The 69,693-nt window shown below is 49.9% G+C and overlaps 3 protein-coding genes across 3 annotated transcripts; all 3 read right to left on the bottom strand.

Moving 5' to 3' along the window:
- Positions 1-8,167: 8,167 nt before the first annotated feature.
- Fev (FEV transcription factor, ETS family member) lies at positions 8,168-11,698 on the bottom strand. The gene is made up of 3 exons (XM_027941633.2): positions 11,647-11,698; positions 10,856-10,930; positions 8,168-8,754 (listed from the first exon to the last, which is right to left on the bottom strand). The coding sequence occupies exons 1-3, from the start codon at positions 11,696-11,698 to the stop codon at positions 8,168-8,170; spliced, it is 714 nt and encodes a 237-aa protein (XP_027797434.1).
- A 4,605-nt stretch (positions 11,699-16,303) lies between these two features.
- On the bottom strand, positions 16,304-19,105 carry Cryba2 (crystallin beta A2). Its single transcript, XM_027942013.2, has 4 exons — positions 18,945-19,105; positions 18,127-18,268; positions 16,861-17,003; positions 16,304-16,451 (listed from the first exon to the last, which is right to left on the bottom strand). Exons 1-4 carry the CDS (start codon positions 19,103-19,105, stop codon positions 16,304-16,306), a joined length of 594 nt encoding a protein of 197 aa, XP_027797814.1.
- A 15,580-nt stretch (positions 19,106-34,685) lies between these two features.
- Cfap65 (cilia and flagella associated protein 65) lies at positions 34,686-67,496 on the bottom strand. The gene is made up of 33 exons (XM_071619433.1): positions 67,486-67,496; positions 64,201-64,372; positions 62,129-62,313; positions 59,935-60,037; positions 59,121-59,287; positions 58,744-58,943; positions 58,387-58,532; positions 57,696-57,918; positions 57,077-57,342; positions 56,020-56,220; positions 55,437-55,796; positions 53,867-54,004; positions 52,362-52,607; positions 51,648-51,872; positions 50,661-50,819; positions 50,308-50,458; positions 49,756-49,887; positions 48,542-48,755; positions 48,105-48,233; positions 44,305-44,481; positions 43,971-44,037; positions 43,684-43,794; positions 41,314-41,505; positions 41,053-41,211; positions 39,775-39,918; positions 39,386-39,499; positions 39,113-39,220; positions 37,826-37,870; positions 37,397-37,599; positions 36,880-37,008; positions 35,863-36,384; positions 34,921-35,058; positions 34,686-34,806 (listed from the first exon to the last, which is right to left on the bottom strand). The coding sequence occupies exons 1-33, from the start codon at positions 67,494-67,496 to the stop codon at positions 34,686-34,688; spliced, it is 5,658 nt and encodes a 1,885-aa protein (XP_071475534.1).
- Positions 67,497-69,693: the final 2,197 nt, after the last annotated feature.

Genomic DNA, 69,693 nt, shown 5'->3' with positions numbered 1-69,693 from the left:
CAGTCTGGTCCGACACAGCAATATTTCTGAGTCTAGGCCATTGAGTCAGCAAGCTGCCAGGCCTCTCCTGGGACTCCCCACTCCAGGGATCCCCCAGGCTGGTTGGGACTAGCAAAGAAGAGCAGCGGAGTCCTGCCTCCACAACTACTTTGTGACCAGGGGCAGGATAAGTACATCTTGGGGCATCTAGGCCCTAAGAATGGTGTCCACACATGTGTGTGTTATTGCCTGGACTAACATCCATACAGCAGAGAGTAGTGGGAATGACCTGAGCTTGGGGCAAATCTATTCCTTCACTGCAGGACCTTGGGACTTTGGTTCCCCCATCTGTCATCTAGGAATGAAGGTATCCTTCAGTATCCAAGTGGGGGTTGGTTCTAGGACCCTGCTTGGGATAACAAAATCTGCAGATACTCAAATCCTTTAAATGAAATGATGTAGCATTCACATATAGACTACATACATCCTCCCATATACTTTATTTTTATTTTTATTATTTTTTTTTTTTTGTGGTACTAAGGATTGAAGCCAGGTGTTCTACTACCAAGCTACATCTCTAGTCCTTTGTATTTAATTTTATTTTTTGGTACTGTAGATTGACCCCAGGGGTGCTTAACCACTGTGCAACATCTCCAGCCCTTTTTATTTTTTATTTTGAGACAGGGTCTTGCTAAGTTGCTTAGAGCCTCACTAAATTGCTGAGGCTGGCTTTGAACTTGCAATCCTCCTGCCTCAGTCTCCAAAGCTGTAGGGATTACTGACATGCACCACTGTGCCCAGCTTTTCATTTTATTTTTGAGGCAGGGTCTCACTTAGTTGCTGTGGCTCTCACCTAGTTGCTGAGAGTCTCAGTTGCTGAGGCTAGCCTCAAACTTTTGATTGTCCTGCCTCAGCCTCCCAAGTTGCTGAGATTACAGGCGTGCATCACCACACCCAGCCTCCCATATATTTTAAATCATCTCTAGATTACTTCTAATACCCAACACAATGTAAATACTATGTAAATAGATGCTGTACTATATTAATTAGGGAATGACAACAAGAAAAGTCTGTATATGTTCAATACAGACCTTTGTTTTTTTCAAGATTTTTTTTTTAGTACTGAAATTGAACCCGTGCTAGGCAAGTGCTCTGTCACTGAGGTACATGGATGGCCTCAAACCTGCAACCCTCCTGCTCAGCCTCCCAGGTAGTTGGGATTACAGGCATGTACCACTGCATCTAGCTTTCTTTTTTTTTTTCCAAAATATTTTTGATCCATGGTTGATTGATTCCATGGATGTGGGGTCCATAGATATGAAGTGCCACTATTGTAACACTCCCACTATTAAAGAGGCTGTCATAACTATTAGGTGAAATCGTGTTATGGATCAGCTTTGTAAACTGTAGAACATAAATACAAGTAGTTCTGGGACTGATCCGTAGGTGCATGGTCACAGATGTGACCATTGCACAGATGTTTGCACAGGATGGACCCAAGAACCATGTGTCAAAGTAGAAAACCAAGGGGAAAGGGTAGGGGCACTGAAGAATGATCACAGAGAAGGAGGATGAATCCTAGAGGCTACCATCAGAGCCTGGGACCCTTCCCCTCTTTTCCAATTCATCTCACTACCCAGAAGGCCCCAGATCTCTCTCTCTCTCTCTCTCTCTCTCTCTCTCTCTCTCTCTCTCTCTCTCTCTCCTGCAGGATAAAAAAGGACAGCATTGCCTAGGAACCTCCCTGACAACTCTTGCTGTGTTGCTAAGCAACTTGGCCTCCTCTTCCAGAAAGAAGAACCCAATGCTCCAGGCTTGGACTTCCAGCCTCTTTTAGCTACTTCTTCTTCTTCTTCTTTCAGTCTCTAAGAAGGAAGGAAATTCAAGGCAGGACGTTCTTTGACTCATGAAGGAAGAATTAGGATGCAGAATTGGAGAATTAGACTGACAGAGAAATTGTATGAGCTTGCAGGGAAGGTCCCTGCTTCTAGGCTCATCAATGTGAGGGGCAATGACAGTCATGGAGCAGCCCTCTGTGCTAGAATCTTTAGGTACATTCTCTGTCTTCAAAATAAACCAAGGAGAAGGGTCTAATCAGCATTTCTATTTTATAATGAGATCACTGAGGCTCAGAGAGAGTAACTAGCCTTCTCAGTCCCACAGGGAATAAGCTGAGATGGGATTTGAAGCCACATCCATCTGAGATCCTTACTCCACTGAGTTGTTAAAGATAAGCAGGGTCACAATGGACCACAAGAACCATTAAAATGCATTTCTCACTTTGTTATTTGTCTGGAACTCATTGTAAGTGCTGGAATTGGGAGTCTGTGCTGGGGTTGAGCTGGGTTGGGGCATTTTGACTTGCAACTTCCTGCGTCTCTCAGAATCCACATATTCTTCCATGAATATGATGGTGATCAGGGGAAAAGGGGTGGGGGAGGGACTAAAAGCTGGGCCACCGGGGTTTGAACTGCATCTCTGCCACTAGGCAGTTCTGTGATCCTAAACAAGTTATTTAACATTTGTGCATCATTTTCCTCATTCTGTGATCCTAAACAAGTTATTTAACATTTGTGCATCAATTTTCCTCATCTACAGAATGGGAACAATACTAGGACCAATTCCAGAGGGTTGTAAAGGCTAAGCGAATGTAAAGCTCTTTGAATAATTCTTGGCATATAAATGTTCAGTGAGTATTTATCCTTCTTATTGTTACTCCTAGGCAGCTTTAGCATATAAAGTTCTTTCATATCCATGGTGGTTAAGAGAACGCACTGCCTCTGGAATCGGGCTGGGCTCAGATCCTGCACTGCCTTTTCTCACTGTGTAACTTTAGAAAAACCTTATCTCCTCTGAGCTGCAGTTTTTTCCTATGTAAAATGGTGGAAATAGCAATATAGCAATGTCTACTTCAGAAGATTGCTGTAAGATTGAGTGCAATTTGGGTATTAATCATGGTGATGTTAGTTGCTGTTACAGGAAAACCTCTTTCCTCAGTTAATAGTCCCATACAATAACCATGGAAAGTTATTAGATAATGATTAATAATTAAATAATTAGAAATTTTAGATAAAATGACGATAGACTTAGAGAAAACTAAGTCTTGAAATAGTGTAGACATATTCTCAAGGTCACAGAGCCAGTATCTAGTTGAGAACTTATAATTCTAGATTCAGAATATTCCCCCTTCCCCTTTTTTTTTTTTTTTTTGGTGGTGGTAGGTGGGGATTGAACCCAGGGGTGCTTAACTACTAAGCCACACCCCAAGCCGTTTTTTGAAAATTTGAGATAGGGTCTTGCTAAGTTGCTGAGCCTGGTTTTGAACTCGTGGTCCTCCTCCCTCTGCCTCCCAAGTTGCTGGGATTATAGGTGTGCACCACTGTGCCCAGCAGTACATTCTGCTCTTACTCCCCAAAGAAACAGAAGAGTCTGAGTCCAGGAGGCCAGTACACGTGCTGGTGGTTGTGATTCCATACCCAGTCAAGAGGCTGGTTCTTGGTGAAACTCACTCTGTGGGCCCAGGACAGTCTGGACTGACATGGAAAAGTGAGTATAGCCACTGAAGGTCCTCCCCTGAGCATGCAGATTGGGACTAGAAGGGGAGGAAGCAGGAGCTTGCTTTGCTTCATTTCTATTTATTTGTCTAAGAATAGAAAACACTGATAGATGTACCAAGGTACTTACATAATCAATCTTTATAGCAACCCTATGAGGTAGGTTCTATTATTATCATATCCATTTTACAAATGAGGTCATTGAGGCACAGAGAAGTAAAGGTCACATAGCTTGTGATAGAGCCAGCACTCCAAAATCTGGGAAATGCAGCCCTTGCTCTTAACTGCCTTGCTATGCTGCCTTCATGTGTGTGTGTGTGTGTGTGTGTGTGTGTGTGTGTGTGTGTATATATATATATATATATATATATATATATATATATGAATAATTATATATATATAATTTTAGTTGTAGTTGGAAACAATACCTTTATTTTATTTATTTATTTTTATGTGGTGCTGAGGATCAAACTCAGTACCTCACAGGTGCTAGGCAAATGCTCTACTGCTGATCCACAACCCTGGCCCTGCTATGCTGTCTTTTGATCATAAGAATAGCATGCTAAAAAAGAAGGAAATAGTAAACAGGGTCCAGCAGGACAGAATTCCCAGAAATAGAAAGAGTTGCAGTTGATGGGATGTTGAGCCACTTTCCTCTGGTTTTGAGACACACTGCTGAGATTGGACATGCCACCCAAGTCAAGATATAGTCAGACCCTCACCTCCACTCCTGAGCACAGTGTTCTACTCCAAGCTTGTAGAATGCAGGTAGGAAACTAAGGCTGGCAGAAGGCAATGGGATAACTCCTGACAAGGAACAAACACATGGAGACACTTATGAGACAAGCTGTCAATCAGTCCTTCTTAGCCAGTTGTCTTCTGTATGACTGGACAATTAGACAGTGCATGCCTGCAATGGGGAAGTAGCAGTTCATGGTTACATGAAAAGCTCTCCAGCAAGAGAGGATCTGGTGGAGTGGGGAGCACCTGAGCTCTGGGGTCCACTGCTGGGTCAGCCACTGAACTTCAAGCCTGCTTCTTCATCTGAAAATTAAGGTAATACCCCCACCTGGTAAGGTTGTAGCCAGATCAAAGGAGACACCACCTGTAAAGCATCGGCATAGGGCAAAACCTGGCACAAAGTCAGGTTCAATGAATGGGAAGGTATGCTCTGATTGTCAGCAGGCCCTCTTGACATGAATTATAAATACTTAAGGAGCAAGCTAACATGGGTTGTTTTTTTTTTTTTTTTAACATTTATTTATTTTTTTAGTTGTCGGCGGACACAACATCTTTGTTTGTATGTGGTGCTGAGGATCGAACCCGGGCCGCACGCATGCCAGGCGAGCGCGCTACCGCTTGAGCCACATCCCCAGCCCTAACATGGGTTTTGATGCATTTTAAAGTCATATCGATGGGAAGATGGCCAGGAGCACAAAGGCTCTGATAAAAAGACATCACAGCTGCCCAAGGGGATGTGTGCCTATTAGCTAATATATTAGAAAGTACTCTGCTAGCCTCGGTGGCATGGTTTCTCCAGGACCTTGCAGTTCTCAGAGAGCATGAACACAGATGCCCTCTTCCTCACCTTGCCTGTTAGCAGACCTTACTACCTTATGTGCAAGTGATGGCAGGCAGGGGATGGAGCACTTGTTACTGGAGGAGCATGGTTCTGCCTGATCTTGCATGGAAGTAATCCTAAAACCAAAGTGATCAAGGGTTACTCAGGACTATGGAGAAGTGGGAAAATGTCTGGCAGGGGAAGCAGATGGCACATGTCCTAGAACAAGCCTTGAGACTGTGGCCAAGTCATTTAACATCATGGGCCTTGGTTTAATTAACCTCCAAGTGGATAGAGTTGTACTGCTCAGTCTTCCTCCCTAAACTTGGAGGGGAACAATAAAACAATGGATTTGAAAACATTCTGAAAAATATGTAGTGCAGATCTATGGTTGGGGGCAGGGAAGTGAGCCATATTTTCAACAGTGACCTGAATGAGGTGATAGAGAAAAGACTGAGAACTTCAGGGTACACAAAAGGGGCTGGACCTTGGATGGGGACAGGAAGCAATGGTGGAATCAATACTTTGAAGGGCCAAGGACCAAGGGGTTCTCAGTGATGACAGGCCTGGATTATAAGAAGCTGTGTGTGGTAAGAGAATGTCTTCTTTAAGGCTTGGGTCAAGACCACAGACTTAGGGCTCAGACACCATCAGAGGAGCAGGGGAGCTTCCAGAGCCAAGGCAGCCTGGGGAGGAGGATAGCCATCTTTAGGATGTTGAAGCCAAATTTGACCTAATAGATCACCTTGAACAGATAATTTCCAACCCTTGAAAAACAGTTTTGTTTGTTTTATTTTTGTTTGGAACAGAGGTGGCTTCTGAGGTTTTATAGAGTTTGCAAATCTCTGGTCCAGCTTCATTATTTTAATGAGATGAGAATGGAACCGCAGAAAAGAGATGTGATCTTCTGAAGGTCACATAACAAAGTAGTCGCCAAGCTGCAACTGGAACGTAGGTTTTCTGTCCTATACCCTACCCCCCTGGGGCCTATAGGACATAATAGTGGGGATCCTGCTTAAACCAGAATGTAAGATGAGGAAAGCAGAATGTCATTGCATTTAAAAAGGCATAGAGAAGAGGAAGGAGATATGGCACTTATCAATAGCGGCCTCTGTGTAAGGAGACTGTGGGCAATTTCCCCCATGCTTCATTACATTCTTCATCCAACCAATATTTAACAGATCTCACATAAATATTTTTCAGAATTTCTACATTAACTATGTGTTATGTGGAAAACCATAAAGATGAAGTGAAAAATAAAATGAACATGGATAAAGGCTCTCTCCCTAGGTGGACATGGGTGATGGATTGTCTCTCTGGGAAGGGGCACTCAGGCCCAACCCACAATTCTAATTGTCCAGCCTTTCAACTGCATTTCCTTTTCCTGTGCACAGGACACATGGAAATCTCAGCTGCCTTGTGGAGGCTCCACAAGGCATTCTCCCACCTACCAGGAGCCTTCCTTCCCAGAAGAGACATGACCCTGGGGAAAAAAAAATACCAGGACCCTGAAGGGAGAACCAGGTGATCTCCTTAGGGCACAGCTTTAAAGCCTGGCATCACTTCAGGAGCCTTCCTCAGGGTTGCTTTCCTCCAAGGGAAGGCATTTAAGGCCACTTCCCAGCCAATAAGTTCTGGAAAAGCTGAGAAGAGAGCATAAGGACAGCAGGCCATTGGGCACAGTATTCAGAAGAGCCTCCTAGCCAGAATGATCCACTCGACCCGCTTCCCGGACTTCCCAAGGTAGGATCTGTGATGAAGGGCTAGGATTCCTCTTTTCACCCTCTTCTCTAAAGTCTGAAGGAAGTCTGGGGCCAACCCAGTCCTCTTGTTCTCAGCCTGGACAAGCACCAGAGGTTCCACCACGTGGCGCCCAAAGCTTCCACAGGTTTAGGTGTAGTACTGGCCCACCCTACCCTCCTCTGACCAGCAGAGGGCGCGCACCACCCGCAAGAAGGAGAGGTCCCCAGCAAGCTCTGGCTGCGAGCAGCTAGCGCAGGAGCTGGTGATAGTGAGAGCTCTTCTAAAAAAAAAAAAAAAAAAAAAAACCCGAGGAGGCGGATCCAGAGAAAAGATAGCCACAGCTATTGAGGGCAGCGAGTGGTCTGTAAGGGAGAATGAAAGAAGGTCGGGGTGAGAGATGGATAAGATGGGATGGTGGGAGAGGGAGGCAGGGAAAGTTATGAATATGGGAAGGGGATGGGATGGAGGGGCTGGTGGAAGGTTGAGATGGGATGGAGATAAGTCAAGGTAGGATGGAAGCTAGGCGAGATGGGGGAATGTGGAATGTGTGGAAGTTGGGATGGGATGGGGTGAGTGAAAAGCAGGGTGAGAGGTGGAGGGTGCAGAAAGGGCCCACCACCCCGGGGCTCTTGCTCCCGGTTGGCAGCACCCAGGCTGCTGAGCTCTTCATTGAGGCCTTTCTGCTCTGGCCTGGGCTGAGCCTCTCCCTTCTTTCCCCCTGATTGAAGGGTCCTGGTGCAGCAAAGAACAGAGAAAGGAGGCAGCAGGGAGCTTGGGAGCTTTAATGGGGGCTGGAAGGAAATAGAAACACACTGGGCCCCCTTCAGCCAGATGTGGGCTCAGAACGAACGGGAACCACAAGTCTTGGGGATAGTGGACTTTACCAACCTTTTGCCCGGGTCGGGGAAGAAGGAATGTAAAAGGCCTCCAGGTGCTGGGATGAGGCAGCTCCGTGGGGAAGAGAAAAACAGAAGATTTGGAACTTAAAAGAGGGGTGGCGATGAAGGGGGCTTCTAGGAACCAGAGGTGCTGGTAGAGGAGAGAATAAGACAAGAGGCTCAGGCTTTTTAGGATCTAGAGACCTAGAAGAGAAAAATTAAAGGGAGAGTCACGGTCGGGGACAAGGGGTGAGGAGGGGCAAATCTATCATTTAAGGAGGACGAGGAGGCTTCGGAATCCTTCCCCCAGCCCGGAGCTGGTGCTGCAGGTGGAGTAAAATCTGGTTCAAGGAACGTCGGGGAAAGCTCCGGGCTCCCTCTTCGGGCTGTGGACAGATCTGGGCAAGGCTCTGGGCGAGTGGGAGAGGCTGCGCAGCACCCCGCCGCCCCGTCTAGTGGTAATGGCCTCCCAAATGCGAGGCTGCGGCCACCGCGCCGAAGGGCCCCGGTGGAGGTTGTAAGCCGGGACTGGGGTAGAGCGCGGCGGTGGCTGCGGCGGTGGCAGCCGGGTTCGGGCCGGGCCAGTAGGAGAATCCGGCGGGCGCGACGCCGGCCGAGGCGGCCATGAGGTTGAGTTTGGAGAGGCCGGGGAAGGGCAGCGGGGCGAGGCCTGCGGGCAGCTTGTAGAGCGCGCCGTCCTGGGCGGCGGCGGCGGCCGCGGCGGCGGCGGCGGCGGCGTGAGCGTGCGCCGGGGGCGGCTGGCAGGCCTGCGCCAGGCCCTGGAAGTCGAAGCGGTAAGCGTAGCGCTTGCCGTGCACCTTGCTCATGATGTTCTTGTCGTAGTAGTAGCGCAGGGCGCGGCTCAGCTTGTCGTAGTTCATGTTAGGCTTGCTCTTCCGCTCGCCCCAGCGCCGCGCCACCTCGTCGGGGTCTGTGAGCTTGAACTCGCCGTGGCCGCCCTCCCACGCGATGCAGCCGGCGTTCGCGCGGTCCGCCAGCAGCTCCAGCAGAAACTGCCACAGCTGTATCTGCCCGCTGCCTGTGGAGAAGGGGACCGTCAGCCTCGGGGTAGAGGGGAAGGCTGGAATTAGGGAAAGGACGGGGAGGGGGGACCCAGGGTCGGGGAGAAGGGGTCGTGTCCAGCGGTGCTGTCGCGTGCTGCCAGAGCGACTGGTCAGGGAAGGGCTGATGGGCCGATGGTCTCCAGCGGCTGTAGCGCTTTTGCAAAAATGGAAACACAGCTTTTACTCAGGAGGTGTAGCCCCCTGGGCGGATGGTTTGGGAGAGGAAAGAGAGGGGAAGACCCTTCTCCTCCTTTGGGAGGCAAGGGTGAACCAAGGCCCTTAGCCTTATAAGGCGAGCAAGGGCCAGATATCATTTCCTCCTCAGCTGGTCAGGGCAGAGCCTACACAACCACACCGGGCAGCCCTGCCGGGGTGGACTGCAGCATGTCAGCTGTGCTACGTCCAGAGATTCAGAGGGAAGGGCCAACAGGATGACCCCAGCCACTACTGTTCAAGGTCCAACCACACACCAGTGCCCGACACCCAAAGGCATACGATTAGACCCGGCCTGAGGTGTTGTGGTGGGCTTCCTTGAGACACCATGTCAGGCAGTAATGAGGACATAAATCTTGTATACTTGAGAGGAGGGGCAGACTCTAAGGCTCCCTATCCCAGCCCCCTTTAGGTAAGCAAAGCTCTGTGCTGACAGTGCTCACCCTTTGGTCTCCTTTTTCGGATCAGGCGGGACTCCCTGTGTGGGAAGGTGCCATAATCCCCTAGGGCCTAAGGGATAGCTCTGGGGAGGGGAGATAGGACAGAAAAGCTGTTGTACTAGGCCCCAGAGTCTTCCCATTCTTGGTCAGTTTGTCTCCAGATTTCTGGGTCCAGGAAGTGGCCAGAAGTTTTTCCCTGAAATTCTCCAGAATTTCCTTCTCTGTCTTGGGTCCTCAAACTTGAAAAATCTTGATACAAATCCTGCTTCCAATAAAGATATTGTGTCCAACTACAATTCAAAATAAATAAATAAATAAAAAGGGGGCTGGGGTTGTGGCTCAGCGGTAGAGCACTCCCCTTGCATGTGGAAGACCCTGGGTTCGATCCTCAGCACCACATAAAAATAAATAAGTGAAATAAAGATATTGTGTCCAACTACAATTCAAAATAAATTTTAAAAAATCCTGCTTCCTTTTAGAATAAAATGGATTTTCCTCAAATTTGTTTGATTATTGCCTCAAATCCAGCCTGGTGAACCTTTCCTCCTTTTCAACCACTTGTTTTGATCCATCCCCAGGGCTTCCTTCACCTGCAACTTCAACCCCAATCCCTCCATGTCAATCCAGCAAGGAGATACCTGGCTCTGGGTGTGGCATTGAGTTTGGGGATCGGAAGCAATGGAAGGTTTGGGTTAAAATGTGCATCTGGCACCAATTGCTGAGCAACACCAGATATTTGGAAACCAGTCCCTGTTGGGCAGTAATGTCCCCTTCCTTGGGGGAAAAAGAGGCTGCCAACCTCCATTCTGTAGGTGCTGTAACTTGGTGAGATCTGGAATGCTGATGGGTGGGTGGGGTGGGGGAGAGAAGTTGCTTGGAGGACCAGCCTCAACTTGGTATTTTAGTGGTGGGGCAGCACCAACAGGCAAAAATGGGAGTCAACCACAATTGCACCCCCAGACTTGACCTGCAGAGATGCCGGTAAAGCAGGAAGCACCAGCAGGGTTTTGCATACCAGCAGCCCAGCCTGGAGGTGAAGTAATTCTCTGGGTCACCTTGCCAGGCTGTGCTCTGGGCTTGCCCTCCTGCTGCTGATAGCAGCCCTCAGGCCCTCAGGCCCGGTCCCCAAACCTGGAAAACTATATGCAACAGAAAAAGATCTGGGCAGCCAGGATACTTTCCACCTGCCAAGGCTTACAAATAGTCCTAGGATTTAGAAAATGAAAAAGCCAAAGGCCAAAGGAATGTCTCCCTAAAGGCTTCCTTACATTCAGTCCAGGACTCCAAGCTTTACAGAACCCCAAATCCACATCGCTCCCACCCTGTCCGGTGGCAGTAGCAGCCGTTCTCTTGGGGTCCATGCCGAGTCCCCCAATCACTGCCCAGTATTCACTCCAACTGCCCAGTGCACTGGCCAGCTCACCTTTTTGCACCGCAGGGCTCAAAGGCCCCCAGCTCGGGCTCTTCCCTTCCTTGAAGAGACCGTCTCCGACGGGATCTGTGATAGCAGAAGAAAAGAGTCAGACGGACCCGGGCGGAAGTTGTGGACTTGACCGAAAGGGCCCGGGGCCAAGTCTCCAGCGTCTCTAGTGTTCTGGGGGCCCGGGCCACCCAGCTCCTCCTCCGGGAGCCGGCCCCGGCGCGTGCCGCGCAGAGCCCCTCCGTAGCGCCCAAGTCAGGAAACGCGTCCAGGAAAAAGGAAATCCGTTTTCCGAAGGGGCCGGCTGGAGCCTTATAAAGCCGAGCGGGGATTGCGCCAACTGAGCTTGGGCGAGCGGAGCCCCTCGAAGAGAAGAGGAGGGCGCTTGAGGGTCTCGCGGGTGCGAACGTTTGGAGGACCAAGGTGAGGAGCCTTGAGGGCACAGGGGCGACTCCCTGCGTCCTCGCATGGCTAGAGCACAGAGTCCTCCACCACATGGAAGACCTCTGCTCCCCCACCAGGCTTTTCTGGGCCCCTGAACCCCCGGTCTCATCCTCCTAGGCTCTCAATCGGCTCACTTCGAATCCTCTAGACCCACACCGAAACCGCAGAGCTCTCTATCTACCTTTAAGGTTCCTTGCATGTCCTAAATTGCAATCGGTCCCCCACCCTGCAATCCGAGTGTCCAGATCGCATCCTTTTCGTTTGGACCCCACAATCCCCTTCCCCAATCCCTAGCCTAGACTTCCCGCCCAGGGTCCTGGTGCCTCCAGCCTTCGGCTGGTCCCTGGTACCTGGCAGGTACATGTTGATCAGCAGGGGCTGGGAGGCGCCGCTCTGTCTCATCGCTGCCGGGGACTGGGCGGTGGGAGATGGGGGGGCGGGGAAGGGGGGCGCGTCAGGCTTTGCGCTTCGGGGGCACCGATCCCCGCCCGAGGCGACAGTGGGTGACAGGGAGGAAAAGACTGCGCCGGGTCCGGCAGGGCCTGGCGGGAGGGGGCAGCCCGGGTGTGGCGGGGGTAGGGGTGGGGGTGGGGGTCCTGGAGCGATGATCCCAGCTACGGTGCGGCTTGGAACCCTCCGGTCCCCGCGCGGGCAGGGGCCGCAATTTCCGTTTTAATTAAAGTGCGGCCGCCTCGGCCCCCCAGACCCCGCCCCCGCCCCTCTTATCTTCCCATCGCAATAAAGTCTCCAACGCGCCCTGCCACAGCCAAGCGCACCCGGCAGCCCCCCGCGTCCCGCAGCCCGGGAGACGCGCGGGGGATGGGCCCTGGCCTCAAGCTCCGAAGGGGGCAGCCAGCGCGTTTCTTTTCCGCCTCCCGATTCTGCAAACAGTGGAGGGACGGGGTACCTGTCCCTCTTGGGACCCCCAGACCACAGCCCCCTCCCCAGAGCCTTTCTTCCAGCCCGCTCCCGCCCCTCTTATTGCTCACTCTCCTCCTCTCTCCTCCCCCTACCCCCACCCGGGTTCCCGTCTCCAGGCTGCGTTATCTGCATCTTCACTTTTAAATTTCCGCTTCCCTCCCTCTCGCCTGTCGCTGCGCTCCCGGCCTTGCAGCCGTTGCTCCCTTTATCTCTGCCCACCCCCGCGCCTTCTCCCTCCTCCTCGTCTCCCACTCTCTGCTCTTCCCTAGAGACCTGATCCCCTTCCCTGTCTCCCCTTGATTTCACCGGTTTCCTGCCTTTCTATGGTCCCAAGCTTCAGGCGGGGTCGCTGGGCATCTCCCTTGGCAACTTCTCCTGGATTACCCTCTCCTTTCCATCCCCCACCCCTTCTAGGTCTCCCCTTGCCGTCTAGTCTCTGTCTGGTTTCTGTCCTGCTCCCATCTCCCTTCCATTTCCTTTTTCTCACCTCTCCTTTTCTTATCCATTCACTTTCTGCAAATTGGTTGTGGCTCGGTCTACTCCAGAGACACTGAAAGTCTATGCTGGCTTTTCTTGGTTGACTCCTGACTGCCCCTTCCACTTCCCCCTACAACTACTTCTCTCCAATCCTTATCCATTCCCTGTCATCCTAGTTTGTCCTCCAACCCCACTTTCACAATCACTCCCATGCTGATTAACCCTGAACCAGGCTGTAGCAGTACAAGTGTCAAGATAGGACTGGCTGGGCATGATGGCACACGCCTGTAATCTCAGCGGCTCAGGAGGCTGAGGCAGGAGGATCATGAGTTCAAAGCCAGCCTCAGCAATGGTGAGGCACTAAACAACTCAGTGAGATTCTGTCTCTAAATAAAATACGAAAATAGGGCTGGGGATATGGTTCAGTGATCCAGTGCCCCTGAGTTCAATCCTGGTACTGCCTCCCAAAAAAAGATAGGAAGGTGCACTGTACATGGCATCTCCTAGCTTGTGCAAAGAAGCTGATGTGGTTCTCTGGTGGTCTAGGGTTTCTGGATACCTCTGGGACTTCCTGGCTCTGAAGGAGGAGACTAAAGAGGGATTCTAGCCGAATGAAGATGGGACCCTGGGTCAGAAGCACACTTCTGTGGCCATGCAGTACCCTGTGACTACTGACAGAATTAGTTTATGGACCCTGGTCCTAGGCTACCTGTTTGAGGATGGCTGGGTTTCTGCAGTGCCCTGAACCTGTGCTTACTTGTTATAACTGCTGGAGTGTTCATTTTTGCTAGTAAATGGTACAAAGGAGCCAGAGAGGACTGTGGGAGGGCAGAGTCTTTGGGAGAATATGGAGGATCCCAGACCTCAGGGAATCCTAGGAAGATGGGGATAGGGGATTCAGGACATGTAAAACAGAATCTGGTGGAGCAAAGGGAGGGATTGGGATGTTTTCTGGGGATGAAACTCTCAACTCTACAGGAGAAGAGGACCTTGAAGGTAGGGCCAAGATCACATGACCTATTGTTACTGCTTTCCCCAACCACTATTGACAAAAGACAACAAGGAACAGAAGGAAAGAGCTGGGCGAGCTGGGAGGCATCAAGGTTCACCCACTTAATATTCTTAGCAGGAGGCAGAGGCAGAAGGAAGAGGCATTCAGGGGATCTACCCAGACAAACCAGCTCTGAACTAGGCAAAGATCAGCAGTGTAGGCTCTGTTCCCAGCCTGACCAAAATCTTGTGTGCTGACGGGTGGGACACTGGCAAAAGTTTGTGTGTAGGAGGGTAGTTTCTCCCTCTTCACCTGGGTCTTGACCTCCTCTATCCTGTCCTGCTGCCAGTGCAGTCAGGGTTTAAGCCAGTGGAGAGTCCTTGGTGGGTTCTGTTCTACCCTGCTCCTACATGGCTGGTAAGTGATGGTGATAAGTGCTCCTACATGGTGCTGGTAAGTTTCTTAAGCCCCCACTCCCTAACTGCCAATGGATGTGGGGAGCAAAGCCTGAATCCTCAGTCCAGGAAAACCTAAAAGATCCATGCTGGTGAAGGCTGCAGCGATATTACCTTCACCAGCTTCTTCATTATACAAAACCAGTGCCTTGTTCATGGTCCTGCTCTTGGTTCCTGAAGCCATGTTGTTAATTCTCCCCAGTGACTACAGAACCCCCTGGATGGAGGGCAGCTCAGTTAAGTGCAGGCACCCAGATCTCCCTTTTTCCCATGGCTCACTCTGGGAAGCAGGCTGCTGGATTCTGAAGCCAATTTATATGGGGTTCTGGGTTCAACCCCTGGCACCCTCCTGTCCAGTTTGTGTGACTCTGGAAGCAGCCACATAACCCCTGCACTGTACTTTTGTCTTCTTATCTATAAAGTGGGAATTATAATACTTGCATATAGAATTAAGAGTTTCATATAAGATAATCTATGTGAAGTGTATAGATGAAATTCTATACTTCTACCCATTATTACTATTATCATTCCTCAAGGGGAGGGGAGGAGTCTTGACCATCCAGGAACCTCACACTTGTCCGAGGCCCATAGAAGTTTGGGGGTCTGCTGACACCTGAGGAGTTAGCATACAGTTCACATCAACCTCCACTTGGCCTGGATTTTACATTATGAGCCTGTGTTCAAAGCCTGGTTTTGTCATCAAGTAAATGAGTGATTTCATCTAATCTCAGGTCCTTCATTAGTGAAACAGATGAAAAATAGAGGGTATTAAGAAGATTCAACAGGGGCCAAAAACTCTAGAGGCCACTCAGGTGTAAAGCAGAATCCATATCCCACCTATAAGTTTGTCCTTTAGTGCCTCAACCCAAAGACTCATGAGGGGCAAGGGTAGGAGGGCCCTACATTGACTACCCCAATACTCTTTCATAATACCACAAACCTTTTCAGGGGTTTCCCATTGCATTCATACACCAATCCCTTGAGACACAAGAGGCAGGAACCAATAGCCTCAGTTATGAGAAGGGAACAGAGGCTCATGGATGCTATGTGATTTGGCTCCAAATATTTTGACTTTTGTCCAGGGTTTTTTTTCCAAAGGAGCAATTTCCTGACTTTGCACAGCCCAGATTCAAGTCAGACTGCTCTCCAATATCACCCTGCCTTGTTTGGGCTCTGGGGTGCCCCTCCCTACTAGGGGCTGGACAACAGGAGAATCCATGCAGGAGAAGCTGAGAGGAGTTCAAAGAGCCTCATAAAATTCTGCTTATGTGGAGGAAGGGGTACCAGTAACTGTTGCAAAGGAGTCACTGGAGGAAAACCACACTGGAGCTAGCATCTCTGATGGCTGCTGCCATATTCAACCCTGTCGTGACTGTGAGTTTCTGCCACTATCCTAAAACTGAGTTGTTGAGGCTGACTTTGAACTTGTAATCCTTCTGCCTCAGCCTCCAGAATCACTGGGATTACAGGCATATGCCATCATGCCCAGTTTCTCCCAGAACTCAATGACTGAGGGACACTCTAGTTCACGGGTCCTCTGTTAATTATTCAAACAAAGGGCCTGGGGCTGGGTCCAGCCCTCTCACTAATTCCTGTCTTGAGAATGCAGGAAAGGAGACTATTGAGGGAGGCTGGTAGTATTCTCTGGCTGGGTGGGGAACCAGGGTGAAGATAATGGCTGAAGAGATAAAAGGTGGATGCTCAAGAGAAACCAACAGAACTTCCACATAGTCTTAAGGAAATTCTGCCTTGTGTGGTGGTACCTGGTCCCGAGTGTGGGTAGAGGCTGAAATCTAGCTAAAAGCCCTGCTGTGGGGGTATATCCACACTGTCCAGAGGATGACAAGTGTGCCCCCGGGTTTGCAGTCCCCTGACCCACCCTGGTAGGACTTTATCAATAAGAGGTATGAGAATGTATTTAACAGGATCCCCACAACTCTTACCAGCATCTCCTCAGCCCCCCAATGCCTACCCACATCCACCCTAAGCCCAGTTATGCTTGATAGTCCAGGATCCTGGGGCTGAGGGGAGGATCAGTTTGTAGCCCTCAGAGTGTGATGATGGAGATCACAAAGGAAGACACCAAGAAGGAGGCAAGAGGGGCAGGCAGGTTCAGGATTCTTTATTGACAGCCCTCTGGGGAGGTGGCTGGGGCTGTAGAACCTAGTGCTGGATTCTTCGAATGGACTGCAGCTGCCCAGTGTGGGCCTGTGTGCCAAATTCGCTGTAGTTACGGAACTCCCCACTATGTTGATCCCGCTCTAGTACGTACTGGTAGCCTCGGTAGCCTGGGTACTGGTAGGCCACCCACCTAGGCCAGTGAGGAAACCCTGGTGAGTAGGATCTGCTCCTGCCCCGACCCATGCCCTCCACTAGCAGTTCCCCTTTGCAGCTCCCAGCACCCTCCCCTCAGCTGCAAAACTAGTGCTTAACTTTCCCTCCCTGGATCTCTTTCCTGCCCCACACACTGCTCTGGGTCTTCCTATCGCTTGTCCCATCCAGTCTTCTATTCCCAACCTCCATTGCCTCCTGCCCTCGCTCGCCCTCATTGTTCTGCTGGCTCTCATTCTTCACTCCCTCCTTCCTCCATCCACCCCCTTACTTCCCCTTGCCTCAGGTCCCCATGTCTCTTAGAGCCCCCACTATTTTCCCCCATCTCCTCCTTGATTCCCACTGCCTCCTTGTTCTTCCCACTTTCCCTGTTCAGTTCCAGGACTCACGCTCCAGAGCTGACTTTGAGGGAACCCACATCCTTGCTGGCCCAACCCATGGAGGGCAGGGAGGGGTAGTCATCGCTGAGTTCAAATTTGCAGCCCTGGAAGTTGTCCCCCTCAAACAGTGTCACACGGCTGTCGCTGTGGTTCTGAAGCACAAGAAGGGGGACAGAGAGATCAGCCCCCTGAAAGGGTGTTGATGAATACACCCTCAGCTCCATTTCCCCCATCCCCTGCCCAACACAAGCTGTACAGACTCTATGAACACTCCCAGAATTCACTCCTTCAACTCCCTGGCAGTCTGACAAGCTGGGATGCTCAGAGGCCCCACATGGCCCCTCCTGTGGCTTTGGACTGATGAGACTTGTGTATGTGGGCGAGGTCCCCAGGGACCTTTTCAGATCAGGGGTAAAGGACATCTTGTGACATAAGCCTGTTTTTTTGTTTTTGTTTTATAGGAAAATCAGAGGTCCTAAAGGAAGTCTGGCCCACTAATCAAAGTAGTTCCCTAAAGGCTTCACTGATTACCCAACCCCCTGCCCAGCATCTTGGATGCAACCTCTCTCAAGGCAAGGCCCAGCTAATCAGTGCTAGATGGCAGAGGCAGAACAGACAGGCCGGGGCCTCAGTGTTTGTTACCTCTTGGCTTCCCTAGTGCCAGGGTCTTCCCCCTACAGTGCTCCTCAGCATCTTGAAACAGAGAGCTGGACTGGGCTATGTCCTGTGCCCTCCACCCCCAGCTCCAGGCTGTACCAGTACCTAAGTCAAAACGGATGGAAAGGGAGGTCCTCCTCCCCAGTGTATTTGATTAATTATGCCCCCCCCCCCCACCTAACACACAGACACACACTGAGACTGACCTTCTCAACCTTGATCCCTGGACTGAATTCTAGTCTCATCTCCAAGTTAACCCTTTGTAACCTTGAGAAATCACATTGTCCCTCTGAACCTTATCTCCACAACTGCATATGGAACTAAGAATAGCTGCCCCAACCACACAGGGCTATGTGATGACTGGATGTGAAGAACCAGGGCGCACAGGACTGGCAAGCCTCGACGCTGTCCGTGGTGCTGATTAACAGGCATCTGGTGCCCCAGTTCCAATGTTCAGAGACCCTTCTGGGTCTAGTTCCCTCTGATTCCATTACCACCTGTCTAGGAGTGTGTTTCCACACCCCCGCACAAGGGGCGAATGCCCCTTCCGGGCCGCCGCAGTGGGGCCAGGGCCTGGAGCCAGGAAGCAGGAGATGAGGGGAAGTGGGCTGTGCTCACCGCGCAGAGCACTGGCCGGAAGGACAGCAGCTGGTTGCTGTGGTGGCCGCTGCTGCCACTCCAGGCGCTCCAGCGAGGATAGTCTCCCTTCTCCAGAATGAACTGCTGTCCCTGGAAGTCAGGGTACTCGAAGCCCACCCATCTGGAAAAGGAGAGGGGGAACTAGGAGGCATCTGCCCAGCTTCACTACTTCCTCCCCTTCCCCTTTATTTGCTGTGGATGAAAAGAAGAAACCCAATCTCTTTCTCCAACCCCTTGCCGGGAATTCAGCCTCTCTTGAAGACTTCCAAACTGGCAGCTATCTGGGGTTTGTGGGACCCAGGCTTCCCACTCAGGGCACCCCAGGTTGAAAGGAATTTTTCAGGTTACAAAGATCATCCGCCCAAGCACTTCTACCTCAAGGATTTCGGGACCTGCATAGAATCTCACTTTCCCAAAAGCCCCAGGCTGGGGTCTCTAGGAGGCTGGGGTGGTGTCACCCGAAGGGATTTGGCTTATTTTGTTAAAGTACAGAGCTATATAATTTTGTTAGAGAAAAGAAGTGGGAAGGATATAACTAAAATGGAAATTTCGCTGGCGTTCAGGCTGGCTCCAATGATGGCTTCTTGCCTTTTTCTCTTTAGGGCATGAGGACACAACTCTCCCACGATTTGTCTTGTGTCAGGGTCCGGAGTTTTGGAGAGGCCGAGGGATTTCCCATGTTGGTGACTCTCCCCCAGGGTTTACAGGGGTGGAGGCTGAAATCCCAGGATTTGTGCTTGGGAGGGGAACCTGGCATCCCCTCAACCCAGCCCAGACGCCACCGGGAGATCACTCACACTCCGTTCTCCACCTTGACCGAGCGCACCCTGCGTAGGCCTCCGCGCTCGCTGATGTTTGCACAGTCGCTCAGCAGCTGACAGCGACGGCCCTGGAAGTCTTCCTCATCCCAGAGCGTGAGACAGGCGGGCGCCGGGCCCGGCGCGGGGGCGCTGCTCATGCTGCTGCGGACAGGAAGGATGGGACCACGCACTCAGCTCTTGAGAGCCCCTCTGTCTAACCAGAGCTTGCCCAACCCGGGTAGCATGTGCAGGACCCCGGGGCTGGATCGGGGCTGCCAAGGGCTCTCCCTCCTCTCGCCCTCCCCCACCCCAGCATAGGGTATTCACCGGGTGGGTGAGCGCAGCACGCGAGGCAAATGCAGAGGCTGCGCGCATGCCTGGCGCGCGGGCCTTTATACTCAGGCCGGGTCCCCGCCTGGCTCCCTCTCCCAGGGGTGGGGGACCTGAGTCAGCAGACAGGCTGTGGTCTGCCCTGGTTTTCCCTGGGGAGCCGAGGCCTTTCCCGAAGCCGCGGATCTGGCCCCAGTCCCCGGGGATTACAACAGAAAGTGCTGAGGTGCACATCGAGCCCGGGCTGACTCTGCGCTTTCTTTCTTTCGGGCCGGGCCAGGCAGGGCGCACTCAACCTCGGGGTAAAACGCAGGATCCCTGGCTCAGACCCTCAGGCATGAAGGTACCAGGCCTGATTTTGGCCTCCCGCTAAGACCGCACTGGAGCTGAGGCACCGCGCACTTCCCAAGGTCTAAATTCAAGGTCTAAATTCCACCTCTTCTTCAGCTCTAGGTCGTAACCTTTTTTTGGTTGATGCTAGGGCGGAGGTGAAGGAGGCTCTCCTCAAATAACTCGTCTCACGCACCTCAGTCTTCCTTCCCCTGGAGGAACAATCCTTCAGGGTCCCTTTCCTTCTAAGCTCTTTTTCCAGATCCCTGGCCAAACGCTTTCGGAGTTTTCTCGCTCTCAGAGATTAGGAGGAGGTGACCAGGACTCACCACAAGGCGGCGCTAACTCAGGAAACAAGAACCTCCCCCCAAGGACGAGAGTTTAGGAATAACAGTAACCCAGGGACCCCTCCTGGGTTAACTGTGGTAGGAGATAGAACATCTCAACCTTACCTCCCCGCCACAACCAGATCCTCGACGCTGAGGGCACAGAGCTCTAGGGTGTGGAGCTAAGGTCGTGATGGATGATGGCCTGCCTGAAAGCTAGGAAATATTATTATTGAGCGCTCAGTTCAGGCCAGGAGCTCTGCCCAGGTTTCTCCTTGTGTGGTCTCAGCGAAATTCTAACACGGACCAGAAGGGGTGGGCCCTGTTACAGTCCAGCATTTTCCAAAGGAAGAAGCAGAGTCCCAGAAGAGGTTCAGGACTTGGTCAAAGGTGACTCAGCTGAGATGTGAACCTGGGTTTCCATTAGAGTGAAGGTTCTAGGCTCTTGCCCACACAATCCTAGTGCCATGTGAGGTGGGGAGAGGGGAAAAAGGAGACAAGGACAGGTAAAAGGCTTGGACCCTCAAGGGGTAGCTCCAAGGAGGATTTCCTCACCACCTGTAGCAGAATTTCCTAACCACTGTAGCTGTTAAGGAGACACAAAGGTTTCTTGCAAAATTGTGTTTCTTAATGGTGGTGGTGGTGGTGGGTATTCTGGCAGAAGAGTGAAGGGTGAGTGTGAAGAGAGCTAATGATTTTATTGCTCCGGTGAGCCAAGTGCTTCCTTTATAGACTTACAACAACTCAAAGAAGTCAGTTTGCATGTGGAAACTGAGGCTCAAGGAGGTACAGGGCCTTGCCCAAATTCACATACATGAGGAATAGAAAACTCAGTGGCCCATTTTCAGAATATAGCATTTAGCTTAATTGGGATGTAAGATCCAGTCGTAGTCATTTTAACTGTAGCTCCCCTTTACCCTCCTCATTGCAAAAACTAGCCAATTTTATAAATTATAAACCCAAGCTTCTCCTCTCAGAGCAAGGGGCAGTGCTGCATTAGGGATAAAAACAGGTGGATTGTCCTCCCAAGTGTGCTTGCTTGCCAGACTTTGGTGGCATGCCCTTCTGCAGAAGTAAAGTTTGCCTTGCTGAGCATGTGTTGATTCTTTGCAGCACCCTGTATGTCTAACAACTTTGGTGCTCAATGTAGGGCTCCATACCTTGCTAGAGGGTTGTGACGACTCCCTCCTCAGAGGAGAGGAGTCCTGCTGCCCTGTTGCAGCACTTAGGTGTGGAGGAGGGAACCTTCAGTCCCTGTGGCTCACAATGGACCCAAAACCAAAAGTGGATCTTCAACACAGAGAAAGGGCCCAAGCAAGCACCTCAGTGACCAGGTAACTCCATGCTGGACCAAGGTAGGAAAATCTATTCTCAAGAAAGAGGTACTTCCTTGGTGGTCAGCACATCCCTCAGCACATCCCTGAGGTTTTATAAATGTGACTGAGCTGTGAGGGCAAGAAACTTCCAAAATGGATAGGGGACCATCAGAAATGAGGGACCACACCCAGGAGAGCAGGATGGGGACACACAGAACAAGAAACCTCCAGTGGGGAGGCTGAGCCTCTAAATAAGAAAACTCTACAGGGGAAGACACAGGAATTCCCCCAGATAGCCCTCTAGGCCCTATGTTCAAATACTGGAAAGATAGTCCTAGGAAGAAAGGAAAAAAGAAATCAAGGATAATAAAATACTGTTTCATTTGGTCTCATGGCACACACAGGGAATTTGGGGATACTGTAAAAATCTGTGATAGACTCTATTTTGATTTCTAAAAGGTTAAATCTGATAGTTCTTTTGTCTCCTATCTGTAGAGAATTAATACCTACAAAACAAAAAGCTATAAACCCTTGTTTCCTGTTTTATGTATATATATATGCACACCTTGTATTGTATGTTGTGTCTACATAAGTGCTTGTGTCTCTATCAGTTACATAGTACAAAATTAGCATATAAATAAATGAATGCTTATACATTTAAAAAAATGGTTCCAAATGTCTTTCAGTTCATATGACTTAAATGGGTTAAGTAGATATGAGTAAAGAGGTCTTAGATTATGAATCTACAGGTTTTCTAGGTAGCCAGCCAATCAAGAGAGCATTGATTTCTATAAAATATTTAAAGTATAATGTCTGGGTTTTTTTTAAAGGATGTTTTTCATTGGCAGGAATAACTAATTTAAAGTGTTAACTATACTTGTCTAATACCTTGGTTTTCATGGGTAACTTAAGTTTAAAATGTGTAAATGATTTTTAACATAAATAGGATTAATCTTCATAAATGTGTTTTTATAAGTTGTTGGTAAATGGGAAAACAGTTTAAGACTGCTTTGTTTTGGGTCTTCACTGAAAGCTAGGTTATGAAGAGCTAAAATTCTAACAGGTATAATTCTATATGCAAAGAGCACAAAAGTTTCAGCTGTGTTTTAAGTACTGTGAAACAGATTTTTACCTCATTAAAAAAAGAGTGATTTAGGGTTTGGGGTTGTAGCTCAATGGCAGATAACTTGCCTTGCATGTGTGAGGCACTGGGTTCAAAACTCACACCACATAAATATAAATAAATAAAGATATTGTGTCCATCTACAACTAAATTTTTTTTTTTAATAAAAGGAGTGATTTGCTGGTGGGACTGCAAATTGGTGCAACCAATTTGGAAAGCAGTATGGAGATTCCTTGGAAAACTGGGAATGGAACCACCATTTGATCCAGCTATTCCTCTTCTTGGACTATACATAAAAGACCTAAAAATGGCATACTACAGGGACACAGCCACATCAATATTTATAGCAGCACAATTCACAATAGCTAGACCGTGGAGCCAACCTAGATGTCCTTCAGTGGATGAATGGATAAAAAAAAATGTGGAATTTATACACAATGGAATATTACTCAGCACTAAAAAATAACAAGATCATGGCATTTGCAGGGAAATGGATGGCATTAGAGCATATTATGCTAAGTGAAGTTAGCCAATCCCCAAAAAACAAATGCTGAATGTCTTCTCTGATATAAGGGAGGTGACTCAAAATTGGACAGGGAGGAAGAGCATGAGAAGAAAATTACCTCTAGATAGGGAAGAGAGGTGGGAGGGAAAGGAAAGGAGAAGGGGAATTGCATGGAACAGGGAAGGATACTCCCTTTGTTATACAGAATACAGGTATGACGATGTGAGGGGAAAAAAAAAGAAGTGGGTCACATTAGATTGGGTAGAGAGAAGTGATGGGAGGGGAGGGGAGGGGAAGAGGGGATAGGAAGGACAGCAGAATAAAATAGACATTATTATTGCTGTATGTATATATGTGACTGTATGACCAATGTGATTCTGCAACCTGTACTCTCAGAAAAATGAGAAATTATACCCCATCTGATTCAAATGTATGAATTGTCAAGATCATTGTACTGTCATGTATAACTAATTAAAACAAATTAAAAAAAGAAAAAAAGGAGTGATTTGTCTAAATTCAGAAATTTCATAAGGATTGTTTCAGAATGTACATTTAAGAAAGGGCCTGAAACCAGAAAAGAGATAGAAGAAAGTTATAGGTATGGAAATATATTTTAGTATGAAAAGTTAGAGGGAATGATAAAGAAATATTCTCATGCTAAAGTCCAAGATGAAAGAGAGGACAAAACTAAGGATGCAAACAAGCTGTAGAATGTCTGAGTGAGTTGCAAAAGGGTTGTGGAAGGTAAATCTCAAAAAGCTTGCGTATGTGATTAAGTTGGCTATAAACAGCATAGTCCAAGTTATTCAAGGTTTTTTCCCCCTAAGGTTAACCTTTAATGCAAATTCTCTATTTAGAAACAATAAGGGCTCCTTAAAACATTGATATGCTCTTATCAAAAGAATTTCCTGTGTATGTTGGGTTTTATTACTTAGGGAAACTAAGTTTTTAAGGGATTAGGGTTTGTACCTGTTTACAAACATACAAGATTTTTAAAATGTAAAGCTTAAGAGCATTTAATCAAGTTGGTATTCTCCAAACTAAAATTGTCCATAGCAATAGTCTCTTTCAGATTTATATGGAAATAACCAATTTGGTTGGCATTTATGTCATTTAATGTTTTGTAACTGGATAAAGATAACCTGTGGGACTGGGGTTGTGGCTCAGCTGTAAAGCGCTTGCCTAGCACGTATAAGGCCCTGGGTTCAATCCTCAGCACTACATAGAGGTAAATAAATAAAATTAAGGTATTGTGTTCAACTACAACTAAAAAATAAATATTTTCAAAAAAGATAACTTGTTATCAATAAGATATATATGTATATATATAATTTTATATATAATTTTCTGTTGCTCTTTTCACTGAGATGAGGATTTAAACATATTTTGAAAGGTAACAAGGAGAGTCTGATTTGTTTAAGAATTCTCTTAGGTTTTCTATTTGATTAATGTTTCAGATATAATATATTATGTTAACTGATGTTCAGATGGATTCAGGAAGTAATATGTGAGAACTTTGTAAATGATACTTAAGAAAGAGACAAATATCACCTTCAGAAATAAAGCACTTTACCTAAGATCTGTCAGGAATCCTACCTTACCTGAGATAAGGCTCTGTCTTTCACCCTACTCCATGGTTTAGGATGGCTCCAAAGTAAGCCAGAATTATAAGCACATTCACAGTTATGTTCAAAAGATATATATATATATATATATATATATATATATATATATATAGAGAGAGAGAGAGAGAGAGAGAGAGAGAGAGAGAGAGAGTTGTGTTACTGTGATCTCAAAATAAGCAGTGGATATAATACATAGCTGAGGGTTTGGAATTATAAAAATTATGTTTCCTAGTTCCTAGCTATTATAAAAACTGAGTATGTTTTTGCTCTTATTAATTTTATTTTGTATTTTCCTTGTAAAACTTTACAACTGTTGCTTGTTAGTGTTTTGCAGAAACAATGCTTCTAACAGAACAACCTCAGTTAATTTGAGAAAATAAACCATCACTTATAGGACAGATAGGATATAAAGCTGACTTCTAGTACTGATACCCCTATTAAATGGAAGGAGTAACTATAAAATTATAGGCATTGAAATTAAAACCCAGTACTTCTATTTCAAGACTGGTGAAATGGACATGCTGGGTGTTTAAAACCAAAACATGGAGACCAAAGTTAATGAAGTAAAAGGGCCAAGGAAAAAGCAGCCAATATTTTGGTCCTTGCCCTCTTAGGTTGGCCAGAACCCAGGGAATCATGGGGACCCCTCTAAGGGCCCTGCAACTCTAGTGAGTCACAGGACCTCCCAATCAGGGGGATTGAGAGGACCCTAGAGAACAGGAAGCCAACCAGTAAACATTCTGCAAAGAGGAGGTTCATGGGAGAGGGGAATGTCCCTGATGATTCCAAGGGAAGCCACATGGGTCAGCAAGGCCCTCACACTTCCTGGCAGATGATATAACTGGTAGAGGAAAAACTAAAGGAGCTAAGACGCTTCTCACAAGTTCCCAAGAATGATCCCTGACAAATTTCAGCTGACTATAACAGTAGAGAGGAAAAAGGACAATTTTGACCAACTTGGTCTTAAACACCCAGCAGAAGTGTATAACCAAAACATAGCCTTTAATGGACATCTAAAAGATAAGACAATGATTCTTTTATTGTTACCTGAGATGTACATTTGTATCAGCCCTCTTGAAAAGAAATTAAACTGGGAGGTTATAAAGGAAGGGTTTTTATATAGGGTGCCTGATAAATGCCACAAAAAGTTCTGTCAGAGCCATAACTTTGTTCTGAGTCTATTTGAGATCTGTGTTTCTTTTTCTGGTATGATTATTATAGTTGCTGCTCAGACTCCTCTTCTGAAGTTTGCAATTCATCACTTCCAGCCTGGCCACTTGATTTTAATCAGGATGTGGAAAGAAGACAAGCTTCATAAGAAGGACCTTAAAAGAAGGACCTGAAAAGGACCTTACCAAGTGCTCCTGGTCACTGGCATGGATAGCCAAACTGCTGAAAAGAGGAGAGCTCATTTGCATGGTCAATTTCCACCTAAAAAGTGAATATATCTAGGATGAATGGCAATACCAAAGGGTACAAGAACAAAAGTGAAAAGGAAGCCAAAAGGTATAAAAATAAAAGGCGGCGGGGGGGGGGGGGTGTTGTGAGGAAATAGAAAGTCCCATGGTCCATTTTCAGAATATAGTATTTAGCCTTAATTGGGAGTAAGATCCAATCTTAGCCATCTTAACTATAACCCTTCCTTTTGCCCTCCCCATTTTAAAAACTGGCCAATCTTGTAGATTTTAACCCAAGCTTCTATCAGAGCAGGGGCAGGGCTGCATTAGACACAAAAACAAGCGAACTGCCCTCCCAAGTGTGCTTGCTTGCTGCACTTTGTTTGGTAGCGCACCCTTCTGCAGAAGTAAAGTTGGCCTTGCTAAACTGCTTCTTAGTTCGTGTTTGATTCCTTGCGGCACCCCAGTATCTCTAACACATAAGTAGCCAGTTTCGAGAGCAAGAGCAGAACTAAGTCAAAAATAAAAACAAATCAAAAACCAAAGCCAGGGCTCTGCCACAACTTTGACCCAACTCCTGTGACCAAAAGGACTCCACAAAAGGGCAGATGTGACTGTCCCAGTTTCTGGAAGCCCATGATGCCACCTTCTATCCTTTTTCACAACCTGCTAAGTCCATTCCCACCTCAGGGCCTTTGCATTGGAGAGGGAAATTACTGTTCCTGTTCCCTGGAATATCTTAGTCACAAGATCTTGTCCTTGTAGCTCCTCTGGCACCTCCTGGGTGATGCTTTTCCTGGCATCCCCTACATCACCATATTTTCTCCCTAGTGTCTATCACTCTGTCAACATACCTTTTTCATTTTGTGTTTGTTTATAGGTGTACAAATGTCTGTCTTATTAGTAAGAGTGTAAGCTCTACTCAAAGGGGCAGGGACAGTGTATGTCTTGTTCTTTGTTGTTATCCTCAAATGTGGCACAATTCTGGATACATAGTAGACACTCAATGAAACCTGTTGAGTAAATAGCAAGATGGTCAGGTGTGGGCCAAATGTCCATGGGGGAAACAGGGTAGAGGAAATTCTCCAGTAGGAGCAGGGCTTGGATGGTTTGCCCATCCTGCTAACCTCCTCACTCCTGAAGTCCTGGGTTACTGAGAACAGGGTTCTGGGTGCTGGATCTCTCTTTTCACTCATGAAAAATTGCTGTCAGATGTATAACTATAATGCACAATAAAAAATGTGGAAAGATTCAAGAAAAGAAGAAAAATTGCTGTCAGTGCTCATATTCATGAAGAGGAGTGCCCTAGAACTGGGCATGGAGGTGGAGTCCAAGTCAGAAGGATGGGGATCAGAGAAGGGACAATCACCACTAGGTCTGATTGGGAGTGGGGCCATAACCACACCCAGTCCTCTCCAGTCCCTGGAGAGGGTAAGACAAACACAAATGGGATATAATTTTCCTCAAGCTACAAGTATAATCCAAACTACAGAATGGGACAATAGCGAGTTCTGGAGCTTTGATGTCCCAGCCTCTGATTTCAGTTTCACAAGCCTGGGTGAAGGCCAAGATGAGGCGTGAGCAGTCAGATCTCTCACTTTCCCTCCTTCAGTAAACAATTCTGGATTCTGCCACCAGAGGGCGCAGCCAGGCCACGCTGGTCCAAAAGCAGGCTCAGGCGATGGGGCGGGGGGAGTTGGTGGGTCGCTGAAGTTGGGAGGGGCCAGTGGGGCTGGTGGCGAATGCGTCAGGCTGTGCGTCTGCGCTGTCGGTGATGCAGCTCTAGTGTGTTAGCCCCGAGGCTCTGTTTGCTCTGCGGCCAGGGTCTGGACATGCCGCTGAGGAACCGGCTCCACCTGGGGTTGGGGGCAGTCCAGGTGTTGGTAGATGACAGTATTCCTTAGGAGGGGTTTGTGTGTGCGTGGGTGTGTCTGTGGGTCGGGGAGCGGGCGGGGCCAGGTAGCAGCTTAGAGCTGGGTCAGAATTAGGCATCCATCTGGGATTTGGAGCGGGGCCATTTGGGGTGTGTGAGAAGCCCCCCATCCCACTCCAGTTGGCAGCTGTAATCTTGGTACCAGCCAGCTTCTCCCCTCTCTGTACCTTGGTTTTCTCTTCCGGAAAATATGTAGGTCCCTCCACCCCACCCTTGGCTTTTAGTTCTATCCACAACCAGCTTTTTTTAAAAAATATTTATTTATTTATGTATCTTTAGTTCTTAGGTGGATACAATAGTTTGTTTTTATGTGGTGCCGAGGATCGAACCCAGTGCTTCATGCATGCTAGGCGAGCACTCTACCGCTGAGCCACCACCCCAGCCCCACAACCAGCTTTTTAAAAAATGTGCACACCACATGTCCAACATCACCTACAGCCACTGGTCCAGAAGAACTTTCAGGGTCCCACATACCCCGAGACCCTCCCCTGGCTTTAGGGCTCTCAGGAATTACCACCCTGGGGTGCCAGAATGGGACTGTGGGAGCTCATCCTGTCCTGTGCTGTGGAACCCTCGCGTCTCCTCCTTTCCCAAGCAGGCTGGTCCAGCCGGGTCCCTCAGCCTCCCCCTTGGGTCCCCTCCCAGCCCAGCAGCTGTCCCTGTTTGTTTTCCCAGGTCAGCTGTGCTCAGAGCTTCCTGAAGGATGGATGCCCAGGTGGCTTTGTTTGCCAGCTCAGCACCATCACTCCTACCTCCTCCACAGACTTGGCCTTTGGGCATGGACTGGGAGTTAACTGCCCCCCAACATCCTCTGATCCCAGGACTGAATAGGGATCTCATCACCCTCAGAGAACCCAACTCACTCTGAGCCCATCTAGCTCTTCATCTCGTTCCTATTGGAACCTTTGGGTCCCACAGAGAAATCTAAGGATCCTGCCATGCCACACCCCAACCCATGATTCTGCCAAAACACTCATCCCACACAAACTAAGACCTCACAGAGAAATCCTAAGATTTGAATCCCCTCAGCAAGGCTCTCAGATTCCAACCAGACACCCATCCCACATTAGGGACATGCAGATTCTACAGAGAAACCCTCAGACTCAACCCTGAGCTCCCACTCAGGTTTCCATCCCAGGAAAAGGGCCTGAGAAACCCCAGAGAAGTGACACCTCCCCCAAGTAGAGAGCCCCTCCCACGAATAGCTCAGCTTCTCAGTACTGCTGGGCCGCTTAGTCGTGCTGGCGGCCAATGTCTTTTTCCTCAAAGTGGTCTGCTCCCACCCCTTCCCCTCATTTCCCTGGGAAATCATCCAGGGCTTTGGAGACTGAAGATGCAAATTCTGTGAATGTTGCCGGCTGCCACCCTGGTCCCTTTCCAGCCTGGCTTCTCTAGTCCCCGCCCCACCCCAGGTCTGAAACAGGCAGATGAACTCCTTCCCTGGGGCTGTGCAAGGTTGGTCTCCTGGGAGACGGAGATAACTCAGTGCAGAAAGCAGCCCAGATCAGGCCAACTCTGGAGGGAGCCCCGCCTAGCCAGATCCATGGTCCCCTCCCACCAGAAGCGGAGCCCCTCTTCCCTGCCGCTCAGTAGGGTTGGAGAACTGGCCACCATCCAAGGAGATGGGAAGCAGCCACTGCCTGTTCACTCAGACACAAGGCCACAGGGCTGCAGGGAGGGGCCACATAACACACACCTTCGAAATCAGATGGAGACAGAGCCATCCATAGTTACAGGCACACGGATAAGATACCACACGTTTCACACGTGAACAGCCTTGTTCTAGGATTCTGTAGATAGACACTTTAATGTCATACTCATTTATGACAGATGTTTGTTCACTCACTTATTCCCCAAATATTTAATAAGATGTACCACATGCAAGGCACTGTGTGGGGTGTCGGATTCACACGTGACCATGACCTTGTGCACTTTCACATGCACACATGCCCACTCTGCAGTTGCCCAGAGAGACATCATTGGAACTGCCCAGCGATTGTTGTACAGGCACAGAAAGGCTAGAAAGAGTGGGCTCTGGAGCCAGGCTGCTACCGGGATCAAATTTTAACTCCACTGCTTATAAGTCGGGTGATACACTGTGCTTCTCAAGTTTTTTTTCCCTCTGTGAAATGGGAATAACTGTCTTTATTAAAGACTGTTGTGAAGATTTAAATACATGCAAAACAGAAAACTGCCCTACAGCATGTGCCCAACAAATGTTAAAGGTTACTGTCGCCTGCAGTTATAACAGCTTTTGTGGCATGGTTCTCCCCACCGCCCCACCAGAGGCTGGGCTGGGATCAGAGGTGGTCCAGGCAGCAAGCAGGGTGCCGGGATCTGTCTCCTCCTCCTCCTCCTGGCCCTGGGAAGGCCAGCACGCACTCAGCATGGTGCACCTTCACACCTTGCCTGCTCATGACCTCTTTGACAAGGTCAGAGCAGGTGTCCCAATTTCTCTTGTTCCTGCACAGGCCTCTGCTCTCCAGGAAAAAACACCTGGGAATGAAACCAAAGATCTGGCTTCTGCTCCCATTGCTTTTCTTGGCTCCATCTGTGGCCTTTAGCCAGTCACTCTCACTCTTGGAGCCTCTGGGTTTTTTTTTTTTTTTTTTTTTTTTTGCCTGTTAAGTTAAACTGGCTGATGATCCTGGAGGGGCCTCCTAACCCTGCCTGCTGTGATCCTGTGATGCCTTAGGAAGGCTCACTCCCCTCCCCATCCAGCCTCTGCCTGCCCCACCCAGCCACCCACCTGGCCCAGCCAGAGTGAGGGGGCGAGTTGCCAGTGGTCTCCATGGGGACTAATCTCCAAGAAGGTCAATGAGGCTCTGGTACTGCCTTGGCTGGATGGGGATTAGCACCTGGGTATGAGCCCCCCTTCCTGGTCTCCCCACTCTCACATAGATTCTGGATGGCTTCCAAGCCCAGAAGTTCCAAGGCCAGGTCAGAATTAATAGAGTAGGGCAAGGCAGCTTCCCTAGCTGTTGGCCTGTCCACTGTGACCAAAAAGAAAAAGGGGAGAGATGGAGTCACATCTAGGCTCATCACTTCTCCTGCCCTTCAGTGTCTAGTCATGGCATGAGCTCAGTCCCTTTTTACCTCCAGTCCTTTAATGGGAGAATGGTTTTCCAAAAGGGGGAGGGGCATCCCCAATAGCCCCACCTCCAGCCCAGCTGTCCCTATTCACAGCCTACCTCTATATCCTCAGTGGAGGGGCACTTCAGCACCTCGATATGTCCACAGTGACCCCTTCCTCCACCCACACTGTGCCTTCCACCTGTGGTTACAAGATGTTCTAAACCTACATCTTTCTGCAGTGTCCATCTCCTGTTCCTTCAGATTGTCCCTATGTCTCCGTTCCCCTTCTCTGGGTTCTCTCTCTCTGGTCTCCCTGTAGTCACGTCTTCACTGTCTGAGGGTCTGCAACCTCCCAGGTCCCTGACTCTCCCCTGTGTCCTCATTCAGCTCTGGGATGCACATTCTGTCCTTTCTGCCCTTGTTCTCAGGCCCCTTTCTCAGCCTTCCCCCACTGCTATTTCTCTTTGGCTGTTTCCCAGTCCCCCCATGACTGCACTCCAACTGCTCAGTTCTTTTTCCTCTTCTCCCACTACCTGTTCCCTCCCCCATCCAGGGTGCTGACAGGGATGACAGGAAGCAGGCTCTGGCTTAGAGCAGGGAGGGGGGAGGGGCCGCCCGAACACCAGCTGCTAAGGACCCCCCTCCCCATGCAGCCCAGCACCTGCAGGCTTGGCAGGCGCCTGGAGACTCTGCCCTCTCTCGTCAGTCAGGGAGGAGGGACCTGGAGGAGAGACCAGATCCTGGGTAATGGCCAGAAAATGCAGGACTTGGGAATGGGTACAGGGTGGAAGTCTGGGGAAATGGGGCCCTGGGGCAGGAACAATGGTCTCTATCACCAGATCCCCAGGCCCTAGACCCTCCCTTCAAGGACTGCTTCTGGGGGGTCATTTCCTAGGGGAGACCTCTTTGTTGTTCAGCCTCAGGGCATGGAATCTCAATCAGAGGGGAGCTGTAGCTCCCTGCCCTGGTTGGGGAGAGGAGGGGAGGGGATACCCTCAAAGACCCAAGGAAGGTGTGCCAGGCCAGGCCCCTGACAGGTAAATCATTCAGTACCAGGCAAAGAGGAAGGCTGGGCCAGGACAGAAGCCTGGTCAGGAAGGCCAAGATGGGGGCTGCACACACCCAGCTGGAGGCCCCTGGGTCCTCCCCCACCTCCGAGCTGTTCCCCCAAGAGCCCACCTTCTCCCCAGATTTGCCTGGGATCTGTCAGAGCCGTCTCACCACCCCACCCCCAACTTCCATGACAGGGACTCAGTAGATCCTGTGGGACCTCAGGGTAGTTGGGTGGGGAGGGCAGTAGAGTGAGAGAGGTGGTGGAGGGGACAAGCTAGCATCTCCAGAAACATTCAAATTTGGAACCACTTTTGACCCTGGTCCCCAGCACCCTGGGGGTTGTCTCTGCCTGGGGATACAGTTCCCTCCGGTGATGCTCCCTCATCTCAAACGGAAACTAGAAGCTCTTTAATTCTGTCCAAGGACCCTTCTACCACTCCTACATGCTACTGGCCCCTCTGGTGCTAGCTCAGCTTGGCTGTGCATTGTCCGGAGGCAGGGGGGACTTCACAGGGCAGAGACTCAGTTCTGGCTTGTCCTGACTCTAGGACTTGTATGGAGCCCTTAGTTCCGGGCTCCTCAAGCAGAAGGCCAGGGCCTGACAATCTCCATTCCCCCTCCTGCAGGTTACATGTTTGCATTTTGGGCAAATGAAAGGGGGAAGGGCCTGTTCTAGATGTGGGTTGTGGATAACGATCCAGAAACTGGCTGTGAGCTGGGAACTACTTAGACCTAGCCCACCCAATTGTCTGAACAAGGGCCCTAGGATTGGAGTTAGGGAGGTGAGTTGTGTATCTTGGAACCCTATCTTTGTCCTTTTCAGTCTTTAGGATGGTCTAAGACGTTGGACTGAAAGGAGTACCAGAGGGTGGCAGGAAGGAAAATCTCAGGCCATCAGCAAGCAGCCCCAGAGATCTGAGGGGTGAATTGAGTCCCCATTTGGCCCCACCCAGATTTTCCACACCTCATAGCTCTGGCTCCAACCTCGGCAGGGCCTCCATCTTCCCCATCAGGAGGGCTCAAAGTATGGCTAGAAGTCCAGGAACCAGGATGGGGAGGCAGGGAAGGCCATCACCCTGTGGGAGGCCAGACCAACACTCTCATTGTGCAAATGGGAAAATCGAGAGGCTGGGAAATGACTTGCTCAAGACGGACTAGAATCTGAGTTTCTACCTCCAGAAGGGCATCTGTCCCAAACCACAGCCCCCTCCGCCACCCTGTTGGAGCGTGCTCAGCCCGCATTACCCGGAATCGAGCCGGGCAGCCCAGAATCTGCGGGAAAGGAGGGCGGGGCCGGATGGGAGCCGGATCTCCCCGGGGAGCGGCGCACCCTCTGCGACCCATATGGTGGCGGCGGCGGCAGGCAGGTGCCTGCGTGGCGATCCGGCTGGGCCCCGGGGTTGGTGCTGAGTGGCCGCCCCTGCCTCACGCGAGCCGAACGAACAAAACGCTCAGGTCCGGTTTGTGCGAGGGGCTCGTCGCGGGGCGGGAGCGGAGGGCCCGGGGCCTGGAGGTGGCCCTCGGTGTTCTCCTGGTCCTGGTCTTCCGCGAGCGCAGTGCAGCTCAACGCTCCGCTAGCCACCGCCCTCACCTGCGCACAACTGTGGCTGACACGTCGGCGGCCGCGGCAGCCACCACAGGTGCACACCTGGCCCGCCCCTCCCTTCCTGGCCACCCTCCGCCCGGCTTTCCTGGCCCCTCTGCCCTGCGCGGTCCTGCTTGGCTTCGTCCCCAGCCCACGCCCCGAAGCTTGTGCCAGGACCCGGGCTCAGCGCACTCTTATACCGCAGGTCCAGTCCCCGCCCCTACACACACACACACACACACACACACACGCACACACGCACACTCACACCTGTCCGGGCGCCCGTTTGCTCGGGGCAAATATTGACTCATGGAGGAGGAGCGCCCCCCTCCTCTCCCCGGCTCCGGCTCTGAGACGGGAGCTCCTCCGAGGCCTTGGCGGCGGGGGTGAAGGGGAGGGTGCCGGGGACCTGGGCGCCTCTGGAACAACACCAGATGTCACTTTTCCACCCACCTGCCTCTGGGCTGGGAGGAGCCGAGGAGCAGAGGACAGAGGCTGCCGGGCGGGGGTTAGAGGAAAGGGAGGAGGACGTTCTAGAAAACGTGGAACATCTTTTGGTCTAGGGGTCAATTCATAGTGGGAATCGCTTAGTTGGGACTGTGGCCCGCTGCCCGATGGTGACTTTGACCGGTGCCCCAGAACCTAGTTCTTGGCCCTTTGCGGCGTGCCTCAGTTTCCCTTACAATCTGAGTTCCAGGAGACCGGCAAATGTTAAAAGGCTGGCCTGGGGGTGCAGAGCCTCAGAGCAGACGAGTGGGGGCAATGAGAAAGGGGTGCTCGCCCCGCCTCATGGCCACCTGTTTCGCTGCCCAGGCCTGGCGCTGAGTTTCTGTCCATCAGGCTACACCCGGGCAAAGGCCAGCTACGCCCTGCCCCGGAGCGCCCTCCGCTGGCCAGACTGGGTCCAGCGCCCGGCAGCTAGAGAGCTGCCATCCAATTGAGGTGTGGAGCAAGGAAGGACATTCTTCTAGCCCCTAAGTGCCCAGTGGTGCTGCGGTTCCATCCTGGCCGCTCCCTCCTTCCACCCCTCTCAGAGTGCACGCGCGTTTCCCCCTCGTCGGGGAAATAAAGTCCAGGTAGAGAGAGAAAAAGGGCTGGATGCTTTACTGGCAGGGCGGTGGAGAGGGAGCTTGGCGGGACCTAGGTTGGCATGTCAGAGAGGCTGGGCACGGTAGCCAGCAAAGAGTCGGGAGGAGGTGGCGCCACCGGGACGGTTACCTCCTCTTGCTGCGTGGGCAGCAGAGGGTCTAGGGTCGGCATCCTGGAAGACAGAAAGCCCCAGATAGGGGTAAAGGCGGGGCTTCCGACCGTGCCGGCCCGCCCCTGCAGCCGCTCAAGCCTCTCCAGCGAGGTCAGTGCGGTCGCTGGCCCCCACCTGGGCACGCTGAGCGGCGGCAGAGCGATGATGCGCGGCCGCGAGGTGAGCACCACCTCCCCGCGGCTCGCCTCCACCAGGATGTTCTGGATCATGTTCTCTAGCAGCGCCTCCTGCAGGTTGGCGAAAGCGGGTAGCCTGTGAGGGGGAGCGGGTGACAGCTTTTGAGAGGCCACAGACCTGCGTGCTGGTTGTGCTGGTTGTCCGCTCACCTCCTCGGTGCAGCACAGTGTGAAAGGGGCTCTATGCAGATTCCCTGTCGCTCACCCCGCAACACTTTGGGGCATCCTGATCCAGTTTCACAGATGCTCAATATATAGCCAAATGAGACCAACTTAGTGGCACAGGCCTATAATCCCAGCTACTCAGGCTGATGTAGGAGGATTGTTCTGGGGTGTAACTCAGAAATAAAACACTTGCCTAGCATGGGTTCCATCTCCAGTAACTGGGATTGGGTGGTGGTGGGGCGCTACTTATAGAAGTGGTGGGATTGAAATCTAGGTAATAGAGTCAACATCCCAGAGCTAGATTTGGAGGAAGGCAGTTATGAGTGGGTGCAGAAGGGATGAGTGGGACCTATGGTAATCCCCCAAAAAGACAATGCATCCCCAGAGCTGGCCCTGGGGAAGCTGGTGCCAGAAGAAAGTGGTTTCTTCTGGCTCTAGACATTCATTGAAGAGACTCTAAAGACTGTCACCACTTTCCTGTAGTGCTGGCTAAATGCTAACCATCTGCTTGCACAGAAGAAAATAAATAAAGCTGCAGTTTTGCTGTTATACAAATATTCCTAACCCAGGCCTTAAGCTACCAACATGATGTCACAGAACGATGAGTTAGGAAGAGATGTGCACACAAGTAGGGGCCAGCCTCAGCACCACTGTATCCTATGAACCTTCTACAGGCAGCCTCCCTCCTGACCCTCACCTGGGCCTGGCTGCTCACCTTCCAATGGCCTCTTTATTTTCATGCTCTTGCTCCTCCTTCACCAGGGTCTTCAGGTCCGGCCGCCATTGCCACTGCAGGGAGGTCTGGAACTCTGGCTGAACTGTGGGCTCAATCTCCTTCCAGGTCTCAGATGTTTCCTTTCCCTCTATCTCCTCCTCCTCTATCTCCTCTTTGCCCAACTCCTCCTCTTCTTCCTCTTCCTCCTCCAACTCCTCCTCTTCCTCCTTGCTCTTCTCCTCCTCTTCTCCCCCTTCCTTCTTCCCCAACCCCCGTTCATCCTCCTCCCCCAACCCCCGTTGGTCCTCCTCCCCCAGCCCCTGTCTGTCCTTCTCCTGCTCCTTGCTTTTCTCCTCTTCGCAGGTGCTGGAGGGTGGAGACAGGTTTGGCACTAAGTACAGATTGCTCTTCTGGACCATGAACCTGGCTGACTGCTCGTTCCAGAACTGGCAGAAGTAAGGCACCTGCTCCACCAGGATTTGGTCCACAGCTTTGTGGAAGTTCTTGTCTTCCAGCATGCCCCTGGGAGGCAGGGAGGAGGAGATAGGCTTCAATGAGGGGCCTTGCAGTCCCCTGGAGGTTCCTGACTTTGGGGCTCCCCAAGAGGCAGCTCTTGCCTTCTGTTTTCACAAGCAGATACTAGGAAGCAGAGGAGAGCCCTTAGTCAGTTGCCCCTTTCTTCCTTCTTTGGTGGAAGGCATGTTGGGGCCCATGGATTCTTAGAGGGAAACAGGATAGGATGGAGGCAGAGCCAACAGGTCAGAATGACACAGATAAGGGGTAAGGAGCCCTGGGGAGACAATGAATTGTCTCCAGACCTCGTCCAATAGCCATGGAACAGTGCAGAACTCAGATCAAGCCTCAAGGATCCCTCAGCCAGTTCCATTAGCACTGTACTATCCTGGTAGTCCAGCAGAAGGATCTTGCATGAAAGTTCTGTTCCTCAAGAAAGGAAGTGCTGGAATTCAGGGCCAACTAAACTAGAGAAACGGGAGAATAAATATGCTGGGCCAGTACCTGATGATGTTGGTAAGGCAGTCAACCAGGAGCTGCTTCTTCTGCTTGTATACAAGTGTCCCCTTGTTAGGGAATTCTTCTTCAGAAGCCTCTGACTCTTCCCTGGGAGTCTTCCTCCCTGGCAGCTCCCTGGGGCAGGCCATAACAATCTGAGTGGCCTGGGCAAGCCACCATGCTGGGGTGGGGTGTATAAGCCATGGTGGTAGCTGCCCAGTTGTGAGGACATTGATATGTTGGAGCTATAACACAAATGTAGTGCTCCTGCCAAGCCCAACCCTCGGGGCAGGGCAGGGCCTAGGTCTCTGAGTTGGCAAAGGAGGGAACAAGGAAGGGCGGGAGGCATAGGTGGGTTCCCCAGGGCTCTGGTTGCTTTGTCCCCTCATCATAAGGGCCCAAGCACTCGGGGTACATCTTGAATCCTGCTGCCCCTGTACTTGTTCCAACTCCTGCCAAAGCTTGGGTGTGGGCAGCCCCTGTTCAGGGGTAGGAGAGGGGACCTTCCTTCCCAAGATTTCACCTGTGCAAGAAGTGGCAGGAGAACTCTGAGAAGAAGTTGTCCAAGAAGTAGTCAGTGGGATGGGCTCGGGCACTGAGGCTCAGGCACAGCATGCCTGTCGTGGGAGGCTGGGGGCATGGCCAGGATGTCTCCTCCTTTGTGATCTTCAGGTTCCAACTGGCAGGCCAGTTGAGAGACTGCTTGTTCTTGATGGGGGGAAGTGTCTTTGGGGAGGGGGAGGCATGAGTGACAGGGGTTTGGAGAACACACTCCCATCACCAATGGGTTCATTGTCCTAGCCCCTCAACCAGACCTTTTGGTCCACATGGGAGTATGGCCCTTTCACCCTTCCCTTCTAGGAGCCTGGACCATGGGGTTGAAGTATCTCTGGAAACAAACAAGGACCCTCCCAAGTTACCACAAGAAGAGGGGCCTGGGCTCATGCCTCACCTTGTACCTCCTCATAGGTTCACAGGCAGTACAATATGTTCTCTTCTGTGGAAGGAGAGACCCTTGCTTAACCCTTGCTTAAGATGCAAGAGGCTTAGCCCGTATCCTCCTTCTTCCTCTCTCTGGCACATAGAAGACCTGAAACCAGTTTCTGGCCCTGCTGTCTTCTTGGTCCTGCCCACTTCCCAGTCACACCCTCTTCTGGAACCTTCCCTAGGAAAGTACTGCCTGTAGACGTGGGAAATCTGGTTACCTACGTGAAGGAAAGAGAAGGAAATGCTACCAAATGTGGGCAGGATGCTCCAAAGGGGCTTGTTCTTGTGCCTTGGAGCTCTGGGGTTCTGTGAGACAGGAAAGTAATGTCCCTTATGAAGACTTGGTCTGAAAATCCCTCTCCCAGTGCCCCGGGGAGGGATCTGTATTCACAGATGGGCTGGCATTTTAGAGGGAGCAGAAACTTTCTAGGAGCTCAGTGTGGTAAACAGAGAGGTAACTGAGGAGCAGGAACACCAACACAGGCAGACTGTGAGACTGGGAGGCACTGTCTAGTGTTTACTATCAGTTTCCCCCCAGAAATACTAAAACCTGTGTTTAGGGAAGGCTCACTGGGTGCCAGGTTCCGTTGTAGGCACTCTACACATATTAACTCATTTAATCCTTATGATAAGGCTACAAAGCAGATACTTCACTCACATTAAAAATACTTTTAAACTTTTATTTTGTATACATAAAGGGAAGAAATGTGACAATCCTCCATTACCCAGTCACTCAGCTTTAACAATCAGCAACCCAGGGCCAGTCTTGTCTCATCTGTCCCTACTTCTGGATTATCTTGAAGCAAATCCCAGGTTCATATCACCCTCATTTTATAGTAGAGGGAACTGAGAGGTTAAGTCACTTGTTCAAGGTCACAGAACTAGAAGCGGTAAAAACCAGGAATCAAATTTGTACCACATGCTTCTAGAGCTTGCACCTGAAGCCAATAGTAGACACATGTGGACCAGGACTATGGCTCAAAGAAGGTGAGATCTGTGTTGTTTCCCCTGTGTCCCTAGTACCCAGCATACAGCTGGCATTCTTGAAGCAGGAAATGGTCAGTCAGCCTTTGCCCCCCCCCCCCCCCCCCCCCCGCAGTTGCTGAGAGAAGAGTCCAATGAGTAAAATCTAATCTCTTAGGGCAGCCTGGCCAATTTTGCATGGAAGACCACCTCAGCCCACCACCTCTGTCCCCTCTGGTGAGGCCAGTTAGAAGATGTGGGTTTGGGAGACCCACTCAGCACTCCTCACCTTTACTTTCTTGTCTGTGATGGTAAATTCTGCCTCCTGCCGCACCTTCGCATCTGTCCACTCCTGGAGCTCCTTGTGGTACTGCTTCATGAGCTCCTGCCGGTACACCTGGGCCCAGCACCAGGTGAGAGAAGGCCTAGCTCTGGAGGGTCTCAGCTAGGGCTCACCTTGGGCCTGTGCTGCAGCCCCCGACCCTCTTGCCTTTCTTTGGAGGTCTGAGGATCTCAGAGCCTCCCTCTACCCCACCTTCATCTCCCTAGGGCTGGTTCCCACCTTGCATATCAGGTCCACACTGTAAAAGCTAGCATGCACTGAGGTCTTCAGGGTCACCACAAATGGAGCTGTCTCTTCAGGAGCCAATTCCCCTATCATGGGTCTCACAGATATCTGTTGGTTTGGGGAAGGAGTCTTTAGAGTTCTACAAGGATGGGATTGGATGGGACGACATGGGACAGGAAGGGATGAGATGGGAAGAGACAGGTTGAGATGAGACAGGTTGTGACATGATTGGATAGGATGAGACAGGATGGGTCAAGGTAGGATTATAATGGGATGGGATGGGACAGGATGGTATGGAATGGGATGGAGTGAGATGGGATGGGTCAGGAGAAGTCTGAAGCCCTGCTAGAGGTTCTGGGTCTGTGGGGAAAGAAGATTCTCACCTCCCCAAAATCTAGAGGCCTTGGCTGCCAGGAAAAGACAATTGTCTCATTCTTGGAGATGTTGTTGAGGAAGAGTAGGCGGCTACACTTGCTCTGAACAGGGATGTTTCCCAGGGATATATGAGACTGGGACAGGAAGACAGCCTGTTGGTGGAGATAGCATAACAGTAGCTTTTGGAGGTGAAGAGATAATAACAATATAATCACTATCAGTCTGACATGTTCAACAGGTCAGGTATTGCACTACGCCAGGTATACCCATGCATCTGACCTTCATAATGGCCTATGACATAGGTGCTACTATCATTCACTCCCATTTGACAGATGTACTTCTAAGGTTCAGAGAGCATAAATAACTTTTCTAAATGCCTCTCACATGCAGACCTAGAATAAACCCACCTAGGCTCACAGTAAAGCCCATGATTTCAGCCATTAAAGTAAGCTTGGAAGAGCCGAATCAGAATTAGCTTAGAGAAGATAGAATTAATGCCAACACTATTGGAAACTTTGATGGGTAGTTGTAAATGAACAGATGACCAGATATTAGCATATTCCCTGGGCACAGAATAGGAGCTGTGTTTTAGGGATGTTTGCAAAGACTGAAGCCACACAGAAAAGGCAATTTCTTCTCGTACAGACCCTGAGTGTTCAGAATAGGCACTTTTTCTGGTTCTTTCTGTGTTCCAGGGCTTCCACAGTGCTCATCCTGGAGTAGGAATACAGTGAGGGTCTGAATAGAAGGGTGGACAGGTAGAGATAGTGATTGAATAGATGGGCCCATGGATGAATGGGGGATGGATAGATGGATATATAGTCTAACAAGGAGTATGTGGGTTGATAGATGAATGAATGCATGTATAGGTAGGTAGATGTTCAGGTGGATGGATGAACAGGTCACACTTGCCAAAAATGAGAAGCATATGAACTAAAGGTAGTAACAGTGACCCTTGATAGCTTTCAGCAAAATCCATCTAGGTCCGGGGGAGGGACTATTTTGTATGAAGATAATAACTGGAATAGGAGGGCTTCTTTCTAAACCCTGCAGAAAGGACAGGAGCTTGAGTAAGAATGCCTGTGGGCACTAGGTGGCAGGATAAGCCTCCCATGGAGCTGCTCTTGCCTCTAAACCTGGAGGAAGGCTGGTTCCAGGCCTCACCTCTCCATCAGTCCCTCCTCAACTCCATCTCATTTCCTCCCTCCTCACCCCTCTGAACTGGCCACTCTGGGCTCCAAGGCTCTCTAAGTTCTCAAGGCTTTCCCAGGTGCCTTTCCCCCTACCTGTCCAGGAACCATCATCCTACAGTGTATGGAGCTGTTGTCCCACGACGAGATGCTGTGGAATGGCGCTGTGTCACCCATGACGCAGGGGTCATAGCCTACTCCCTGGAAGCGGATAAGGGCTGAATTCCATCCCAGGATGTGTATGGGCACGTCCACCTGAGAAGTCAGGAGGGTGGGATAGGGGACTGGTTATAGCACGGCCTGATAAGGAAGCCACAGCTCCAACCTCCACCCTATATCATCCTGGCTGCTGCTCACTGTATAAGTCTTGGCCTCAATGGGTGAGAAGATCCACAAGACCCGAGCAGTGGTACCTGGCTGGATCTCACCTTTGGGGTTGATGCAGCAGAAGATGGGGTGATCAAAACTTTTTTCCTGAACCTGTGACAGGACGCTGGTCTGGACCTCATATGTCACAGGCACTGAGCCACCATTGTACAGCTCATAAATCTGTAGGGGACAGGAATAGAGACCTCCACACCAGCTCAGGACTGCAGACCAGAGATCCCAGGACTCTCTGTACTGTGGGAAGACAAGTGAGCTCCACCATATCATCTGAAGAGTCCCTGAACTCCCCTAACAGCCTCTGATTTGAGCATCTAGAAAGGATGTAACTGGATAGTCAGCCTGTGACCTCTGAGGATAATCTGTAATCCCATTTGTAAAGGTGCAGTTTATTTTATTTGTCCTCAGTTTACCTTGCAAAGTTAAAAGGGGACTCTAGGGAGTGTGCCTAGTGTTGGGACTTGGGAAAATGTCCACGTATGCACCATCCAGACCCTTCTTTGTTTGATAGGCTCTCATTCCAATCCCCCATGAGACTGTCACTTTCTACATCTGCCATTAGAGGGAGTAACTGCTTAAAGCAGTTAAGGGGGTAGAAGGAAGGTCTACTACAAAGAGTGCCCTGAAGAAACCAGAGACCTTCTATCCAATTCTACTTTTTAGAGATGAGAAAACTGAAGATGGGGAGAACGAAGGGTTGGCCTGCATTTGGTCCTGGAACCTTCTCTTTCTCAGCATTTTCTCCTGCATATGCTCACTTTAGTTATTCAGCCTGGCCCACCCTATTAATCTCCAGACCAATGGAGTGAACATTTTTGCCAGCACCCTCCTAATTCATATGCTGAAACATAAGTCTTAAAGAGGGAGGCCTTTAGGAGATGATTAGGTTATAGGGTGGGGCCCTCATGAATGGAATTTGTGCCCTTTGTAAAAAAGGCCCAAGGGAATGTGTTTCATTCTTCCATCATGGAGGACACAGTGAGAAGATGCTACCTATGAACCAGGAGAACAAGCCCTCACTAGACACAGAATCTTCCCAGGCCTTCATCTTGGACTTCCCAGCCTTTAGAACTGTAAGAAAGAAATACCTGTCTTTATAAGCCAACTCAGTCTCTGGTAGCTTGTTATAACAGCCAGAATGGACTAAGAAAACTAGTAACTGACTTCTACTGAAAAGCCCTCTAGGGGCCTCACTTGAGCTTCACACTTGGCCAAAACCAAACTCTTCACTCTAAAATTGATTCCTTTCCCCAGTTTGTTTCCTTTCTGAAAATGGCACCACATGTCCCTTGTAATTCAAGCCAGCTTCTCTGTCACAGTCCTGAATGAGGCTGTTGGGAGGTCAGAGGGGCAGAAGGTTGTGAAAGGAGTTGGGTATTGGGACTCCCTTCAGGCCCAGGAAGCCCATTCCTCAGCCTCTAGGCTGAATATCTGGCAACACCTGCCCAGAAACACAGGGGCTTCTAAATGCTTAGAGACTTCATAGATGCTAAATATTCCAGAAAATCTTATGTTCACCTCTTGGGGACTTCCAATATACAGTTTCAGAGCAAAGGTACCTGATTCCCTCCAATTAATAAAGAAAAGTTTACAACAAGTATTGGCATTCCTATCCTTTATATCTCCTTGCTGCAGTAATTTCCAAACTCTGGCTGACGCCTATTAGTGAGCAGTTCTGTAGTGGGTCTTATCCAGCATTTTAAAAATGGAACATGGCCAGGCATGGTGGTGCATGCCTATAATCCCGCAACTCAAGAGGCTGAGGCAGGAGGATCATACAATGAGGCCAGCCTTAGCAACTTAGCAAGACCCTCAGCAACTTGGCAAGACTGTGTCTTAAAATGTAAAAAAAGGGGGTGGCTGGGGATGTAGCTCAGTGGTAAAGCACTCTTGAATCCAATCCCCAGTATAAATAAATATTTTAAAAATAAACAAAAAAGGAACAGAATAAATGCTCTTTTCATGTGGTAGCCTACGTGTATATTTATGACACTTCTGTTTTGGTTGTATGTATATGTAAATACTGGGGTATAAGCATATATGATATAAAACATGTTAGTGTAGTTCATGGTCAGAGAAGTTTGAACAATCTTATGCCAGAGGGAAAACCACTCACTTTTGTATGAGAACTGAGTCTGATGAAAAGGCTTAATCTCAGGCCCCAGGAGACAAGCTTCTCACCTTGAATCTCCCCAGTTGCCCAATTTGGGGTTTCAACCTGCCAACCCTACCTCTTAGGTGCTTCTAGAGGACAGCATCTTTGTCAGTCCATCAAGGTTGTCACAGATATGCAGAGATCAATGCTTAGAACTCTTGGTGATCAAGATGACATAGACCACTGACCTGCCGTGGGGGCAGCGTGTTGCCAATGGGGACAGGGATGAACTGGTGGCTAGTGGAGGTGAAGAGCACGTACTTCTGCTCCAGCTTCACTGTTATGCCTATGAAATTTAACTGGAAATAAAAAAGCCCAGAGATAGCATCCTTCCCTGGGAGGAAGTGGCACACCCAGCAGAAAGATCTGGATCCTGACTCCCAGTGGATACTATTCCCAGTTCCTCTCTTGGTTGTCCAGAGAACTCCTCCCTCAGCCTGAGACCCAGGGCAGGGCCAGGGTGTTGGGGTCTTACCAAGATCTCCCTGCCATGTGACACCTTGAAGAGCACTGGCAGGCGATCAGTGCCAACAAACAGGTGACTGGAAGAGAGGGGACAAGTCTGGGAGTGAGTTCTTTGAGCCCTCGTAAAAGTGGAAGAACAAATGGACATGGTATACCAGTGGATTTGAGCCAGCTAGCTCCTGGGACGACCCATACTTGAATTGGGACAGGGCAAGAAGGACATTAGGCCTCCCCCGCAGGTAGGAAGGTGGCCTCACAGGGGAATGGCCCTGGAGTCCCACAGTGAAAGGCCAAGGAAAGAGGTCTCCAGGATCAAAGGTGCAAGGTGGGGGAAGGAGGAGCACCTGTACTTTAACTCCACCATCTGCTCCTCCCCAGGACTCAGGCTCCCAGTCTTGGGGCTGATGGAGAAGATGCAGTTGTCCTCTGCACGCATTTGGTGGAGCTCAGTGCTGTCAAAATCTACTTGCTCTGCCCATAGCTCCAACTCAATCTGCTGGTCACTTGGAAAGAGGAAGGCCCTGGAGGAGGAAGAGGGATTTGAAGTAAAGGTAGTGAAGCTGTGCCAGGATGGGTGAATCAGAAGAAAGGAGTTCTGAGCCTCTGCCACACCTTTTGCATTTCTTCCCCCCATTTGGCAGGTTGTTCCATGCACGGCTGAGCTAATGTGGCTGTTGTGCATTCTTATTCCATAGCAGTCCCCTATGGAATAGGGGCCATAGTGAGTAAAGGAGAAGTGAAGATTGGGGCTCCCCTTGTGGGTAACAAGGAGTTGAGTGGGTCACTTGTACTGATGGGCCACTCAGCATAGGCCACTAACTCTTCTTTGATAAAACTCTTAGGAAGGGGCCATTTGAGGCTCCCAAGAATGCCGGCAGCACTACCCAGGGGTCCCTGACAGGAAAAGTATAGAGGCCAGCTTAGGCATAGCGTGGAATAATGTCCTGGAAGTGCTTTGCATTGAAGAAAAATAGACTGTGCGCTCTCGCTGACAATAGTATCAATAAAGGGGTCCTGAAGTCACCATCGGTTAGGAGAACGCTTCACTCTCAAAGATGGCACGGAACTGGCTCCAGCAGCAAATTAGGACAGCAATGTGAATAGGAAACATCCAGAAAAAAAAAAGAGATTCCCTAGAGTTTCAGGGGTGAGGGAAACAAAGAAGACAGATAGGACACACCCCAAAAGCCTCAACAAGGAAATGCAAACCAAAACTCTCACAAGGAATCCGTTTCAATTTTTTTTTTTTTTTTTTTACTTTGGCAATGTGAACAATAGTTATGTTCAATGCTGGTAAGTTTAGAACAAAGAGACACCCTTACCCTTAGGTAAGGAGAAATGAAACTGTTAAAGTCTTTTCGAAGGAATTTGGGCAGTATCTTTTAGAAGAAAAAACGAGTTCGCTTCTTGACCTAGAAATCCCATGTTGGGGTCCTCCATTTCGGTTCAGCATCTTCTCTGCACACACTGCCCTCATCCAGTCTCCCTCCTAGGTCCTCTACTGGTCCTCCAGTGGGTGCCCTCTCCCAAGTCTGGAGGATTGCTATGGCTCCCACCTGTCCTGCAAGCTGCTAACCTATCTTCCCTGGAGATCAGAGTGACAGGTCCTGAAAGCTGACGACGTCTGCCTCACCCATAGCTTTCATCACTTTGGTCCCTTATGAAGAAATCCAAACTCTCCAAAGAAAGGTTCCCTGCATGTCCTAGCCCCTGCCTACTCCTCCAACCTCACCTGAGGCCTTTCCTCCCTTCCTCCTGCTGCTCCAGCCCCATTCGGGTACACCAGGACCTCTGGTGGGAAGGGTCTTCACGGCCTTTCTGCCTCTTGATCCTAGGCTGTAGGTCTAGCTCAGCTGTAGCTTCATCTAGGAAGTTTTGCTGATATCCCTACCCACCTCCCAGAAACAAGCAAACAAACATGAGCAATGGCCCCCATTTGAGTGCTACACGCTTATCCTCACAGCACACATTAGGCAACCAGGAGGCTGAGCTTCCTTATGCTCTAGGAAGGCAGGCTGGAGCCAGGAGCCTCCACCTAGGAAGTAAGGTTTAGCCAATCAATAAAAACGTACCAACGAACAAAAACATCAACCAGTATATCTGACGTCTCTAAGTGATTGCCTTTTTTTTTTTTTTTTTTTTTGGTATGGGGAATTAACCCCAAAGGCATTTAACCACTGAGACACATCATCCTCAGTCCTTTTTTTTTGTTGTTGTTTTATTTTGAGACAAGGTCTCTCTTAGTGCTTATGACCTCACTAAGTTGCTTAGGCTGGCTTTGAACTTGCAGTCCTCCTGCCTTGGCCTTGCGAGCCGCTGGGATTATAGGCAAGCACCATAGTGCTGGTGGGCCGCCTTTTAATTACAGACCCTATGCATCCTGGGGCCAAGCAGAACAGAGGTGTCAGGGGAAGGCTTGAGGGGAGGGGGCAGCTACAAGGCTCTCCTCCCTCTTAGGGTTCTCCCTCCATCCTGTCTGCTGCTACCTCTAGTCCAAGTCCGTACTCCCTCTATATAACTGGTCCTGGCAGAAAAAAAACCCTCTGTCTGTTCTTTATGAACTAAGCAGAGACAGACTAGACTTTGTTTTAAAAAGGAAAAGAAAAAGAAAAACAGAAAGAAAAAAAAAAGCTTGTAAGAAATTGAAACAACACAAAGCACAGAAGAGTCAGGCCCCTTGGAACCCTGCAAGAAGCACAGACTCCTTCCTATACCTCAAAAATGCTCTCCACCAGTGAGGGGTCCAGTTCAGCAGGCACTCTGCCTGTTTCTAGCACCTGGACCCTGTCCACTGAGAGTGTGAGCTAGGCTGCTCCTACACAAACACGCAGTGTCTGCGGTCCACCAAATACCCTGCTCCACTCCAGGACACAGGCCAACACCCTGAGCCCCATAGGGCCTGGCTCCTGGCCCACCAGAGCTCAGTGATTGGCAGATCTGGAGCTCAAGGCAGGCCCTGGCTTTCCCCACCTCAGCCAGCAGCCGGGCCAAGCTTCCCCGGTTAGTTATTCAGGGCCAGAAGCCCTGGGCTGCTGACAGTCCCATCCTTCCCTGACAAGAGCCACTTCATAAGCCAGCTTCTCCATCTCACTCCACCACGGAGGGTGGGGAGGGGACAGTCAGTGCAAGGGGCAGCTGCTGCACACCGGACAAGGGGCCTCCACTCTCTGGCATCCCCCTTACCCCAAGACTCCTGCTTAGGCCACCAGTTTTGCATCACAAATTCTCCACCTGCAGTTTTCTCTCTAGTACTTGTCCAGCCTGGGGAGGGGTGGAGCTCTCTCTCCCAAGCCTGACCCAGATAGGAACCCTTCTTTTTCACCTCTTGATAGCTAAGTAAAGTTGGAAGTCATCAAAAGGACACAAGTTCTGGGCCCAAATGGGAGGAAAGTGGAGCCCAGGAAAGGCTGAGCTTGCTGGGCTCGGGTCTCCAGGCCTGGCCTCCTGGGATCTTTGAGGTGCAGCCTGCTCTGTAGCCAGCTTCTATCCTGCCAGCAGACCCCACAAATTTTCTAAGTCATGCCCTTTGGGGGAAGGTCCATCTGTGGCACCAAACCCCTGTTTCTCTGAGACTCTTGACTTGAACCCAGTCAGGCCCAGCCCTGCTGCACTGGGAGCTGTTTGGAGGGTCCTAGCACCTGGATACCTTTGGCGTGCAGACGCTACTCAAAGCCTTCTTGCTCTGGAGTTGGACACATCTGGATTTCAACCTGGCTCTGCCCACTAGTGAGTGGTCTTAGCTGTGCCCTTTGTAAAAAAGGCCCAAGGGAGGAGTTAAGAGAGAACGTTCTCACAGGGCTGCTGTGAGCACTGGTGGATTGAAGCCTGGTAAGACAGCACTTGGCATGCAGCAGGTGCTGAATAAAAGCTTCTCATTCATTTGGTTACTAAGATGGCTGTGCCCAGTCTCCATCAGGGCAATTCCACCCTGCCCTGAGCCTATCAACACGTCTCAGCCAATGACAGGTCCCAACTGCTATTGGGTGACCCCAGTCCCACCTGGGCCTGCACACCCTGTCCATGGGGAGGCTCATTCCTCACAGACCAGACAGCCAGGTTTCCCACTGGCAAGAGAAGGTGACTCTTCCACACCCTTCTGGCCCCCCCACACCCCCATAAGCCACCTCCTCCAGGCCAGCCATACCAGTCCAAGGGTACCATCCCAATGTTCTTCAGGTCCAGGAGTACCACAGAGGGTGGGGCCTTGAGCGGTGCTACCCCAAAATTGAAATCAAGTTTCAAAGGGGTGAAGACAGGGGGGGTCTGGTTCGTGCTGTGTGAAGCAGAGAAACAAGCTCAGAACTGGGGATGGGGATGGGAAGGGCTCCCAGGGGTGGCTGGCTTGGGCACTCCCATCTCCCCACAGGTGGGAAATGGAGAACGTGGAACTCAAGATGAGTTAGCTCTTCAGACCTGAGACAATCCTTGCTTCTCCAGGTCCCTCCAGGGAGGAGTGAGAATTTGGAGGTCACTTCTCCCAAAAGATGAAAAGCAGCTTCTCAGATAGGTGCTGGGATATGGGCAGGTAGCTCCACGAACATTCCCAGTAGTCCCTGTCCCCCTTTCCCTGGCCCAGCTTACCTGTGCCGGGTGGGCACTTGGTAGGTGAGCTCCCCGGGTGTGGGGTCACGTGCCAAGTAATTGTTGAGCATGTCCAGGGAGAAGAGGCGCCACAGGTGCTTCCGGGTGATGCCCTCGGCACTGCCCATGGAGTAGGCATCAAGAACGGAGAGCAAGGGGTACACAGCCACCAGAGAGACTTGACACAACTCTTTCTTCTCGCCAACCTTGTTATCTGGGAGAATGGGTGTGGAAGAGAGGGGCGGGGCATGCAGGTAAGCGATGCAGGATGGGGGGGGGGGGGAGCAGGCCGCAGGCTCCGGGGCATTTACAACACAGCCAATTCTTGTGCTTTACACACTTAGATTTTTTGCTTTTAATGTGCACTGTTATTTGTTTTCAAATTAATTTCCCTAATAGCTTTATTGAGACATAATTTATATACTGTGAAATCTACCCTCTTAACATACAATTCAGTATTTTTTGTATATTCAGAGTTGTACAATCATCACTACTACTGAATTTTAGAAAACTTCTATCACCCTGAAAAAAAACTCAGTACTGGGCTGGAAGTAACTCTGTGGCAGAGCATGGTACCAATTGGCTCTTGCTCCCCATCTACCCTCTACCCCAGCAACCACCCATCTGCCTTCTGTCTGTATATTTTTGTCTATTCTAGATGTCACATATAAATGGAATGATTCCATGTGCCTTTCTGTGACTGACTTCCCTAGGCATCATGTTTTCCAGGTCCATCTGGGTGGTGGCATGTGTCCCTACTTTTGTGGCCCATTATCACCCCCATTATATAGATGAGAAAACGGAGGCACATGGATGTGCAACAATTTGCCAAGACTTTGCAGTTATTAAGTGTTGGATCTAGGATCCCAGCTCACTGAGTCCATGTTCTGGTGCCTGCTCACCTTCCAGGCTAGTAACAGATCCATTTCATGGAGGAGAAAGCTGAGGCTAAGGGAGGCTGTGGATTGGTTTAAAAATCCCATAAGAAATCAGCACATCTAACTTTGCACGTTGAGTCTTCCACAGCTCAAGTGCACACACGTGCAAACACATACTGTCAGATGCAGCGTACACACCAATACCAAAGGCATGCTGCAGCTTGGCCCAAGCTGCTGTCTCAATTTTCAGCAGCCCCCACAGGCCTGCTGCACACAGCTCTCTCCCCTCCCCTCTGTCCTTCCCAGCCCTGACTCTCCATGCCGGGCACCAGGTACCTCTGTGGGATAGGAGAGAGTAGCTGATAGTCCAGGAGTACTGGGACCGGCGCTGCGGGCAGGCTGTCAGGCAGATGTTGTCTTTGGAGTGGGGTGGCATGCTCCCCTCTGAACGGTCTAGCTCCAGAGCTGCTTGGGGATGATGCCGGTGGGTCAGTGGGAAGAGGCAGCCTGGTCTCTCCTATTTCTTTTGAGATACCCTCACTGGTCCAGGAGGGCACTGGCTAAAGGAGCCCCAAATCAGAAAACAGGGAGGCCCTCCTTCCAGGATGGGATACTGGTACCTGCTAGGTACTTTTCTTCACCTAGCAGTCCTGTGAGGTGGGTACTACCAGTAGCCCCATTTTATAGACAAGGATGTTGGGGCTCAGAGAGGATAATCATCTGCACAAAGCCACATAGCCTTAAAGTGGAAGCACCACGTTTTTAAGCTCTGTTCTGCCTGACCAAGACCATCATGCAGTTAGCAGTACCCTCCATCTTAAACAGTACCCTCCCTGACACACACACCTCCCCGACCCCTGACCCCAGCCCCAGCCCAGGTCTGAGTACCAGGGGAGTTGTGATCATCGCCCACAGGACTACGCTGCTCCAGGTAGAGGCGGTAATAGAGGGTGCAGTTGCCATCGTTCAGAAGCGCCAGGTTCCTGGACTCCCTGCTAGTCACCAGCACGTTTCCGAAGTCCAGCTCCTTTGCCTCTGCCTGAGGCACAGTCAGCCAGCTGCTGGGGGACTCCCTTGGGTCCCCTGTCCCATAATCCTACTCCTATCCCTGGAGCATCCCCCAAGGAAGGCCAGGTCCAGGGCGGTGGGTGGGGAAGCCGGAGGAACCCTGTCCCTGCCCTCTGGGAGTCTGTCCCACTTGTGCCCTGAAACCCCCCACTTTGCTGGGGACTCCCACTCACAGAGAGGCTGCTGGTGATGCCCATGCCCACCAGGCGGATCATGTAGTGTGTGATGGCCGGGGGCTTGGTATTCAGGGGCAGGCCAGCTTCCCAGACGCACATCCCCACTCGGAACAGGTACTTGGTCTCCTCCAAAGGGCTGAAGATCCACGTCAGCGTCTGAAGTCACAGAGATGATCCCTGCCTGGGCCCTCCAGCGTCCCCTTTCCCCAGGCTCCTGGCCAGTAGAGGTCCCACTGTGGGGCGTCAGGCTCTGGCCATGCCCTTGAGTGTCTGCTCCATATGGTACATTATGTCTCCCCCCACCCTGCCTTCCATGGCAGGTGAGTGGTATCACTTTCAAGACTCATTTTGGGCTGAGAAACTAGAGCCTCAGAAAAACAAGGTAACTGGCCAAGGGTGAGACAGCGGGTGAGGGTGGGACCTGGGATGGTTCTGGCCAATTCAAAAGTTTATGTGATCTCCCCTACCCTCTGCTTACTGTCTCTGGGCTCTGACAGGTAGATACCATGTGTTGGTTCCCCCCCCCCCAAAGTCTAGCCTCCCCAGTTAGCCTATGAGGCTCTAGACTAGGGACAAAGTCTGCTGTTTTGGGTCCCAGACTGTGCCCACTTTGTTCTATAGCGGGGAATCATCACCCCTACTGAAAGCCACCCATTTAGCCCCAAATCCAGCTGCTCCACACCACCCTTCCGGCAATCTTATAGCTTTGGGACCATGGACGACGGAGCATGGACTACCCCGGTTCTAGACTTAGTTCTGCACTTTCTAACCTTGATCTCAGTAAACAGCTCTTCCCCACTAAGTCTCAATTCTCTGTGAAGTGGGGGAGATGAAGGTGGTACTCATAATACCCACTCACAAGTTGGGAGAGGGGACTGTGGACTGATGGGTGCAGCATAGCCTGTGAGGGCCAGGGGCAAGAAACGCTGAAGGTGAAGGTGACGGGCACTCTCCACCACCCTCAGCAATGGTCAGGGTACTCACAAGGCTCTCATTGGGCTGGATGAGGCCTTTGGCAGGCTGGACGGCCAGCGTCTTCTGGTGCTGCTGAGAGACCCTCCACTCGAACTCTAGGGGCAGACGCGAGGGGTTGCGGAAGGTGAAGGAACTGGTGGAGGAGCAGCCCACCCAGGTGGGCTTGAAGAAGACGCTTCTGTAGGTGTCCAGCTTCAGCTGCAGTGGCTCCTCCCGGCTCTGCATGCTCACCTCCTTCAAAGAGGGTGGTGCCTGAACTTACCTCATGGTCTTGGCCTTCCCAAGTGTCCAAGAGGCCATGGATGGTCAGCTTTCCCCTCTTGGAGGGTGGAGCAAAGGTCCTCTGCCAACCTGAGTCTGGCAGTTTCTATAGAAGGTAAACTAAAAAAAACCCCTGGGGACCCAGAGAGGATGTACAGGCCAGTTCACAGGGTCAGACATGGGTCCACCATCCAGACCCTATCCCTGGGCTGCCCCCAAACACCCTCCACCACCCACAGGTGTGAATCTTGGAACTCTGTACCCTTTGTCTTGGTCTTATTCTATGAAGTGGATGGGCAGGGCCCTGAGGGGTGCCTAGCTCACAAGTGGACCATCTCCCTGAGATACTACCTTCCTGGATAGTTCAGGGGAGCCTTGCAAGCCAACCCCAGAGAGTGGTTTTGAAAAAAGAAGTCACAGATTAGGGTCCACTTCTAAGGACTCCCTATTCTTGCCTCCTACCTTGAGATATTGGGGGTAAAAATTGAACTGCAGGTAGAAAATGTGCTGCTTCCAGGAGGTGCCCTTAGGGTAGGTGCTGATGAGAAAGATCTGGTGGGCCCCAGGGGCTACCAGGCCTGAGGCAGGCCGCAAGGTGATGTCTGAGCTGCTTTTGGGGGCCAGGCTGAAGATCAGCAGCAGGGAGCCTTTGTTGACCAGGAGCAGGCTGCGGTAGGAGGGCTCACCAGAGGACACTGCAGGAAATAGCTGGGAGTGGGAGAGAAGAGGAAAGCAGGATCCCTGTCAGATCCCCACCCTTGGGATGCACACTCAGGGGCATGCATGTGGGTGTGGGTGGGCCATTTCCAAGGAGATCCAAGATGCCCGCACACAGCTCAACCAACAACTTAAAAGAAGGGAATTGAGGGAGGCCACAGTCTAGCACCAAAGAATACTCTGTCTTCCCTCTTGCTGAGACCTTTAGAAACAGAGGTCGGGTAATCATAGGTCCTAGAAAAACTTAGGACTCCAAGGTCTGTCCTTCCAGTTAGAAGAAAAGTTGTTTAGAGCGCCCTCAAATCACCCTTTGGAAAGATGCTTTTGGAAATCCTGGTCTAGAAGCTCAGGGGCAAATGATTCTCATGCAAGTGACTGAAGGAATGCAGCCCCAACTGCCCAACCCCCAAACTCTTCTTGAGCCTCTGAGGTGGGGCGTGCACTGGGCTACAGTGCACTGGGCTACAAAGCACAAACTCTCAATCCTGGACCCAACTCCCATCCAGATGTGGGGACTATGGGAAAGGCCACAGACCACTTGAGGACATGCCAAGGGAAGGCTGCTGAGGGCATCAGCAGGAGAACCCTTTGAGTCAGGGAGGGCTTTGGGCAGGGGTGGTACAGGTTTGGGATTGGGGAAAGGAGTGGAGCTGGTGGGAGGATCAGGCTCAGAGCGGTACCTTTCCAGGGCAAGAAGACTATTGAGAAAAGCTGATGATGGGAGCCGGGAGGAGACATCTGAGGCCAAACTAGAATTAGCAGCTGGTGGCCTGGCGGCGGGCCCTACACTTTTCAGCTCTTCGACACTCTGCTTCATAGGCCTGAAGGGCCTCAAGGGCCTTGTGAGAGACCTGGGAATTCTGATCCCCCAAGGAGTATCCCCCAAGGACAGGGCTAATGGTTTGTGTCCTTGTTTCCCTAGGGCCTAGCCCAGGACCTAGGCTGGGCAGGCGCTCGGTCAACAGGGCACTGGCAACGAAGGAGCTGAGGAGGTTTAAACCTGAGAGGCAGAGGACCGGGTGACTATTTCAGAGGGAGAAGGGAGGACTGGTGTCCAGCTCCCAGAATGTCCCTGTCCCAGTGCCATGGTCTAGGAGCAAGTCCTTAAGTGGCCCAGATCCCCAGGACAGCTGGAGAGGGTATAGGGGTGTGTTTCTGAGGCCAAGATAGAGAGAAAGAAAGATCTGCAGGCCAAGGTAGAAGCCAGCGCTCCCCTGGCCTTCTCTCACTGCTGTTGGTACCATACTCACCTTGGGTACATCCAGGGAATATTGGGGGACATGATGCTCCAAGGCAGCAAAATAGCTGTGGCCTCGTGCCTTCACTGTCAGGCACCAAGATGGGCACACAGTGCAGTCCTCCTCGATGTTGCTGTAGCTCCACAGGACCTGCAGGAGGCAGCTCAGGGTTCCATGGAAGGCAGCCACCTTGCCCCTCCCTGCCCCTGTGCTGCAGGAGTCTTACATTGGGTGCTGAAGCTGGGGTGGATAGGGGGCAAGGGCGCAGGGGAGACAGTGCATGCAGAGTACAACAGCTGTACACCCCCCACCTCCACCCCCACCCCTCTTGAGCCAGGCCCTACAGGGAGTGCTCTGCAAACCCTCTCTTGTAGTCCCCACAGCCAGGAGGCGGGTGGGGCAGGATCTGAAAGCAGCATTCATTCTCTAGGAATGAGCCCAGAGGAGCAGTAGCCAATGGAAATACAACATGAGCCACAAACACCAGCCACAAATATAATTCTAAATGTCCCAGTGGCCACATGAAAAAGTAAAACGCATGAAATTAATTTCAATAATATATTTTATTTAACCCACTGGATCTAAAAATCTTATCACTGTAACATATAATCATCATAAAATTATTAATGAGATATTTTACTTTCTTTTTGTATGAAATCTTTGAAATTTAGTTTTGAACTATTTTATGTTTATAGCACATCTCCATTTTCAGTGTTCAGTGGCCCCGTGTGGTTGCTGGCCGCCTTATCAGACTATTACAGGTATACAGCCTGTAACCCTGTAACCTAAACCTGAAGTGCTTGGCCTCAGCCAAGCCAGGAATCTACAGCCTTATTCTACAAACTCCATATTCCCCCACTGCCAAGACACCAGAGCAGAGGCAATTAAAAACTCTGTTTGGGAAACCTCCCTAAAAGTTCTGAAACAGCCCCTGGTTTACAGATGAAAAGATATGAAGGAATTTGTCCAAGGTCACGGAGCTGGTCAGGGACTCTGACCTTGACTGTTCAGGGCTGCTCTTCTCCAGTCCAGAGCTAGCAACTTCAAAGAACAGCATGTGGACAGGGCTGAGGGAGGGAAAGTGGCTGCCTGGGAACATGGAGGGACTAAGAGGCCCAGCAGCCACAGCAGGCCTGGGGACAGGCTGTGGACTGAGGTTCTTGACAGGGGAAGTTGTACTCAGTAGCCCCTCCCTGGTGTACTTCATTATCTGCACCCTGACTCAGTTCCCAGGCCTGGTTCCTGCCTGCTCACAGCTCCTTTGTAGGGACCATTTCCTGCTTGGAGGACTAGAAGAGAAGCCAGGAACCCCCTAGCCCAATTTTCCCAAAGGAAATCCCAGCTGAGTTCCTCCCCAGAGGAGAGGGAGGCCCCAAATGAATGAGACATTATCAGAGGGCCTGAGTTAGGCCAGATCAAACCAGTAGGGAGTGCTGTCCAACCAAGGAGAAAGTAGGAGAAGCCGGGCATGAACAGGATGGACCATGCAGGACCCTGTGTCACACGCTGTCACCCCACCTTGCCCCTCTCTGTTGGGGAAGGCAGAGAACCATCTTCCCCAACTTGTTCTGTCAGCACACACCTTGTAGGCAGCAAAGGCTTCAAGCTCCACAGCATAGAGGCAGTTGGGGTTGGGTGGCTGGAAGTGCAGACGCAAGGCTACAGACTTGAGTGGGGGCACATCGCAGGTGTCTGGGGTCACCCAGAAGGGACAGTCATCTCTGCGTGTCCAGACCACTTTGATCTTGCCCTTGGTGTGATTCATCAGGCACAGAGGGATAGGGTTGGGGGGCTCAGGCCCAGGGCAGCCACCAAAGTCCACCTCCATGGGCTCTATGCTGACGGGTGGGGGGAAGATGGCCAAGTCATTGGTACCATCGAAGAAGATCTCAGTCATGGGGGGAATATAGGGGTACTGTGGGGCTGGCATATCCTCCAGGTCCTGCAAGGGGAGAGACAGGGATGGCACCCAACTGCCATTCCTCCTGCCGCTGCCCTCCTTCTGCCCCTCCCTTCTGGAAAAAAAAGACTGCAAGAGCTCCAGGAAGGTCACCCCCAGCTCTAGTTGTACCTCGGGAACAGAGGACTGTTCACAAATTGCTAGAGGGGGCTGGAACCTGGAAAGGGCATCCTGCTCCCCATGGGCACCAAGGGATCCACGGTACCTCAATGGGTATCATAAGGGCCCCATTCCTGTCTCGTTCCAGCTTCCTCTCCTTCAGCATGATGCCCAGGATGTCAGGAGGGTACAGTGTCAGACCCCGAGCCAGGTGCGTGCGGTACCAGGTGAGGTGCTGAGGCTTCAGGATGACGGGCTTGGTGTTGTCTGAGTGGCAGGTTCCTATCAGGTCCAGGAACAGCGGGTCCTGCGACATTTTCCATGGGTGACAGGGCACAGGAGGGTTGGTGGGGTAAGGGGGTACGCTGGGGTTGAACTGAGGACGGACACTGGGCAAACAGGATGGCAGAGATGGAGCTGCAGGGTGGTAGGCAGAGGGAGCATTCTGACAGCCGCCTAGCTGACTCAGTGGTAAGTGGGACACTCAGCCATTGCCTGCCCTTCCCTCTGCTGCACACGGGCGCTGGGCATTCCTTGTACTACCCATCCCACTGCCAGCCAAGGGCCTGCAAGACCAGCATTTAGGCCCTCCCTGTGGGAGCAGAAAGCAAATTCATTCTTTCCTCCCATCCCAAGGCCCCCATGAACCCTACACCTGCATGAGACTCAGAAAGAGGCACCCACTCTCCAGGCCTAGAGAGAGAGAGCCCAGAGCCTGAGTACCTGCTCGGGAGGGATCTGAGGATAAATTTCAGTCCCTGCTTGCCATCTTAGCCAGGCACCTCAGGTCAGGGCACCAAGGGAATGACCTGCCCAGAGGCCTGGAGTTGGGTTCTTATCTCAGACTCTCTGCCTTGCACATACTGTGTGGAATGACGCCGAAACCTCTCTCTCCCCAGCCCACCAGCAACAGCTTCACCAAAGTCTCTGGCCTGGTAGCAACCAGACAAGCTTGGCACACCCAGTTGGCTCAGAGTAAGCCCTCAGGTGCTCCTGGCCACAATCTAGCTCCAACAGCCTGGGCTGGGGCCCTGAAGGAGAAGATGGCTGAGAGATGGCCCTGGAAGTTTCAGAATACAGGAGAATGGCTACCGAGGCCTGCCTTCCTCACTGGCTCTCACGCTGAGGGATTCCTTCCCCTCAGCCCCTTCCCTACCACTCACCTGGTGGTGGATGAGACAGGCCACCCGCCGAAAGCAGATGATGGGGCGAGTGGGCCGGAAGGTGCAGTGCAGGGTCATGCGGGCCTTGCCCACCAGGGTCCCGAAGGCAGGTTGGATGCTGAAGACGCTCTCCTGGCAGTCGATGGCAAACTGGAAGTGTGCTGTGCTGTCTGACTGGTTCTCTATCCACAGTGTCTGCTCCGAGTGCTCCCCAGGGTTGACCCAGTTGAAGTTGACACAGTAGTGCTGCAGGGCCACAGCAGGACCTGGGCACAGGAGATGTGGTCCCTCCGAGTGGGCCCTCCCACTTGGGTGGGGCTGGGGTATTAGCCTCCCAGAGAATGTCTCAGAAAGGCTGACACTGCTGGGGGTTGCTGTTGCCTGGTGATAGATAGGCAGGAGGATGGGCACAGAATCCCTGCAGCCTGAGCAGAGACCCATGTCATTAGGGGTAGTGGCAGGATGGTATCACCAGGTGTCCACAATGCTTCCCCACTGGGCCACGAGGGGGCAGCAGACACCCAGGCTGACAGACTAGAGGCAAGGTCTCTTAAGAACAGACAAGGAGTTCTCTGGAATCCTAAATCTGGGCTGCTCCTGGCCTGGGGGATGCCATTACCTATACAGAAACCAACGACTTTGAGCACAGTTTGGGAGACACAGCCGGAAGACATGATGGAAATGTAATCCATAGTTCTGACATCCAAGGCCTCAGGGTGGAAGAACAATGACACATATTTCTTTCCTCCTGGGGGCACGATGCCATGGCCCTTGGAACATGAGAAGGCTTGGTCTTTGGCCAGAATGTCTGAGGCTATTTCGATCCTAAAAGGGGCATTCACCTGTGGGTCCAGGTGAGGAAGCAAAGGATCAGGTCACAGAGTTGGGCAGTCTGGGCACTGTACAGAGGGGTCCAGCCAAGGTAGTGGGGGCAGCTGGCATCTAGCCCGTGCGTACTGATTGGCATGGGTGTGGGTGAAGCTGCCTCCACCAAGAAGAAGGAAGGGCCATGCCGTGTGCCCAGAACAGAGTCTTGTTCTTCCCAAAGCATTATGGGGCTAGCTGTGGTCCTGGGGTCAGGACACTCTTAGGGCTACTCCAGGGGTTCTCTGAGAGGCTAGGGTCACATGAGCCCAGTGCCAGCTGAGAGGAGAGAGGAATGTCTAATGATAGCTGTTGATGTGTGTGGGAACAGACTGGAGGCTCTGGGTTATTATGAAAAGGGAATGGAGTTTAAACGCACCCAGTCCTGGGGTCCCTGAGTCCTGCCTCCCCCTCCTGCCACCCTCCTTCCCCTGCCCAGTGCATACCACGGATGGGTTATACAGCCTTATCTGCCTCTCAGCCGTGCAGCCCACAGCAACGCAGCCGAAGTGCAACACCTTCTGCGAGCCCTCAGCATCCTGGTCCTCCGGTCGCTTGTGCCTTATGCTCACCACCAGCTGGGCACATTTGGCTGGGGCAGAGATGGGGCAGTTTTGAGGGAACAGTCCCTAGAAGACATGTGTCCCCAGGGAAAACAGTCTGTGACATGATGGAAGCAAAGAAAAGGCAAAGCTTGTGTGTGGGGGGGTGGGGAGGCAGAGTGGGAGGTGGGGGCACACTAAGGCCTTGAGACCCAGGGAGCAGCAGCTGTGCACTGGGGACAGCGGAGAGGAAAGCCTCACCTGTAGCCTGCAGCTGGATGCTGCTTTTCTGCTTGCTGCCCTCCCCATACCAGCACGTGGCCTCCACTTCATGGATGACAGCCATGAGGGGCTGAAAGGTCACTTTGATCCTACAAGCCAGGCCTGGCTCCAGTAACCCCGTGGTGGGAAGGATCTGGAATGAGCTGGGGAACTCCCAGGTGAAGAAGGTGGGCAGGTCCCTAGGAGGCAGGGGGTGGGTCCGGGTCACTGTACATCTGACTACTGCTTGGCCTTATCAGGTAGAGGCTCCGGGGTGCCCTATTCCCCACTGAGACATGCCTGCCTCCCCTGCTCCCTGGACTCTCTTCCCAGTGCTTGTTCTTGTCACCTCTGAGCTTCAGCCACCTTCCCCTCACCCCACATTGTCCAGGCAGAAACAGGCCTCAACCGTGTCCCCGATGGCACACATGGGCAGCTGTAGGGACGGGGGGCACTCTAGTTTGTGGCAAGGCAGGGTGGCCCTCAGTTCCACACAGAATATCCCCTCTTCCTTCTCAAACCACAGCTGGTCCTTGTACTCTCTCTGTAGGGCAGGGGAGAGGGGAGGCAGTCAGCAGTGCCTTCCTAGTGTTTAGGGGCCACACATCCCATCCACCCTCAGTTATCCCCCCAACACAACCCCTGGCAGTAGGCTGGGTTGTGACGTACTAGCTCAGCCTGTGCTCCTATACTGTCTGGGTCTCAGAGATGAGGGGCTCTTCTGTGGGGAACAAAGAATTTTGAGGACATTTTGGTAGTCAGTACATCAGTAGTCAGATGTATTAGAAAGGTTGAGGCAGGAAGATCACTTGAGCCAAGGGTTCAAGGCTAGCCTGGGCAACACAGTAAGATCCCCCATCTCAAAGAGAAATTGTTGTTGTTGTTGTTGTTATTACAAAGGATTTTGAAGAAACTTGCAGAGAGCAAGAAGAGGCCAAGAAATTTAGGACTTTCTAGTAACCAACACAGTATTGCAGTCTTTACGCCCCCAAATCTGATGGGGAATGTCCCTCTGTCTAAGGAGATTAGGCTCTGAGCCCTGTGGGGGACTCCCAGCTGGGGTTTTAGTTGTAGCTGGCAGGGTGTATGTGTGGTGTGGGGAGCTCCTTGCTGCTCTGTCCTACTTCCTGTTCTGAGGTCCCTGTTCCCATGTCCCTCCCATCATGCTACTGTTTGCTTGGTGGGACTTACCTTCTCTAGAGGCCGGAAGACAATAGGAAGCATGAGAGTTATGCCTGGGCTCAGGAAGATGGGCTGAGGGATGACTGTGAAGAAGAACTTGGTCTTGAGAGGCCTTCAGGAAAGAGCCAAGAGATGAGCACTTCAGATCTGGGCTTATAGCAACCAGAGGAGGCAGGAAAATTGCAGACTCTAGAGAGAGCTGAGGGGGCTGGCGTTGTGGGACCATGGAGAAAAAGGAGATGAGTCCATGGGGAGGGAGATAGGGTCTGATCACAAGAGGGCACAGCCACTCCCACAGTCCTTTCAGATCTTTACCCAAATCAAAAAAGAACAACACTTGTGTCTCTGATGAGGATGATGGCCCAGGAAGACAGGAATGGGACTGGCTATCTTGATTTAACAGAATCCCTGAGCTCTTATCTGGGGTAATCAAGGCTGGGAAGGGAGGTGCAAGGGTGGCCAATGTCACAGATGTTGTAGACTTTAAAAATATTAATAAGATGCTGTCAACAACTCTATGCCTATAAATGCTGAAATAAACACACTCTGAGGAAAATATTACTAACCAAACTGACTCAAGAATTGCACAATAAATTTTATGGCATCCTACCTGAAATCATCAAGGAAATGGAATAGGTAATCAAAAATCTTTCCACAAAGAAAACAGTAGGAAGGAAAATTGCAAAGACCCTAGAGACTAGGCAGGATCTCTAGACCCTAGAGATACAGAAAAACAAGCTTACGCAGAAACATAAAATTAGCAATATTAGCAAAAGGAATTTAACAACGTATAGAAAGCATACTCAGTTGTGACCAATTGGGGTTATTTGAGGAATAAGTGGTTGATATAATATAGAAAATCAAGGGGCTGGGATTGTGGCTCAGTGGTAGAGCGCTCGCCTAGCGCATGCAGGGCCCTGGGTTCAATCCTCAGCATCACATAAAAATAAAGGAATGGAACAAAGGTATTGTGTCCAACTACAACTAAAAAATAAATAAATATTTAAAAAATAGAAAATCAATATATTCTACCATGTTAGTTAAGAGAGGGAAAAAATTAGATGATAATCTCAATAAAAATCTCACCATCACAAGACTGGGGTCCTAATTAGAATAAGATATATTCCATGCTTGTTTAAATATATCAAAATAGATTTCACTGTCATATGTAACTAAAGAGAATCAATAAAAATTAGGTAAATTTCATGTGTTTATGAGAAAAACTTAACAAAGCAGAAATAGAAGAGAACTTCCTTAAAATGATCAAGTCCACCAGAAAAAAAAGAAAAAACCTACAGAAAATATCCAGCTTAATGGTGAAACATTGGAATCTTTCACTTGAAGATCATAAACAAGACAGGGCTGTTTTCTATAACTACTTCTGCTCAACACTTTCTATTTAATAGTACAGTAAAGGCAAAGAAAAAGTACAAGAATTGGAAAGAAAGAAAGAGAATCACCACTTTCTATATAAAATATGAATGTGCGCCTGGAAGAAACCCCAAATAATTACTAGATAAGTTATTAAACTTCAGTCCAGGCCTGATGGGGCACACCTGTCATCCCAGCAACCCAGGAGGCTGAAGCAAAAGGACTTCAAGAGCAAGCCAGCCTCGGCAACTTAGTCACCCTGTCTTACAGACAGAAACGGAAGGGTTAAAAGGGTACACCAAATTCTCCCATTTACATAAAGTTCCTAAGAAGGTAAAATCAATTTAGGGATGCCATTTAGAGATGTAGACACAGCTGGTAAATGCATTTGAGAAAAGCAAGGAAGTCACATAAAAGGCGGGATGGTGGTTTTCTTCATTAGCGAGGAGGGGGAGGGACCCAGGATGGGGGAAGGGAGGCTTCAGACACTGTCATTGTTCCATGATTTCATCCAGTTACATGAGTGCCACTTTCTGGAATTCTTCAAACTGCACGTTTTGAACACTCCTTTGATTTTATACAGCATTTTAAGAGTTCATTTTTTTAAAAAAAAAAATTATTATAATTTTTTTAGTTGTAGATGGACACAATACCTTTATTTTATTTATTTATATGTGGTGCTGAGGATCGAACCCAGGGCCTCACACATGCTAGGTGAGTGCTCTATCACTGAGCCCCAGCCCCAGCCCAAAAGTTCATTTGTTTTTAAAGAGAGTCCACTTTGGGGACTTGAGGGCTCAGGACCTGGGTCCCTGGTCCCTCACTCTGGTACCTGTACTTCATCTTCTGGGTTTTCAAGGAGAGATTTTTCAAAACCAGGTTCTTCGTGGTCTCCTTCCCCAGTTCCCAGCCTTTCCACTGCAGCTCCTCGGCCACTTCAATGCCCCAGATGACCCTCTTCTTTACTTTGTTCTGCTTCTTTGGGAGGCACACTTGAGTGTCTATGGGGCTGCTGGGCTGTTCAGTGGCAGGGAGAAGGGGAAGAAGGAGAGGTGCATTAGGGGTAGGACACAAAGGCCCAGAGAGTGGACAAAGAGCCCTGTGTCTCTAGCAAGTGAAGAGTGACAACAACCCTCACCAGGGGCATGGTCTGGAGAGAGGTGAGGAGCAGGCAGGCCCCAGAGGAAGATATGTCCTCTCCCAAGGTCACTGGAATGGTTTGCCAATGACAGCCTGTCTCTGGAAGCCTCCCTTTGGGCAGCCCAATCCAGCCAGTCCATCCAGAACACGCATGCAGTCTTAGCTGGCCAGTTCTGTTCCTCAATTTCACCTCAGACCCTTCTCTCTCAGAAACCTAGTCCTCCCACTTCCTCCTCACTGAAGAAGCCTCTCCTATGTGGAATGGCACTTTTCCAGATCACAGGACCCATCACAGTTCCTTCTTCCACCCCTCAGCTGGCTAATAAAACAAAGCAGCCAACTCATGTGTGAGCTGTCCCTGCCCCTCCCCTTCTGGGTCCTCTCTAAGTGCTGTTCCTGGTGATGCTGGAGATGCAATGTGCTAACACTTCCCTGTCTGCTATGGAAAGATCCTTCACAGTCTGATGCTTGATGCCTGTACAGCTAAGGAGGAAGAGTGACGGAAACCTCCCTAGGTAGTAAGGTGGAAAAAGGATGAACCTATTGCCTCTTCCTACCAAGGCCATTGGTGTGATCACTCAACTCATTGCCATTTTATCTTCAACCACTTTATAGCTGGTTTATCATTACATACCACAAGGATGTAGTCATTCATTTAACAAATATTGTTGACCTATTATGCCCCAGTCCCTGTGCTAAGTGCTGGGATCACAATAGTGAATAAGACCAACAAATCCCTTCTCACTTAGTGCTCACATTCTCAGTTTCAATGTTTACTGAGAGTGCTGAATGGCCACTGTATTTTCTTTCCCTGACTGCACATGGAGAAAAGGTGGCATGGATGAGGGAGGGTAATTTACTATAAATATCAGTTGATGCATCTGTCAGGATCCAACCAGGAAAACAGAAGCTATCCTGGTATTTAAAACAGAATTTAATTATCAATCAGGAGCAAAGAAGTAATCCAGGAATGAACATCAGCAAGAAGCAGCCACCACACCCAGGTGAAGGGAGATGGTGGGGTTACTGGAGTCCTGAAGTTTCTATGGTGGGAACAAGAGCCATTGGGGAGATTCAGATGCTGATGCAGATGGTGCTAAAATCGGAGAGAGAGGAGGGGGCCTTTCCCGTCCAGAGGGAAGGGTGGCAAGCGAATCCAAAGGCGAACATATCTAGAATGACACAGATGGAGGAGACACCTTCATCCAAGAAGACCCCTCTCCATAGGGAGATAAATGCAACAACAGTTACATCTAAAGAAGCAGGTACCACCCCCAAGACACAACACACACTGCACCACCCACCTAACATACACCCTGTACCACCCACACACCACAGTCACACGCCACACACCCACACACAATATGAACACATGTTGCACCAAACACAAAGTCATACACCATAGTCACACCCTTGGACAGCTGTGCTGCCATACAGAGAACCACAAGAGTTACAAAAAGTAAACAACATCCACACGATGGTCAAATACAAAGTCCCAGGGGTCAAGGCCAAAGGAGTGTTCTGAGGTAAGAGAGAAACACTGGCTACCTGCCCAGACTCCTGCCTGCTCCTCCCTGTGGAGCCCCACCCCATGCTTCTCACATTGTGCTCACTGCTACCGACATTCCAGTTGGCTTGGTGCTCCACCTACGCAGGGTCTAACACTGGAGGGTAAATGACAATCATGTCCCTCAGATTCCTGCCCCATTTCCCTGCCATCCATGTCCTGACTGGTGCTGCCATATTCTACTCTACCATTCTCACCTGGGCACTGGTGCTGCTGCTGCAGGTGCTCATGGGTATACTGCTGTCATTGATGGTGGGGACAGCCATTGTAATGGTACTCAGGCATGATCCACCAGAATTCATAGTGCAGTCTCCGCTGTCCCTGGGCCTCATGGTAGGACCTGGTATCGCCTGGATGAGCAATGGGCACCTGGAACAAGAATGCCAAGGAAGCACTCTGACTAAGCTAGGAGTTCCTGCAGATCCAGGTACAAGTCTGGGGTGGGGAGGAGAACAGAGGGGAGACAGGAGGGATGTGAGAAAAAGAGGTTGATGATGGGGACTTGCCACAGCCATCACTGAGATGGAAGAGAGGGCCTGCTTCCCAACGCTGGTAAGAGAGGAGGCAGTACCATGAGAACTGACACTAGAAATATGATCTGGAGCTTTGCCTGGGGGCCGAGAGACACCACTCAGGAAAGGCACTCAACTGGAGGTTTGGGAATAAGGCCCATCCAGCCATGCCCCTCCATGGCCTCAATTGGCATTACTTAGCAAGTCCCCAGTCACCAAAGCACATGCCTTACCTTTAGCTTGCTTTTACTCTCTATTTCCTCTAAATTGTGTTTTATAAGCTATAAGAAGATAAATAGAGGGCAAAGAAGCAAATGAGATGGCATGTTCATGATCTTCTGGGTTTTCTTTACCAGAACCCACCCTGTAGACCAAGTTTAAAGCAAACATTCACTAAAATAACAGATCAATTAAAGAATAAATGAAGGGGGGGCTGGGGTTGTGGCTCAGTGGTAGAGGGCTTGCCTAGCATGTGTGAGGCACTAGGTTTGATTCTCAGCACCACATATAAACAAATAAATAAATAAAGGTCCATCAATAACTAATAAAAAGGTTTAAAAAAAACAAGAATAAATGAAGGGGCAGGGGATGTTGCTCAGTGGTAGAGTGCTTGCTTAGCATGCACAAGACCCTTGTTTTGATCTCCAACACCGAAAAAAAAAAAAAAAAAGATTAACAACCTCTAGAACAGAGCGATCCTTGAATGGACTGGGTCAGAGCTGAAAATTATATGCAAAAATACAAAACAATTTCATGTATATTATATGCGAGATATCATACATATACCCAAGGTGCTATTTTCCAAGAAGAGCAATCACAGCTTTCACCAAATGAGTGAAAGAGAGTTCTTGACCTTGCTCTAGGGATACAAAGTGTCTTAGACCACTTTTGGTTTCATCACTTCAAATCCTTTCTTCCTTTAATAGGTTTCCTTTGGCACATACACTCACATGTGACTTTGTAACCTATATAAGAGAATAGCAACTTCTACACTGAGACACTCCTGCTACAGCCAGTCTTGCTCAGGCACATATGATACTGGTTTCCAGACCTCTACAATGATCCACCTCACAACATTCAACTCTAAGGGCTGTGGATGTAGCTTAATAGTAGAATCCTTGCCTATTATGCTTAAGAACCTGAATTCAACCCCTAGTACCATTTTTTAGAAATCCACTCAGCTCTAATTTCCTTTTACACTCAATACAGAGCAATAATCCAAGAAATCACCAAACATGGCTCTGCTCCCCAAAAATATAATGCAAGGCAGATATGTAATTAAATATTATCTAGTAGCCACATTTAAAAAGTAAAAGAAACCAGTGAAATGATAATGTATTTTATTTAACCCACTAACATTTAATAAGTAATTGACAGAAAATTATTGAGATATTTTACATTTTTTTTCAAATCCGATGTACAATTTTATATTTCAAATTCAGACTGCTCCTATTCCAAGTACTTAATGGCTACATTTGACTAGTGGCTATCACCTTGGGCAGCATCACTCTTAACACCTTTTTTGAACATAGGAATATTTTTACAGACAACTCAGTATCTTTCCCCACAATATCAAAAATGGTATGTATTTCTGCTAACATCCACTGAGAATGTATGTGCCAAGCAGTGTTGTAAAGTCTTCACAGGTACTTTAATCCTTACAACAGTTTATAATTGCAAGTGACTTTCATTTTGTTTAGCCTAATTCTCCTGTTCATGTTTGTGGTTCAGCTCCTTATTATAATGTACTCACTCAAATTTCGTAAACATTTTATGATCACCTTTAAGAATTTCTACACTTCCTAAAGACACTCTCCCATTCCTTCTCTACCACCCATCCAAAGCAAAAGATTCTGTTGATTCAGTTGTTCCTAGAGGGTTTCCCAAATCTTCTGGAAGGGACTATCTTAGATCCACTCATTCATGTATTCATTCATTCACTCATCCATTCACAAAGTATTTACTGACTGCCTACTATTAGCTGATACTGTACTAGACATGGAACAAGACAGGCAAGACTCCTACCTTCAATTTTAAAGTAAACATTAAAATGTAACCCAAGAAATGCAAGCTGAAGAGACAGGGAGGAAATTACCATTACTTTTCTGTCACTGAATCACTTTGGAGTCCTGCCCCTACTCATTGATGTCTCTGACTTCAGAGGATTCTACAGGCAGTTTCTGAAAAAGTCTCCATTCAACATATGGAATTAGCCCAGAGAGTGCACAGGGAGAGTAATGGGGTAAGAAACAGGCCCATCCTAGGCTAAGGACTGAATGAGCACTGGCCAGAAAGCAAGGCAAGCAGCTTTCCATTAACTCCCCAGACTCTCTTGGGACAAGCAAGTTTCTCCATCACACGGAACGTCAATCTATTCCATAAAATGAGTGTTGTCCTATTTCACAATTCATGTAAAGCTTATGTGAAATAAGGGGTTTGAGAAAGCATTAAACAAACCAATGTTACTACAACTAACAATCATAACTTCCACAATAGCCTGCACTACTTTCCTAAAAGACTTCACACTGCTGCAATCATCGTGAAGACACTGGGCAATTATGGGTTTTGTTTTACTTTTTTCTTTAATCCAATCTTCTAATCTCCAGGGATACACACACACACACACACACACACACACACACACACACAAATATCACCAGCCACCTTTAATTGCCTAATTTCCGATATTAAAATTTCTCAAGATGACCAGAGAAAAAAGTGGAGGAAGTGGAGGTCGTCGTGGAGAGTTGAGGAAAAAATAGGTAAAATGAAGGAAACAAAATATACTTAGAGCTGTTCCTTTTTTGTCTTCGGGCTTCCCGGTCTGATCTCGCCCAAGTTTTTCCAGTCGTACGGGGCTGTCTGAGGACCCCGAGGGGCCCTGGCCACAACTTCCCGGAGAAGGCAGTCTCCTGGTACAGATTCCTTCCCTGGCTACTCGCTAGCAGCGGACCAACGCTCCTAACTCACACCGCCGCCATATTGCGGTCTCCACAGATACAGGACGCACAGGACACAGCGTCTCCTGGTATCCCAGGGCAACGACGGCAACCCAAAAGGGTCAAGATCAGTGTAGGCGAATGCGCCGCCCAAATGTTGATGTGATTGTGTGTGTGTGTGTGTTGGTTGGATGTTGTTTTTGCGGTGATGGGGATGGAACCGCGCATGCTAGGCAAGCGCTTTACCACTGAGGTACATTCCCCAGCCCCTGTCACCCAATTTCAATCCTCATACTACTCAGTTTTTATTCCCTGACTTTTCCTGCTGTAGTAGTAACTGTGGGCTTTCACCAATCGCAACGTGCTATTATACATAATGCCTTAATTGTCCTGACGTCCCAGCAATCATTGACGACCAGATTTATAGGAGACTGCTTCTTTGGACTCGACACCCAAATAGGAGTCATTCCTGTTCTTTCCCCACAACTGCTGTTGACATAGGGTCAGAACCCCAGATAGAATCACGTTTCAGGAGATTGCAATTGCTAACTTATTTGCATATTGTTTGGAATATGAATTAACTCTTTGAAATTGAATTAACTCTCTTGAAGGGTTCCAAAGGTTAATGTATGAAGAAGAAATTACTATACAATAATGTGGATTTTCAGAAGCCCACGTGTTCACTTGTCCATGTGTGCTTTGGAGGAAGAATCTTTCTTGGTGAAGACTCTTTAGGTAGGTGAGGTTGGAAATCTCAAAGTTCATTTGTGGGTATTTAAAGATGTTTCACTATCCAGGACAGTGAGCTGGATTCTCCTCAGATTGAAGAGGGGGGCTGTGGTTATGGGAAGAGAGCTTAGTCTAGAAGTAAACCAGGAAATAAACTGTAATTTTTGGAAAGTTAGGATTCACTTGTGAAAGGTGGAAGGTGGCTGAGATAATAGTGGCCTGAGTTGGCCTGGGCGATCACATGGCCAGAGGCACGCAGGACTGGGGGCAAGGGGCAGGCCAAGGGGCCTGTTAAGTTATGCTAGCATGATTAGGCTTGGAGTTTTCTTGGGATCAAGGAATGTAGAACTCAGTGAGTGTTTCACTTGTTTTCATGGAATTCTCAGAATCTGAAATGTGTACTTTGGACATGACGACTTTTATGCTGTTTATGGTTTCTATAATGATTTCCTTTTTGTTTTCCCCAAGTTCTTTTTGACATGGTCAGCCTGACTCAGCTTGACCTTAAGGACAAAGAAATGGACCTTTCCATTTTAGGCCAAAATGAAAATAGGAAGCATTGTTCCTAGGAGTAGAGTCCGGTGGGGACCTCAGGAAAACCCCAAAGAGGAAGAAAAATTCAGAGCAGGGCCATGAGTCCTTCTGTGTCTTTACTGGGGGATCCCCCTTCTAGAGTTCTTGCCCGCTTACACTTTGGTGGACTCTGGGCTTGGAAGGATGAAAGGAGATGGATGGTTCCTCCTGTCAGCAGGGGCCCCTGTGGTCTTAGTTTCTATTGGATCTATGGGATTCTAATTATCTCATGGGAGCTCTGCAGCTAGTGACCTTGACTGGGGGGAGTCTCAGGGAGAGGTCTGCCTACTGGACCTTGCCCAGGGAGGTGGATAGCATGGAAAGAGGCACAGCTAGGATTTGAGCCTGAGGAGAGGAAGTGGAACCTTGGCTTGCTTTGGAAGTCCCCTTTCCAGGAGCCTAGTACTTGTGGGAAATAATAGTTGCTGTGTCCTGGTAATCATGTCCTCCCTGGACAACCCCCTTCCCCAAAAAACGCCATCAGAGGAAAGTGTTGTTTGGTTCAAGTCTGTAAACAAAAGTGAATGATGATTTAGGAAAACTGATGAAGCCCAGGATGTGGGTGAAAGGAAGAAGGATGGGTCAGAGCAGCCTCAGACCCTCCAGAACCCAGAGCTGGGGGTAAGAAAGGTAAAGTACATGCAGTGATTTGGACTTCAACACACGAAATATCTTTCTAAGCTTTCTAAGTGTCTTTTCATGCTCCCATGGCTGCTCCTCTCCTCCAAAGAATAGAGAAGACTCTGGGAATCTGGGATTCATTCTGACCGTTATTTACTGGCTGTGTGGCTTAGGGAAAGTCACATCATTTTTTGATCCTCGGTTTCCTCATTTGTTTCTTGGGAATAATTTCCCAAAGGTATTGTGAAGGTTGAGTAACTGAGCCTGTGTAAAGCAGTCAACAAACTCTCTCTCTCTCTCTCTCTCTCTCTCTCTC

Source organism: Marmota flaviventris, chromosome 11 (assembly GCF_047511675.1).
Source record: "Marmota flaviventris isolate mMarFla1 chromosome 11, mMarFla1.hap1, whole genome shotgun sequence".
In the NCBI taxonomy this organism is placed as follows: Eukaryota; Metazoa; Chordata; class Mammalia; order Rodentia; family Sciuridae; genus Marmota; species Marmota flaviventris.
Note: the sequence above shows the minus strand (reverse complement) of the source record. Positions and strands in the feature narration are given on the sequence as shown.

Bases quoted from the DNA above. Each gene is read 5' to 3' on its own strand.
- Cfap65 (XM_071619433.1), bottom strand. The intron at 57,919-58,386 runs GTATGCACTGGG...CTGGACCCACAG, and splicing joins GGCTGTATAACCCATCCGTG to GTGAATGCCCCTTTTAGGAT. The intron at 37,871-39,112 runs GTGAGGAGTGCT...CTCCTTCCACAG, and splicing joins TCACAGACAAGAAAGTAAAG to AAGAGAACATATTGTACTGC.
- Cryba2 (XM_027942013.2), bottom strand. From the start codon at position 19,105: ATGAGCAGCGCCCCCGCGCCGGGCCCGGCGCCCGCCTGTCTCACGCTC. The intron at 17,004-18,126 runs GTGAGCACAGCC...CTTGTGCTTCAG, and splicing joins TCCGGCCAGTGCTCTGCGCG to AACCACAGCGACAGCCGTGT. The intron at 16,452-16,860 runs GTGAGTCCTGGA...TCACTGGCCTAG, and splicing joins CTCAAAGTCAGCTCTGGAGC to GTGGGTGGCCTACCAGTACC.
- Fev (XM_027941633.2), bottom strand. From the start codon at position 11,698: ATGAGACAGAGCGGCGCCTCCCAGCCCCTGCTGATCAACATGTACCTG. The intron at 10,931-11,646 runs GTACCAGGGACC...CTGCTATCACAG, and splicing joins GATCAACATGTACCTGCCAG to ATCCCGTCGGAGACGGTCTC. The intron at 8,755-10,855 runs GTGAGCTGGCCA...CCTTCTCCACAG, and splicing joins GAGCCCTGCGGTGCAAAAAG to GCAGCGGGCAGATACAGCTG.